The sequence below is a fragment of the Oncorhynchus mykiss genome, chromosome 24 (assembly GCF_013265735.2).
Source record: "Oncorhynchus mykiss isolate Arlee chromosome 24, USDA_OmykA_1.1, whole genome shotgun sequence".
In the NCBI taxonomy this organism is placed as follows: Eukaryota; Metazoa; Chordata; class Actinopteri; order Salmoniformes; family Salmonidae; genus Oncorhynchus; species Oncorhynchus mykiss.
In genome coordinates this window covers 430,233-502,321 of record NC_048588.1, presented here as the reverse complement: position 1 = coordinate 502,321, position 72,089 = coordinate 430,233, and the positions used below count along the sequence as shown (strand labels likewise).

General features: G+C 42.6%; 3 protein-coding genes and 1 non-coding gene across 5 annotated transcripts in view; all 4 read right to left on the bottom strand.

Moving 5' to 3' along the window:
* Positions 1–9,111, bottom strand: part of LOC110503521 (guanylate cyclase soluble subunit beta-2) — a 9,968-nt gene extending 857 nt beyond the window's left edge. Inside the window, exons 1-16 of the mRNA XM_021581876.2 lie at positions 8,716–9,111; positions 8,360–8,433; positions 8,021–8,115; positions 7,442–7,602; positions 7,161–7,260; positions 6,780–7,009; positions 6,369–6,468; positions 6,113–6,216; positions 4,374–4,590; positions 3,822–4,142; positions 2,848–2,996; positions 2,526–2,672; positions 2,010–2,164; positions 1,518–1,726; positions 1,065–1,196; positions 1–815 (exon numbers count right to left, since the gene is read on the bottom strand). The exon at positions 1–815 is cut by the window's left edge and continues 857 nt beyond it. Of these exons, the coding sequence (XP_021437551.1) occupies positions 631–815; positions 1,065–1,196; positions 1,518–1,726; positions 2,010–2,164; positions 2,526–2,672; positions 2,848–2,996; positions 3,822–4,142; positions 4,374–4,590; positions 6,113–6,216; positions 6,369–6,468; positions 6,780–7,009; positions 7,161–7,260; positions 7,442–7,602; positions 8,021–8,115; positions 8,360–8,433; positions 8,716–8,799 (2,463 nt within the window). The 5' untranslated portion in view covers positions 8,800–9,111 and the 3' untranslated portion in view covers positions 1–630. The remainder of the gene's footprint in view (positions 816–1,064; positions 1,197–1,517; positions 1,727–2,009; positions 2,165–2,525; positions 2,673–2,847; positions 2,997–3,821; positions 4,143–4,373; positions 4,591–6,112; positions 6,217–6,368; positions 6,469–6,779; positions 7,010–7,160; positions 7,261–7,441; positions 7,603–8,020; positions 8,116–8,359; positions 8,434–8,715) is intronic.
* A 16,550-nt stretch (positions 9,112–25,661) lies between these two features.
* LOC110503520 (protein FAM124B) lies at positions 25,662–41,312 on the bottom strand. The gene is made up of 5 exons (XM_021581875.2): positions 41,108–41,312; positions 40,761–40,865; positions 31,175–31,203; positions 30,188–30,981; positions 25,662–26,721 (listed from the first exon to the last, which is right to left on the bottom strand). The coding sequence occupies exons 1-5, from the start codon at positions 41,113–41,115 to the stop codon at positions 25,882–25,884; spliced, it is 1,776 nt and encodes a 591-aa protein (XP_021437550.2). The 5' UTR covers positions 41,116–41,312; the 3' UTR covers positions 25,662–25,881.
* A 612-nt stretch (positions 41,313–41,924) lies between these two features.
* LOC110503519 (cullin-3) lies at positions 41,925–69,877 on the bottom strand. 2 transcript variants are annotated; one of them, XM_021581873.2, is made up of 17 exons: positions 69,610–69,877; positions 66,078–66,275; positions 54,252–54,365; positions 53,725–53,796; positions 53,432–53,592; positions 52,759–52,873; positions 52,346–52,574; positions 51,759–51,904; positions 51,286–51,462; positions 49,406–49,576; positions 47,085–47,192; positions 46,591–46,715; positions 46,344–46,440; positions 44,185–44,319; positions 43,700–43,886; positions 43,061–43,206; positions 41,925–42,943 (listed from the first exon to the last, which is right to left on the bottom strand). In XM_021581873.2, exons 1-17 carry the CDS (start codon positions 69,670–69,672, stop codon positions 42,812–42,814), a joined length of 2,376 nt encoding a protein of 791 aa, XP_021437548.1. In that variant the 5' UTR covers positions 69,673–69,877; the 3' UTR covers positions 41,925–42,811. The 2 variants fall into 2 exon arrangements, with proteins under 2 accessions (XP_021437548.1, XP_021437549.1); XM_021581874.2 differs by lacking the exon at positions 53,725–53,796 and having other exon boundaries at positions 42,536–42,943; positions 69,610–69,876.
* On the bottom strand, positions 55,308–55,378 carry trnaa-ugc. The gene has a single exon. It is a non-coding gene; the product is annotated as a tRNA-Ala (tRNA).
* Positions 69,878–72,089: the final 2,212 nt, after the last annotated feature.

The window sequence follows — 72,089 nt, the reverse complement described above, 5'->3', positions numbered from 1 at the left end:
AGGGGAGAGATCACATAAAATGAAACATTAGCAAGATGACCATAGACACTGTAATTTCAATATTCATAAAACACTGTAGTCTCAGAGTATAGGCTCATCAGCAGAGATAGTCCAATTTAATTGAATGTCCTATATTCCAGCAGTTGTGATCCAATTGAATGGGTGGGTCACTTAAGCTCAGTTTATACCTGGTGCTAACATGCGTCCTTTGCCTGATCTTGTTCACATTCGAATTGTGCCCACCTTTTTAGACAGGTGTAGACGATTAGAATATGTATTGTGATCTCATGTTCCTGACAACCTCTGGAGGTAGTTAGGGAAGCATTGTGTCTGAATATCTTAGGCTGATCTGGACAGTAAAACTTGTTAAATCATCATTATCCCTCCCTCTAAAATCATTGACAGTTGGCACCATTGACTTATCAATATGTGTCTTAAATTATTGTATTGCATACATGGAGGTACCAGGAAATCTGGTCACAAGGATAAGAGACACATTTTAATATTTAATAGCAACAGCTAAAATGTGGGCACAATCAGAATGATGACAAGATCAGGATCAAGGACGTATGTGTTAGCAACAGGTATAAACGGGGCTACAGTGACTAGTCTGGATAGTACTACAACAGCTCAGAGGACCACACAGAAACTGGTCCGGATGTGTTTGGTGGAATGAGGAGCCTCAGCCTCTATGGGAGTGGGACTCTGGGACAAGGTTGCTCTGGTCAGCTGGTGATCTGGTTTGGGGAGACCTCCCTCCACTGACTTGTTGTCACTGTGGAGACTGCCGTAGCTCTCTGAGTCCCGAGGTTTTCCTGTGAAACACACACAGTGAGTCACCACTGCAGGTAGAGTGGAAGGCAATGGAGGTAACGAATAGGAGAAATGTAAAAGAAATGGAGGAGCAGTCTTTTACCTGTGACTTAAAGATCATCTTAGAATAAGATAAAGAATACAAGATACTACGAATATAATACTTAAATAAAATGTACATATTAAAGAATATCATTCAATAAAAAGAAAAAAAGAACGAATTATCGAATAAAAGAAAGAGGAGGAGGCACCTTTGAGGCTCTTGGCTCTGACTTGTGGCTGGGGTTCAGTGAGCTGGACTGAGGGCGGCGGGTCGGCCAGGCTGTCTCCATACTCCATGGGCACTACAGGATTCCTGTCCTCACTCTGCACCCTCTGGATGGCTGTGGGATTATAGATTACAACAAAAAGGTCTAGCTTTAGAGTGAGGCATTAACAATATACCACAGCCATGAAAGGGAAGCTAGAATGGGGTTAGTGTTTGTCTCTGTGGTGATTATGACTAAATGCGCCATAAATATCGGGGAACAGAAAACCTGTTGAGATAATGCACACTGAGGCTGAGCTACCTCAAATTAGACACACAAATAGGGTGCAACAAGGTTAGACACACATCTAAGACATTTTCTCAGGTGTACTATATATTTATAAAGGTGTGTATTTTTAGTAGTTGAGAGGCAGACAGACAGGAGAACCTTGTTTACCAGGTCTGTACAGGGCTGCCTCTGTGTTGCAGTCCCGTGCCGACTGTACAGACGCACGGCCCGAGTCGGCCTCCTTAACTGAACGGCCCATGATCTCGTGCTCCGTGGCGGTCAGGTTCCCTTCCAGGAAGTAGGTGGACATCCTGCCCTTCCCCTTCACATCGATCTCTCCTCGCTCCTGGATCATGAAGCCCTTGTCTTTCAGAACCCTGGAGGAGGAAGACATATAAAAACAAAGCCTTCGTCCCAAATGGAACCCTTTCCCTTATATAGTGCACTACTTTTGAACAGAGCCCTATGGGCTCAACCAACCAAGCACTCAATTAATAAATCAATAAATCAGTCCATCATCCAACAAATCATCAAGCACTTTTGACAACATTTGATGTAAAAAGGGCTTTCTAAATAAATTGCTGGCTTGCTTTCTTGATCGATTGCTTGATTGATTTAATTTCCTGCAGTTCAGTCATGTGACATGAGCTGAGGTCTTACAGGTAAACACTGGGGCTGAGGTGGATCTTGTTGGGGAGGCCATGGCTCTCCATGCGAGACGCCGTGTTTACTGTGTCTCCGAACAGGCAGTACCGAGGCATCTTCTCCCCCACCACACCAGCTAGAACTGGCCCGCTGTGTACACCCACACGGATCTACAGCAGAGAGGTATTGTTTGTTTTTTAAATATATTTTGTGGGATATTTTTACTTTATTGAGACAGAAATAGGTGGAAATGAGCATTGACTAGTGGAAGGAGTCTTATCCACAATGGGGGTTGACCTTTATGTGCTGCTGGCGGCTGTGTTGCCCAATAGACCAGCCTCAGACACAGAGAGAGGTATTGTATTGTGATAATAAACTAGCAGGAGAACTGAGAAAGATCAGCTCAAAAAGAAAAACAAGGGCATGGAAATTACAACCCTTTGGATTTGGATCAATAGAATAGAGATGTTACAAAAATATTGTGAAAAATCTATCCAGCATTCAAACACACCAGCCATCTGTGGGTCTCACCTGGATAGGCCCCCCTGTGATGGGGTTGATGACCTCCCTAGCTGCTATGACCATGCCCAGGGCGAAGTTGGCCACCCTCTCAGCATGACTGGACACTGGGATGGGCACGCCACCTACCACCATGTAGGCATCACCTATGGTCTCCACCTGATGCAGACACAACCACAGGCAGATTGATTTCGATGAGTTAAGTACTGGAATGGCTATTCCAGGCTGCCTGGTCTAGATGAATGAATAGATGGATATGTAGAATAATTCGCAAGATGTTTCAATCATGAATGATAAATGTTTAGCCTATCTGACAAATGTAATATTTTGTTACCTTGTAAACTGTGTGTACTGTGGTGAGCCGGTCGAACTTGAGGTACATGGAGTTAAGCATGTTGACGATCTGGATGGGCTCACACTCCGAGCAGATGTTGGTAAAGGTGACCACATCACTGAAGAGGATGGTGCACTCCTTGAACTCTCCTTTAGAGCAAACATAACCACAACCACCACCGACCATATGGCCATTTCCATTAATATACCACTGTTTCAGTCCTTTTACAATGTCGAGAACAATAGTGAAAACTAGTTATTCTGCTTAATACTTATCCACATGTAGCTGACCTGTTGCTTCATATCAATAAATGTTGTGTGTGCGCATGTGTGTGTACTGTTCATGCATGAGTTTGTCTGTTTGCATCTCTGTATGTCTGTCTGTCTTTGTCTGTCTGTTTTTATCTCTGTATGTCTGTCTGTCTGTCTTTCTAGCTGTTTGTGTCCGTCTGTCTGCGCCTATGTTTGTTTGTCTGTCTGTCGGTGTACTGTGCTTCAAAGACAGATGTGTCTGGGAGCCGCTGGCTGTGTCGTGGTGCTGTTTCAATCTGTAATTCATGCCTTCATTAAATATGTAATACACTGCAGCAAGGCAGGGAAATATCCTTCAAAAATCCCCCCAATTCCACTCTGTACATCTCTACTGTCTGTTGTGTGTCAGAGCAAGGGAGGCATAGGCTACTGTGTACAGGTTTTGGCAAAGGAGTGTTTGGCCCTACTAGGGCATTTCACACACCACCAATCCTCTCACCAATTATTTTCTCACCAATTATCTTTTTTACTCTCATCTTCTCTACTTTCTTCCCTTCTGTCCCTTCCTCACCTTTTCTCCCCTACTCTCCTCTCCCCACATCTCCTCTCTACTTATTCCCTCTCCCCACCTCTCCTTTCCTCTTCTCTCCTCAACTCGCTTCTCTGCATCTTTCCTTTCCTCTATTCTACTCTCCCCATCTCTCCTCTCCCTGTGTCATTCACCTGCTTCCACTCTCTTCCCCTCCTTCAGCTGGTTGGCCACATGTTTGGGCAGCATGGCGTACAGCAGGTTCTCCGTCTTGGTCCTCTCCTCCTCCAGATGCTGGGACAGGTGTCGGAGCTCCTCCTTCTTCCTCTCCAGCTGGTTGGAGAGCTCCATCTCGGCCAGCCGCTGCTGGTTGAGCAGGATGAGGTCCCGCGTGACGTCGTGAGGGGCGATATCAGAGATGTGCATGCTCCGCTCCTCCAGCTCGTGGAGGCTCCGCAGCAAAGGGGAGGCCTGGTACAGCATGCACTGCAGAGACTCCATCCACAACATCTGACCTGGGAACAGGGGAGTGAGGGGTGGAGATAAAGAGAGAGGTGAAATTAAATGGAGGGGGGATGTGTGTGTTTCTGTTAAATGGTTATGGTGGGATAGGTTGCATAAGTGGCATGACTCAATAACAAATAATCATTCATGTATTTCTTCCTTCTATTATCCATTCATGCATTCATCCATCCAGTTTTTCATTACTTCATCTGTTCATTCATCCGTTCATTCATTAATTCCACCTCTGAGCTCCAGCATGGGTCTATCCCTCCAGGCCTCAGGCATCATGTCCCGTCGCGTCTGCAGGACAAAGTGGCTGTTGATGAACTTCCTGATGCTGGAGATGGTGAAGGTGACCTCGGGGTGGACGATACTGAAGTACTGATCCAGGTGAATGCTCATGGTCTGCAGCCCGGGGACGATCTTCTGGACGTTCACCCCCGCCTGTCTCACCATCAGCTGCAGGGGTTGGACCAGAGAGCAGAGATTCAGGCTGGGTCCCAAATGTCACCCTATTCCCTATATACTGACTGCAGTGCACTACTTTTAACGAGGGTCAATAGGACTCTGGTCAAAAGCATTGCACTTCAGCAGCCTTACTCCAGGTATTAAGATTACAATTCATATCTACATAAAGGGCCCGTTTCTGGACACATTTTAAGCCCAGTCCTGGACTAAGAAGCACTTCTAATTGAGATTCCTCATTGAGAATGCTTTTTAGACTAGGCCTAATCTGTGTCCGGGAAACCATCCCAGTGATTATCTGGCATTACTAAACCACGCTGTAAAAAGTGGGACGGCACTGTTGTTCATCTGAAGTGCTTTTTCTGATTGACATGATCCAAAATTGAGCTTTGGTTCAATCAACCTATTCTATTCAATTTGTATGAATCAAATAAAGAATTTGAAAGATCATGTGATGTTTTTAATTGAATGAAAGCTTATAAATTGCTTTCAACACCACATAGCGGTAGGCTGCCACCGCTACATTGCACCCATCAGAAGATTTGGAAGCATGGCCTACAGGGGACGTGGCTTTCAGTTTGTTATTGTTGGCCACCTGTGAGAGTGAATGTCATTCCATATAATGTGTTGTTGTTTTTTTATGATTATATGTTCACTGCCAGCACTGAATCTTAAAGCGAAATAAAATAAAAAAAATGTACTTCATATTCATCATCTCCAGCAACACCCCAACATCAACATACCTATGTGAAAATGGCACATTTCTATGTTTTGAAGTAAAAAAGATAGAAGAAGGTAAGTGTTTCCAATGACATCATCAACCAATTAGTAGACAATTAACAGGCAATAAGTAGGCAATGCCTCCTCATGATTGGTTAAAATCCCATGATGCACACCAATGACGTTATTGGAACACTTAACTTCCTATGTCTTTTTTTACTACAAACTATAAAAACGTGCCGTTTTCACATGTTGGGGTGGTGCTGGAGATGATGAATATGAAGTTGAACAATTTTGACACTTCTCTTTCTATGATATCTCTGTAAGTACTGTGACTCTAAAGAGCCTGGAAATGATTCAATTGATGAGACGGTCACCATTTGGTTACAATATTGGTAACCAGTTCATGTGAAATTCTTATGGAAAGAAAGCATTTGGAGTCATTATTTCACGTAATGGAACCAACTTAATATATTGATTAACAGGAAACTGATTTAATTGCTTGTAACCCAAGAAATTTGGATAGGTAACTCCAAAGTGAAAAACCAACTTGGTACAACATGAAAAATGGGGTGTAGCCATTTAGTTTTGTATTTATGTTATCTATTCGGCTTAACCAATGGGGAAAAGTTTGTAACAGTTGGCACTGAATGATATATTTGGTTTCAACAAATGTCAATTTTTTTCAATTGAGAAAAACAAACAAATTTACTAACACATTTTTTTTTTAGGTATATAAATTTACAGTGCATGTACTTAATACCAAGAGGGAATCTGGGAGATAATACTTTTGTACCTCCTTGTCGAACACTATATGGAAGGGAAAGGCATTGCAAAATGTCTTCAGGTCGATGCAAAGGTTCTTCGGGTAGACTGGCTCAAATCCTCTCAAGAGTTTGCCTATGATTGAAGTAAACATCTATTAATGATAGTAAGGATATCAAGATTAGAGATATCTTGACAAGCAAGATGGAATAGACAGGCTTTATCGATATCTGAGGTGGACTGAGCCAATCCATTAGAAAAGGAATGATGAGATGTTTGGTCTTTACCCTTCCCAAGCTGGACCAACCCCCTCACAGTCTCCCAGTGGTTCCGACACATGGAAAATCCCTGAGATTGGAGTTTCCTCTGCAATGATTTCTGTATGTCCTGATAGATGGGGTGAGGGACACATTGGAGGAAATTCGTGTTATGGTTAAATTGCATAAAATGGTTAACTTTTAAACCATATGGAAAATTGGCTGTGTTGGGTTGGGTTATTGAGATAGTTTTGGGACAATTCTTTGGAGATCCTCAGAGATGGCATCTGCTTGTTTCTGTAGCCTATGTATGCATTGCAAATATCACCCTATTACCTATGAGCCCTGGTCAAAAGTGGTGTACTATCAAGAGAATAGGGTGCCATTTAGGATGCAAGCCAATGATTTGTGGGTCATCTGTTGTCCTGACCCGGATTTTACCTCCTTGTTTGGGTTCCAGTGCATTGCGTTGCGCCTGGGGCCTTTTGGCAAACATGGCGGTGTCTGTGAGAGCTTGTTACTGCACATTACATTCGAAAATGTCGGTTTCTGAGTGACAAGGAATACTACATGCTCCTTCTTTCCTGTCCTCTCTAGTTCCTCTATTTGGTTGACGATTTCCATCGTTATCTCGCTGTTGAAGAAGTCTTTTGCTACAGCTTCAATGATACCTGTGGAAATGGGAAACAGTCGTTTCACTTTTACGCACAAAGCCCCTACTTTTACGCACGCTAAAATCTCACGATATTGAGTGTATTAAGTTGTTTAACACATTTGTACTTAACGTCAATAATTTAATCTATCAGCATTCAGCATAATTACCGGGTACAATTTGGCATAGGCCTCGGCGGTCGGAGTAATAGTGGAGAAACATCGTGCCGTCACCGTTCCTCTCCGCTCGAAATGATGGCGCGTTCATCTCCTGCAAGCATATTTCCAAATCATCTGACACTGTTTTTTTCTGTCCAAAATATGACGTGTGTCCATTGTCCACTATTTATAGATTGATTATCACATATATACCTATATCAATAGAGTAGGCTATAATAGAGTAGGCTACACACACACACACACACACACACACACACACACACACATTATACCTTGTAAGAAAGGGCAAGGTAGCTGTGCAGTGCATCCAGATTCTCGATAAACTCGAACAGGTTCCCTCCCAGAGTCCGTAACATGTGGTCGTATCCAGATCGTTTACAAAAGTCAAAAAAATATTCCCCAAATTGTCTCAACACCACCTCTGGTTTAACATCTTCGAATAGAAAATAAAGTAGGCCTAATGAATATATAGGTTAATACCAACATGTACGCCTTTACGTAAAACATCACATAAAACACATTTTGTTCTATCATGTAATATTTATAATATGTATTTGTATCATCATCTTGAGTCATGTATTTTGCCTGTCAGCAATAGAGTTTCGATTCCATTTCAAATCAAGCCATGCAGTGCAAGAAATTCACTATTCTAAAATGATTCCTAATTTTTTGTAGCTATTTCTCAATCCATGACTTGAATTATAATTCATAATCTGGAAGTAACCGTGATTGGCATGGAAATGTACGATTTTATAACACCTCTCAGAATATATATATTAGCTCCAGATCGTTACTGGTCCAGAGCTACATTGATATGACATTATTCATCAAATAATGATAAATTAGCCTACCAAGTAGCTTGCAGGCCGCAGCCACCAGTTGCATGGTGATGTCGTCTTTGTACACTTCATATGTCAAGAATGTATCTTGAACCCCGGCCTCATCTCTGCATATAATTATGATGATGAGATCATTTCAGCAGGTTACACCTCCCATTGATGACCAATAAACAGAAAGCAGTGAATTAATCCATCAATTAGCTAGCATATAGGTCCACGCTGAGGGGCCGTGCTCAATGCTAGCCTTTAACGCCACCTTCTGGAATTACGCAACATATTATTACAATTAATCAATTATCAAGAGATATTCACGTTGTCTAATATGATAGTGTTAATTAATAACATTGTTACCTGAGCTGCATCCATGTCTCCTCGCCAAACTTGTCAACAACCAGCGACTTCAAACAGGTATTGATAAATCCATACTGCAGAGAGAACATTGCAAATTTAGCAGCATTTTTTATTTTGATGCCATTCATAAAATATAGGCTATATTTATATAGGTAAGAGTGACATAGCCTATTGAATCGTCCATGTAGCCTAATAAGACTAATGAGTAAGTCTACAGGCTGGAAACACATTGAGTCATGATTTTCGAACAGTTCAGTCCAGTAACCTATACAACATATGCTTGCCTATACTGTAACATATCAGTTTAGACTATCTATCACTATGAGTTAATTTATGGGTCGACACACACAACTTACCATCTCTTTTGGTTTGGATTCTGCCGACACTTTGTTTAAAAACCTTAATTCCCTTGCACGAACACGACCCCAAGTTGACCACATACTCTAACGCACAACATTATCTCCGTCGACAGCCTGCCTGAATATATTTAATTAAAGTGATATGCCTAGGCCTATATCCTGTATATACACAAAAGCTTCAGCTCCTTATTCCGTCACTTCTGCCGCTGCGCATCGAACAGTGACTGAAGAAAGCCGTTCACCCATCTCCAGCTGTTCGCGGGAGCGTTGGTGCGCGAGGCGGTACAGATGAGTGTCAAAGGCGCTGTTCAGGCGATAGATGTGCTGATCTCAACTCCGTACACGCAGTGGCATCTAGGTGCAAAAGTTCTAATTCGCATTAGGCTACCAATGTGACGTTCAACAAATGGTTTAGATGAAATATTTGAAATAAAACGACTAATTTATTTATTTAACAGGGACAATATTATTAATTAACATTTCTGTAAATGTGATGGATTTAGCCAGTTGGCTAGTTTTAATCTGTAGTCCCTAGGCAGATAGATGAAAACATTTAGCATCACACGCTTTTCACACAAAAATGCAATAATAATTATAATAACAAATAGTAATTGTTAAAAAAATCTATGAATACAAACAACCAAATACACTGAACAAAAATATAAAACAAAACATGCAAAAATGTCAAAGATTTTACTGAGTTACAGTTCATATAAGGAAATCAGTCAATTGAAATAAATTCATTAGGACATAATCTATGGATTTCACATGACTGTGAATACACATATGCATTGTTCACAGATACCTTAAAAAAAGGTAGGGGCGTGGATCAGAAAACCATTCAGTATCTGGTAAGACCACCATTTGCTTCATGCAGCGTGACACGTCTCCTTCACATAGAGTTGTTCAGGCTGTTGATTGTGTCCTCTGGAATGTTGTCCCAATCCTCTTAAATGGCTGCGCGAAGTTGCTGGATATTGACGGGAACTGGAACAGACTGTCGTACTCGTCGATCCAGAGCATCAGAAACATGCTCAATGGTTGACATGTCTGGTGACTATGCAGGCCATGGAAGAACTGGGAAATGTTCCGCTTCCAGAAATTGTGTACAGATCCTTGCGACATGGGGTTGTGCATTATCTTGCTGAAACATGAAGTGATGCCGGAAGATGAATGGCACGACAATGGGCCTCAGGATCTCATCACGGTATCTCTGTGCATTCAAATTGCCATCGATAAAATGGAATTGTATTCGTTGTCCGTAGCTTATGCCTGCCCATTCCATAACCCCACCACCACCATGGGGCACTCTGTTCACAACGTTGACATCACCAAACTGCTGGCCCACACAACGCCATACATGTTGTGTTTTCATGTCTTTGTGGTTTAATCTGTGCTTAAAATTCACTGCTCGATTGTGAGACCTTACAGATAATTGTATGTGTGGGGTACAGAGATGGGGTAGTCATTCAAAAATCATGTTAACCACTATTAATCGAACACAAAATAAGTCCATGCAATTTATTAAGGAGGACATCAACTTCTGCAAACCACTGGAAACCAGGACAACAGGCAGGATATTTTTAAAGTACTGGACAGCTTTGTGACATCAAATGGACTTTGGTGGTCAAGATGTGTTTGTATCTGTAATGATGGCGCAAACGCCATGACAGGGAGGCATAGTGGAGTGGTAATGCGTGTGCAAGCAATTGCTCCCGACGCCACTTGGATACACAGCAGCATCCACCGAGAGGCTCTTGCTGCCAAGGGAATGTCTGACAGCTTGAAAGACGTTTTGGACACTACAGTGAAAATAGTTAACTTTGTTAAAGCAAGGCCCTGAACTCCTGTGTATTTTCCGCATTATGCAATGATTTGGGCAGCAACCATGTAACTCTTTTACAACATACAGAAGTGCGCTGGTTATCAAGGGGCAAAGTATTGACACGTTTTTTAAATTGAGAGACAAGCTTAAAAGTTCTTTACTAACCATAATTTTCACTTGTCTGACAGCTTGCATGATGACGAGTTTCTCACACAACTGGCCTATCTGGGTGATGTTTTTTCTCACCTCAATTATCTGAATCTTCGATTACAGGGACTCTTAGCAACTATATTCAATGTGCGGGACAAAATTGAGGCCACGATTAAGAAGTTGGAGCTCTTCTCTGTCTGCATTAACAAGGACAACACACAGGTCTTTCCGTCACTGTATGATTTTTAGTGGGCAAATGAACTCAAGCTTACGGACAATGTCAAATGTGATATAGTGAAGCACCTGAGTGGGCTGGGTGCACAATTTATGCAGGTACTTTCCCGAAACAGACGACACAAACAACTGGATTCGTTATCCCTTTCATGCCCTGCCAAGAAAGCCTCATCGAAATTGCAGCAAGCGGTTCTGTGAAACTGTAATTTAATCTGAAGCCTCTGCCAGATTTCTGGATTGGGCTGCGCTCAGAGTATCCTGCCTTGGCAAATTGCGCTGCTAAGACACTGATGGCCTTTGCAACCACGTACCTATGTGAGAGTGGATTCTCAGCCCTCACTAGCATGAAAACTAAATACAGACACACACTGTGTGTGGAAAATGATTTAAGACTGAGACTCTCTCCAATACAACCCAACATTGCAGAGTTATGTGCATCCTTTCAAGCACACCCTTCTCATTAACCTGTGGTGAGTTATTCAAATTTTTTGATGAACAAATGAGGTTTTATATGTAAGATGGCTAAATTAAAAGCAAAATTATTGATTATTATTATATTATTATTTGTGCCCCTAAGAGCTCTTAGTCACTTCCCACGAGCCGGGTTGTGACAAAAACTCAAACTCATGTTTAATAAATGTATCGTATAGTGTGTGTGTGGCAGGCTTACAATTATGGCAAAAAACAACATTTGAGAGTGCTAGAGGGGGTAAGCAGCTGGAGGTTGAATGTTTGAATGGGTACGGGACTATAAAAAGTTTGGGAACCACTGATCTACATGAATGCAGCTGTCACTTCATTAAAGACATTAGATGCAGTTTACCATAGTGCACTTTGTTCTATCAGGGGTGAGAGGTTTTGCACTCATCACTGCTTGCTCTATCAGAAAGTAGGATGGCCCTCTTTGACCTCATGTCGAAACACTGCATTTTATTCATTTTTAAAGCCCTTTTGCAAAAACTCCCACATTAGTTTTTTGCTAAAATTCCCACACTACCTGACATCTTTACTTACCCATAGATGTACGAGTTACCATACCCATCACAGGGATGGATAACTGGAAATTCCTTGTTGCTACAGAAAAAGGAATAACGGCTTTTAGTTTCTTCAGTGTTCCCTACAAGTGGATGTATGGGTGCCTTTCAGGCAGTTCAGAGTGCTGATTGAGGACCTTTTTGCTGAGGAATGTGATTGTTTTTCATGTGTGTTACCTTTTCTTTTTTTTGGAATCTCTTTGTATTTTTTATTTTCTATGTGTAATTTGTTGTTTAAATTGTAAGATGCAGGGCTACCCTGCAGAAGACAATTAAACAGCTGAAGAAAGTTCAACTTAATTTTTCTCTCCGATGTGAGCAGATAGGAAGGTAGGCTACATTATATGTACCTCCTAATAATGGCTGACTGTAGTTAAAATCTCATGTACGGTGATCAAAAGTTGACAAACTAAGCTTGCTATCTTTATATTTGGATAGAACTCTGGCGTGGTATAGTCTGCATTTGACTAATAATATATTGAGAGGGTGGTGGTACATGAAGGCCGAGTGATGTCCAATGCAGACATTCAAGGGCAGAAACCGGTGGAGGCTTGACTTCAGTGCAGGACAGGATTTGACTGTGAGGACAAAAAACAATAACACAACACACTACACAGTTCAACGATAGAGCTAAGAATGAGTTAGTCCAAGCAAGGAGTAAAATTATTGATATGTAATAATGTGATTGTGTATGTGATTGACTCTACATACAGTAATGAGAGAAAAATGATAGGGGTACTCAGAGTGCTTGGAGAGGAAACATTAAATGTAACAGTGGATGAGCGGGCACGTGAGACGTGGCTTCAGTTCATGTCAGGAGAGAGTTGACAATCGCAGTGGTCACTTCTTAAATCAGGGAACAGGAGGGGACAGCTGGAACAGCTAATTGCAGATACATTCCATTAGAGCTGCGCCGATGTAGGTTTGAATAACAAGTTTGTCCATGAAGTTAAACAAAGTCTGCACATCTTACCCACTTTACACATAAAAGTAGCCCAAGAAACGTTCCTGAATAAGCCCTGAACGGCAAGCAGGCTGGTGGCAACCAGTTGGGGGCAATTTTTACCCCCCTGGGGCCTGGAGTTTTTCCTTATCTGTTAACCTAACCAGGAAAACTCTGACCCCTATACGGTCCCTATACGGGGGTCAGCAATCGTATACTTGTTCGTAGTAATTATATTTATTTAGACTAGAATAGGTGGGGGATTTCCTCTACCTAGACAGAGACAACAACTGATAGAGACAATATAACTCACAGGGCTGAGCTTGCTTTATGCATCATGCAGGCCTATGCAACTGCAGGCCTTTAAAACATGTACTTACATCTGTCATCACTATTATGTTGATTGATTCATTCCAGTTAATCATTTTGAATTGAAATCGTATAGGCAGCCTAGCCAGCCCAATTTTGAATATAAACCAAATTTGATCACATTCACATTTTCTCCTGACAAACAAATGGACAATAAATACATAACGATACCAATTAGTTACCCTGGCCAAATGGAGAGCGCCCATAGTAGGCTGTATGCATCTGCTCTTGTTAGTAGCCTACAGTTGATCAGACTGTAGACTGACAAAAATGGTCTCGTTTTCATCCCATACAGCAAGTCAAATCACGAATGTTTAGGTGTAGCCTAGGCTACTGCAACATTTAGTTAATTCGTTTTTGCTTGTCTCTGTCCGGAGTGATTATGTGTTATCGTCTTTACTAAATAAATACCGGAAGAAAGTGGAAAGCCTACTTGAGCGCGCTGCGTCAACCTCTCTCTTTAATCTAACTTTTAATGGATGATGCGATGGAAGCTATCAAACCATTCTGAATGATCCCAGAAAAGACTGAAAGTTCCATATGTTCAGCAAGTAAAGCATCGTAACGTGCAATTACTGCTACAAGCTCCTTGTGGTTGCACTTGTTAGTTAGCGGAATATTCCCTCTCGTTGTGCCCTCCCAATTTTTGCATGCCCCAAAACGCAGTGGTGTTGATAAACCGCTTGAGAACATCCCTGTTTCTTCTTACTTTCTCGGTGTGTTGCGCATTTTGAATAGGCAGACCTTCGACACGGTCGATGCGGCTTTTTCCCAGAAGCTTGAATCTTATAACGTTACGCTCTCTGCTTTTGTTTTGCCGTTTAGCTGAACGATCAATGTTCTTCAGGTCACTATACTCCTCTTCGGCCAAAGCGCTGACTTTCCAAAAAGCAGGCAATGCCAGCAATACAGGCGGATTGATGAAAGGCGGGAGCCTTAACCAGTTATACTTTTGATACCAATTGGTATTGAACGCCGTCACCTTTTCATCGTTCTTCATGAAACTTATCTCAGGTAGTCGACCTCGGCTTTTAATTCGCACCTTTTCTGTGTACCCTAGAGGATGAAAGGGGTTCAACAAAAAATAAACAACATTTGCGGTAGCGTTGGCAGCGAAATAAATTGCAGTATCTGGACACAAATATAAAGTTATAAAACCAAGAAACAATGTATAATCAACCTCCTCCGTCTTTTGTAATTTGAATAATAAAAGTGATAGTTGATGGATGTGCCTCCACTGAATCCTCAATGATCCCCTATAGTAGCTCTTGATAACCCTTCTCTCCATAGGGTTTCCAGCAGTTAGCTTCGCCCACTGCTGGCTCCAAGTGAACTACAATTCCGAATCCGTGTTTTAAAGTTTAGAAACATAAATAATCAACAGTATTGCTTCGGTCCCTCTCCTTTCCCCGAACCAGGGACCCTCTGCACACATCAACAACTGACACACACAAAGTATCATTACCCATCACTCCACATCCCATATGGAACGGTAGAGAGCCATGCGTCCTTCGAAACACAACCCAGCCAAGCCGCACTGCTTTTTGACACAACGCCCGCTTAACCCGGAAGCCAGCTGCACCAATGTGTTGGAGAAAACACAGTACACCTGGCAACGGTGTCAGCTTGCATTGCGCCCGGCCTGCTACAGGAGTCGCTAGTGCGCGATGGGACAATTGGTATTGGTAACCAGGGACCCTCTGCACACATCAACAACTGACACCCAAGAAACATCATTACCCATCACTCCACAAAAGCCTCGACCCTTTTTCTCCACAATTTCGTGGTATCCAATTGGTAGTTGGTCTTGTCCATCGCTGCAACTCCCATACGGTCCAGTACATCAGGTACATCCCTGCCGGCCAAACCCTCCACACAAAAATATTTGTTATAAAACCAAGAAAACAATGTATAATCAACATCCTCCATCTCCTGTAACTTGAATAAACTAATTTGAATTGAGTAATATCAAAAACATGCTAAACTATCACTTTTCAATCTCTATCCAATGAAGCTTCTCAACACATAGAACCCCTCTAAATACTCTGCAGCACAACCCCAAAACAAAGCACTAGGTTCGTTCTCTGATCCTAATCATATGATTGGATGGGCAACATGTCAGTTCATACTGAAAAATGCTTTTATTGGTTGGAGGAAGTCCTCCGGAAGTGGTCATAATTACCTCCTAGGTTTTCTATTGAAGTCAATGGATCCAAAGCTGTCATCAGGCCATGGTGCTGACCTATTGAGTGCTGTTGAAGTTACTATAGACGTTCATTGCAAAATAGTGTGTTTCAACCAATTATTTGGTGACGTGAATATATTTAGTATAGTTTTATCTAAAAATGAAAACGTTTTTAGTTGTTTTACTATTTATGTTTTTATGAAATTTCACTGAGGATGGTCCTCCCCTTCTTCCTCTGAGGAGCCTCCACTGGCTGCGATGCAGTGCCTTAGACCACTGTGCCACTCGGGAGGCCGTACTATTGTTTTTTCATTGAGATTCAAAGACATACAGTTTACTATATTACATTTTTAGTTCAAAACATTTAGCATATTTCATATATTGATACAGATCTTCTCCCCATTATATCAAGTCTCTAAGGATTATCACCTCTAATTGTGGTATTGGGTTCCTCATACAGAACAATGGGATTAAAACATTAGACACTATATATTAAGGTATGCGGTGGCCTGCGGCCAGAATACGTGTGTGCTGGCACTGTGTGATGATGGGAACCAGATGTCTGTCTGACCTGAATATTTTCACAGCACCACTATATTGTATCTGACCTCCAACAACCTTCCTACATATTTCTACCCATTCTGGTCTGGGTGTACGGCCGAGGAAACTGCTTTAGAAACCTTGTTTTTTCTTAGGGTTGCATCACAAATGGCATCCTATTCCCTATGTAGTGCATTACTTTTGACCAGGACCCATAGGGACTCACATAGGGCACAGGTCAAAAGTAGTGCACTATTCAGGGAGCCATTTGGGACGGAACCTTCATCTTAGTGATAATGTCATGTAGTAGACTTGGCTACATGAGTCTGTAATCTAGCAGTTGTTATATGTTTTAAATTATTTGTGTAGAGACTGACCCAAGTATACAGTATGTTTAGATTAGACACAGTAGCATCGATCTCAGCAAAGAATCTCTGTTATATTCTTCCTGCCAGGTGTAATTGTGTCAGCTTTTCCTCCGATCTCAGCAAAGAATCTCTGTTATATTCTTCCTGCCAGGTGTCATTTTTTCAGCTTTTCCTCCGATCTTAGCAAAGAATCTCTGTTATATTCTTCCTGCCAGGTGTCATTTTTTCAGCTTTTCCTCCTCTCCTTGGTGATGCTGATTTCATCCACTGCAAAGACAAATGTTTGCTCAGCCTGTTTGCAAACAAAATGAGTGTGTGATGTCCAGAGCCTTATCAAAGGATGCTGCTTTGTGTTTTGTTTTACATACTTTTGCAGTAGCCACATGTCTTTCTTAATTCCTTTTAAAGAAAATGAGATTCTCAACATTTACCAGTAAAACAACCAGAATTTTGGCATCTTTCAAAGATTTTATGTAATCGATCATAAGACCACTAGTGGCCCTTTAGATGTCTAATTATCTTGGGCCCTCTCTGGTCTTATCACATGTAAAATATATGTGAATTGAAACAATTCAATACGATTATTTAAAAAATTAAAAATAGAATGCAAAGCTGTAAAACATTATCCTAAATATCAACCATCAACTTAGTGAATACCATTGGTGTTTAATATGAGGGTTTCAGCATGAAATACTGTATCATTTGAAAAATGTTTTGCACACTTTTGCACACAATGTTTTGCACTTTTATTTTACTATGCAGGACACAAATATAAAGTTAATTTGTTGTCAAAGTTTTGGTGTCAAACTAGTGGCAGTTGTGAAAAAAGTCAATAATTGGACAAGTTGCAGAGGTAATTGAAAATAATACCATTGTTGATTAGATGCTTTTTACATTAATTAGGCTATTTTCTCTTGAACCATAAGGTCTATCTATTATAAACTCATAGACAATATAGACACATAACAAATTAATACTATATATGAATACATTTTTGTTTTGTTATTCAAGTACACAGTGCCTTCAGAAAGTATTCAGACCCCTTGACTTTTTTTACATTTTGTTACGTTACAGCCTTACTCTACAATTTATTAAATCGTTTTTTTCCCCCACATTTTCCCCACATTTTTCCCACAGACATTTTTGGAAGGTGAACCTTCGCCCCAGTCTGAGGTACTGAGCACTCTGGAGCAAGTTTTCATCAAGGATCTCAAGGAAGCCAGCCGCACTAATGTGTCGGAGGAAACACCTTACACCTGACGACCGTGTCAGCGTGCATTGCGCCTGGCCCTCCACAGGAATCGCTAGAGCGCAATGGGACAAGAACATCCCTGCCGGCCAAACCCTCCCCTAATCCGGACGACACTGGGCAAATTGTGCACTGCCCCATGGGTCTCCCGGTTGCGGCCGGCTGCAACAGAGCCTGGACGCAAACCAGGATCTCTAGTGGCACAGCTAGCACTGCGATGCAGACAGGGCCTCCCGAGGGCTGCAGTGGTCTAAGGCACTGCATCGCAGTGCTAGCTGTGCCACTAGAGATCCTGGTTTGAGTCCAGGCTCTGTGGGTCTCCCGGCAACCGGGAGACCCATGGGGCAGTGCGCAATTTGCCCAGCTTTGTCCGGATTAGGGGGGGTTTGGCCGGCAGGGATGTTCTTGTCCCATCAAACTCTAGCGATTCCTGTGGAGGCCGGGCGCAATGCACACTGACATGGTCGTCAGGTGTAAGGTGTTTCCTCCAACACATTGGTGCGGCTGGCTTCCGAGTTAAATGGGCATTGTGTCAAGAAGCAGTGCAGCTTGGCAGTGTTGTGTTTCGGAGGATGCATGGCTCTCGATCTTCGCCTCTCCCGAGTCCGTATGGAAGTTGCAGCGATGAGACAAGACTGTAACTACTAACTGGATACCACAAAAAGGGTTATAAAAAAGGATCTCTGTGCTTTGCTCTGTTCATGTTTGCCTCGATCCTGACTAGTCTCCCAGTCCCTGCCGCTGAAAAACATCCCCACAGCATGATACAGCCTCCATCATGCTTTACCGTAAGGATGGTGCCAGGTTTCCTCCAGACGTGACGCTTGGCATTCAGGCCAAATAGTTCAATCTTGGTTTCATCAGACCAGAGAATCTTGTTTCTCATGGTCTGAGAGTCTTTAGGTACCTTTTGGCAAACTCCAAGCGGGCTGTCATGTGGCTCTTACTGAGGAGTGGCTTCCGTCTGGCCACTCTACCATAAAGGTCTGATTGGTGGATTGTTGCAGAGATGGTTGTCCTTCTGGAAGGTTCTCCCATCTCCACATAGGAACTCTAAAGCTCTGTCAGTGACCATCGGGTTCTTCGTCACCTCCCTGACCAAGGCCCTTCTCCCCCAATTGCTCAGATTGGCCGGGCAGCCAGCTCTAGGAAGAGTCTTGGTGGTTCTGTGTTCTTGGGGACCTTCAATGCTGCAGACATTTTTTGGTACCCTTCCCCAGATCTGTGCTTTGACACAATCCTGCATCGGAGCTCTACGGACAATTCCTTCGACCTCATGGCTTGGTTTTTGTTCTGACATGCACTGACAACTGTGGGACCGTATATAGACAGTTGTGTGCCTTTCCAAATAATTTCCAATCAATTTAATTGGACACCAATGAAGTTGTAGAAACATCTCAAGGATGATCAATGGAAACAGGATGCACCAGAGCTCAAGTTCGAGTCTTGTAGTAGTGTCTGAATACTTATGTAAATAAGGTGTTTTTTACTTTTAATACATTTGCAAAATTTTCTAAAAAACTGTTTTTGCTTTGTGATTATGGGGTATTGTGTGTAGATTGCTGATGAAATGTTTAATTTAATCCATTTTAGAGTAAGGCTGTAAGGTAACAACATTTGTAAAAAGTAAAGGGACCTTTACGAAGGCACTGTACATTACCAAAGTTATGATAGATTGCCATTGATTTTCTGTTAATTACCCAAATTCCTGAAGATTCCAGTAACTTTGCAACCATTTATCCAGTACACAGCAACTGGTTTGGATTTATCATATTTTTTAAGGGAAAACATTACATATAGGAGACTTCATTTATCAAGTATCAACCAACATTCGTCCCATAGGAGAAGTAAATGAATCTGTAAAACAATATTTGGCCTAACATTAATTTATATTCACAAGGTAGTTCATTATAATCAGTGGCCATTTACCTGATATGAACTCAGCAGAAAAAGAAACAATCCTCTCACTGTCAACTGCGTTTATTTTCAGCAAACTTAACATATGTTCATACAAATATTTACACAACAAGATTCAATAATTGAGACATAACCGGAACAAGTTCCACAGACATGTGACTAACAGAAATTGAATAATGTGTCCCTGAACAAAGGGGGGGGGGGGGGGGGGGGGGGGGGGGTCAAAATCAAAAGTAACAGTCAGTATCTGGTGTGGCCACCAGCAGCATTTAAGTACTGCAGGCTTCTCCTCATGGACTGCACCAGATTTGCCAGTTCTTGCTGGGAGATGTTACCCCACTCTTCCACCAAGGCACCTGCAAGTTCCTGGACATTTCTGGGGGGAATGGCCCTAGCCCTCACCCTCCGATCCAACAGGTCCCAGATGTGCTCAATGGAATTGATATCCGGGCTCTTTGCTGGCCCTGCAGAACACTGACATTCCTGTCTGCATGAAATCACGTCCAGAACAAGCAGTATGGCTGGTGGCATTGTCATGCTGAGGGTCATGTCAGGATGAGCCTGCAGGAAGTGTACCACATGAGGGAGGAGGATTCCCTGTCACGCAGATTGCCTGCAATGACAACAAGCGCAGTCCGATGATGCTATGACACACCACCCCAGGCCATGACGGACCCTCCACCTCCAAATCGATCCCACTCCAGAGTACAGGCCTCGGTGTAATGCTCATTCCTTCGATGATAAATGCAAATCTGACCATCACCCCTGGTGAGACAAAACCGCGACTCGTCAGTGAAGAGCACTTTTTGCCAGTACTGTCTGGTTCAGCGACGGTGGGTTTGTGCCCATAGGCGACATTGTTGCTGGTGACGTCTGGTGACATCACCATCACCAGCAATCACCTTACAACAGGCCTACAAGCAGTCAGTCCAGCCTCTCTCAGACTATTGCAGACAGTCTGAGCACTGATGGAGGGATTGTGCATTCCTGGCATAACTTGGGAAGTTGTTGTTGCCATCCTGTACCTGTCCCGTAGGTGTGATGTTCGGATGTACCGATCCTGTGCAGGTGTTGTTACACGTGGTCTGCTACTGCGAGGACGATGAGCTGTCCGTCCTGTCTCCCTGTAGCGTTGTCTTAGGCATCTCATAGTACGGACATTGCAATTTATTGTCCTGGCCACATCTGCAGTCCTCATGCCTCCTTGCAGCATGCCTAAGGCATGTTCACACAGATGAGCAGGGATCCTGGGCATCTTTCTTTTGGTGTTTTTCAGAGTCAGTAGAAAGGCCTCTTTAGTGTCCGAAGTTTTAATAACTGTGACCTTAATTGCCTACCGTCTGTAAGCTGTTAGTGTCTTAACGACCGTTCCACAGGTGCATGTTCATTAATAGTTTATGGGAAACAGTGTTTAAACCCTTTACAATGAAGATCTGTGAAGATATTTGGATTTTTACAAATTATCTTTGAAAAGATAGGGTTCTGAAAAAGGGAAGTTTCTTTTTTTGCTGAGTTTAGATTGTGGAAGTAACCTTGTAAGAGTTTAGTTTAGATGACCGACAAAACATTCTCTTGGAGGATGCCATGGAACGCTCATATATCAACATCACAGTGTCTATCGCTTATCACCCCATTACTTAAAATCTTCTCTCCCATTCCATATGGTCTCATTCTCTTATCTGATCCCTGAGCAAACACTTTTTTTTTTTTGGTTGGGGGATAACAGGTACAATATTTAAAGTCATTTCATATCACATTTTCCATTCATTATGTCACACATATAGATTATTTTTGTACCCGTGGGCTGCCACTCAGAAGAATAAATTAAAACTTTAAAAAAAGTGGTATACTGGCCCTATACCACACCCCGTGCCTTATTGCTTAAATGTAACATTGTCATGTATTCTTATCTAGTCTTTCTTTGTGTGTTCAGACCAGAACCACACAGTGTTGGTGTTCCGGGCCAGTGCGTACTGGATGGGGTCGGCTCAGGGGAACGTGAGCGTGGCTCTCCTTCTCCAGCAGCGCTGGCCCCACCTCCCACTGGCCATCGAGGCAGAGGCCTTCTTCCCGCTGGACAGCAAGTGATACTTCTTCAAAAGGTAAAGTAATCTCCTTAAATTCACTTTAGTCAGTGAAAGATCTGGGACCAGGCCTTTTCACATGATCAGTGTGCTTTAGCCAACTCTCCTGACTGTGGCTGCATGACAATGAATTCAACACAGCAGAGGACTTTGCAAAAGAACAAACAGGCTAAAGTACCTCAGTGAGTAAGTAGTGTTGTTGATTGTGCGGAATTGTCTCGCTCCCTACCCCTTCCTCTCGAGGTAAACGTACGGTGTTGCTCGGGCCGTGCCCTGGACCCTGGCTTCCCCAGGAGGAGCAGCCAGGCCGGCCTCCCCCACCACCCAGACTGTGCCTTCTACTATGTCCCCCTGCGACAAATGGTCCTCTTTAAGGGCTCCCGCTACTCCATGCTCAACCTGCACACGCTAAGGTCTGACCCTTACTGGCTGACTGGACAGGGATGCCTCAGGTAACAACAGTGTGCTGACACATCCCGACGGGCACCTCTATCTCTTCAGGGAGCAGCAGTACAAGAGGTTTGACCCGGTGAAGGTGCGCATGACCAGAGAGGGCCAGTGAGCTCAAGACCTGGAATGGATAGGCTGCAGGAACAGGACTCACCAGGGCAATGACATCCTGTGACAAACAGTGGGGAGCTACAGCCCTTACATCAAAGTTGATGAGCCAAAAGGCTGAAACATTATCTTGGGTACAAATCTGTTTCTGCTAATATTCCAGTCCTTGTACTCCATATCATATGCCAAACAGTTTTGAATGACAAGGAGTGGAATGATGGCGAAACAGACTGGTAGCCAGGCTACCAAAACATATAAAAGGCCATAATGTCTGTGCAATCTAAATATGGAAGACGTGGCTGGAGCCGACCGGCGTCATTGGCCTAAAACTCAGTCATCAGTGCCATTGAACCAGACTTTTTGGGAAGACTCATGACACAATAAAACTGACACTAGTCATGAACATTGTTGAGCTCGTTACACCTGTGCCGGGCCAAGCATGTTGAAGAGCACTGTCGACAATTTGTATTTTAAAGCTAATGTTCCAACATTTGTGAAGATCGCATTCATGGTAAATGCTGCAGATATTGGCTCAATAGGAAATTATCTTTACAGACAAACGCTCTACAACGTGCCTCTGATTGAATCCTGGCCCTAGTGACAAATACTTGCAGTGGTAAATCAACAACTCCATGGAAAATGCTTTTGAATATCATATACGGTGCATTCAGAAAGTATTCAGACCCCTTGACTTTTTTTTCACATTTTGCTACATTTTAGCCTCATCTTAAAATGGATTAAATAGTTTTTTCCCCCTCATCAATCTACACACAATACCCCATAATGACAAAGCAAAAACAGGTAAAGAAATGCTTGCAAGCTTGCAAATTTATAAAACCTGAAATATAACATTTACATAAGTATTCAGACCTTTTACTCAATACTTTGCTGAAGCACCTTTGGCAGCCTCAAATCTTCTTGGTTATGAGGCTACAAGCTTGGAACACCTGTATTTGGGGAGTTCCTCCCATTCTTCTCTGCAGATCCTCTAAAGCGCAGTCAGGTTGGATGGACAGCGTCACTGCACAGCTATTTTCAGGTCTCTCCAGAGATGTTAGATCAGGTTCAAGTTCTGGCTATGGCTGGGACACTCAAGGTCATTGTTCTGTTGGAAGGTGAACCCAATGTTTGAGGCCCTGAGCACTATGGAGCAGATTTTCTTCATCAAGGATCTCTCTGTAACCTGCTCCGTTCATCTTACCCTTGACTAGTCTCCCAGTCACTGCCGCTGAAAAACATCCCCATGCTTCACCGTAGGGATGGTACCAGGTTTTCTCCAGACGTGACGCTTGGCATTCAGGCCAGAGCTCAATCTTGGTTTCATCAGTCCTTTAGGTGCCTTCAAAACAATTGAATCCATTGTAGAAGAATAACTTAATAAAATGTGGAAAAGTCAAGAGGTCTGAACACTTTCCGATTGCACATTTAAGATATTCAACAAAACCAACAATGTGTAATTCACTTTTTTGAGACAAAGTAAAAGTTATTTCTATAAAATCGCGTGTGATAACTTCTTTGGAACACTGCCGCCTTCCAGTGGTTAAATTATTTTATTACAGACTTGTAAAATGTAGAGTACTGTATAAGACATTTTGTCTACTGAAACTGACCTAATCCAAATGTATACTTATCCAGCAGCGTTGCTGATACTAAACAAAGAACATTCCTAGTTTAAGTGTCCAATAAATATAAATATACCTTTTTTGAGAAAGGGCATCGGCAAGATTAGAACCTGTGACGACCTGTGCCAGTAAGGGGGAGAGCATCCTAACACTTTTTATTTGATTTTTTAAAGGTCAGTGAGTTAGTTATTTCCTATATCAGTAGATTATAAAGTTGCATTGGGATTTATCAAGAGCGAACAACACTTTCACATGTAAAAACTCCTAAGGGGTGGATTAAATCTGTATCGCGGAAGATCAGCGTTAAAAGGTAAAGGCAAGTTCTGATTGAGCTGAAAATATGCAGCATTTACCGTGAATGCAGTCTCCGTGAACGCGGGAATATCGCCTTTAAATTGAGCTATAACCTGGATATTCCGTAATACTTCTGCGATACAGATTGACTCCAGCCAGCCCTAAGTCACTACTTCATGTGCTTGACATAGGCCTACATCACTTTGTTCTGAGCCAACTTCAACATCGGCTTTGAATGGGGTACCCGGCGGGACAGCCCGGTTTCAAAACAGATGCAATCACTTTCACCCACTGCAAACACCACCCACCCGGACCAGCACTAACATCCTCAATACCAAACTCTGCTCACTGTGCTTTTATCCAACCAATCAATTTGTCCCCGACTCCCTCCGAAGGTGGTCAGGAAGATCTGATCACAATCGGTTATTTTAATAGTCTTACACCAGTCAAAAAAAATGTGGTCACAATCAGAATGTGGACAAGACCTGTACAGATGTTAGCACCATGTATAAACAGGCCTCAATAGATGATACCCAATGCATCAGTACAAAAGGTATTGGAGTTACATTCCTCATCACGTCTTAAAAACAATCTGAAACAAATGACAGTATATTCCCAAATTAGTGGGAATAGTCAATAATAATTTAGTGATGCATAATGCTGGTTCATAATTGTTTTTAGGAACATGGTTAAACAACAACCATCCTATTTCACAACTCACGTCTTTAAATTCCTTAAATTATTAAGGGATGGTTTCCGGGACACAGATTACGCATAGTTCTGGACTAAAAGGCACTTTTTAGTCCAAGTTTAGGCTAATTGGTCTAATAAATCGGCCTCTAGACGATCAGTTTGGTAAACAGTTATAGACAGCCTTGCAAGGCCTCATGGTAATGTCAGCCAACACTTTGTTTATAATGTATAGAGTATCATCTCAGACAAGCAGCATCTCTTAGCTCTCTAGTCTTTCGTTGTATTCTAGTCTTCAATCCATCTTTGAAAACACAGATTACAAAAATATGTAGCCTAAACACAGTCCTTGAAACAAGCAGCTTTACAAAAAAGTTTCCCAGAAAATAAATGAATTATCAGCATTTAATGTCTTCTTGAAATGTGTCCTTTCAACACAGTGGTTTGGCAAGGTCTACTCAATACAACCAATGGTTTAGTATTGTATTAGAAGATACAAGTCATTGTTGAAATACAATGTGTTAATTCTAGAAAAATAGGATAATGATACTATACAATACTAACCTCTGACCCAGGAGTCAGACCTAATAGACAGTGCATTCTTGGGGTAAGGATTTAGTTCACTCAGATACGCTACCATTCCGATGCCACACAGATCAGCTTTCACAGTGCACAGACAACCACATGTATCTACCCACTCACGGCACATATTTGTATCCATTTCTACTTCCACTGGTAATAAAATGCATAGTAGCCTAGTTAGTTATACAATAATTGTGCATCTGAAATCCCTGGGTGTTTCATTTACTATAGGCTTTACCCGTCCTAGCCTAGCTAGTTTGCGTCCAAAAGGGTGCCCTATTCCCTACTGCGCACTACTTTTGACTAGAGCCCACCAGCCCTACATAGGGGATAGGGTGACATTTTGGACGCAAACCTTGACTGGCATGACGGTCTGAGCACCAGGAAGTTAGATCCTTTGTGTCTCCATGGTTTCAAGGAGCTTCCCAGTCTCTCTCTGGAGGCAACATCAAGTTACATTATGTTAGATAGTGACAAAATGTCCTACAACTGCATGCCTGCTTACACTGCAGAAAGGAGTCAGATGAAGAACTCATCTATTGGGTCTATATTGTGTGTGGATGACAGAGCCTTTGCTGCTGGCTTAGCAGGAGTCTGTGGCCCCACAGGCCCTCTGGAGTAGCGCTCACCTGGCGATGCCCAGCTGATAACACCGCTATCCCAGGCTTGTGACCCTGCCTTGCACCCGGGACTGGCAGCTTTGGTAGAGCTGCTCACAACCCAAGTCCTGTGGTGGGGTGGAGGTGTGTGAGCTTCCGGTAGACAGGCACTCAGCTCCCTTGCCAGGCTCTCCAGGGAAGAGGCCCCCACAGCGGCTGGTCTCTCGGAACGCGGCATCACCGAGACGCCTGTGTCCCTCGAGCTGGTCGCCATGGTGAAGTCTGTGTCCGAGCGCGGGGTCGTTGTCACGGGGACACCCGTGTCCACGTTGGTCTCAGGCTCTTCCTCCTCCTCCAGCAGTAGATGGGAGATGGACAGGGAGGGCCGCGCCGGGGAGGCGGAGCATGAGAAAGGGGAGGATTCGTGGGGGTGGTTAACAGATAGCGTGGCGGGGCTGCTACGCTGAGATGAGTAGCAGGAGCTGCCTGGAGGGGTGCTATAGCAGCTGTCTGAGCCCATGCTCTCCACCCCTCCCCCACACCGTAGACCCCCGGGTAAAACAGGCCTATCCAGGCTTGGGTCGGTGCGTGGCCTGTTCCCTGGACGGGTCACTGGGGTCATCAGGCTGCAGGGCTGCAGGGCGTGGGCTGCTGGCGGGGTGGACACGACGCTCCTCAATAGCCCTCTGGGCGAGACGCTGGGGCAGGTCAGAGGGAAGGCACAGGTCAGGGGTCGCTGAGGCTGCTCTGGGGCTTTCACCTGGGGGACAGAGATTGACAGTCTTAACTTTCTCTGGAAGACTTGAGGTGAAAGGAATGGACGGTTCAACAATTATGGAGCCCACAGAGACAGGAAAAACAAACCTAAGTTCCAATTAAAGATGCACTATGCAGAAATCGCCCCGCCATTTCCTGGTTGCTAAAATTCTAATAGTTTGCCTAATTTCCGTTTCTGTGACAAAACAACCAAGTACAGTGTAGAGAATCATTGTACTATCTATACCGCTGTGAAATAAATTTTCCATAACCAAAAATATTGTATTTGCAGTGATATACAGTGCAGTGATATACAGTGAGCTCCAAAAGTATTGAGACTGTGACATGTTTTGTTGTTTAGGCTCTGTACTGCAGAACTTTGGATTTGAAATGATACAATGACGATGAGGTTAAAATGCAGATTGGCAGCTTTAATTTGAGGGTATTTTCAGCCATATCGGGTGAACCTTTTTGAAAGTATAGCACTTTTTGTACATCATCCTCCCATTTTAGGGAACCAAATGTATTGGGACAAAATCACTTTTACAGTGCCTTGCGAAAGTATTCGGCCCCCTTGAACTTTGCGGCCTTTTGCCACATTTCAGGCTTCAAACATAAAGATATAAAACTGTATTTTTTGTGAAGAATCAACAACAAGTGGGACACAATCATGAAGTGGAACGACATTTATTGGATATTTCAAACTTTTTTAACAAATCAAAAACGGAAAAATTGGGCGTGCAAAATTATTCAGCCCCTTTACTTTTAGTGCAGCAAACTCTCTCCAGAAGTTCAGTGAGGATCTCTGAATGATCCAATGTTGACCTAAATGACTAATGATGATAAATACAATCCACCTGTGTGTAATCAAGTCTCTGTATAAATGCACCTGCACTGTGATAGTCTCAGAGGTCCGTCAAAAGCGCAGAGAGCATCATGAAGAACAAGGAACACACCAGGCAGGTCCGAGATACTGTTGTGAAGAAGTTTAAAGCCGGATTTGGATACGAAAAGATTTCCCAAGCTTTAAACATCCCAAGGAGCACTGTGCAAGCGATAATATTGAAATGGAAGGAGTATCAGACCACTGCAAATCTACTAAGACCTGGCCGTCCCTCTAAACTTTCAGCTCATACAAGGAGAAGACTGATCAGAGATGCAGCCAAGAGGCCCATGATCACTCTGGATGAACTGCAGAGATCTACAGCTGAGGTGGGAGACTCTGTCCATAGGACAACAATCAGTCGTATATTGCACAAATCTGGCCTTTATGGAAGAGTGGCAAGAAGAAAGCCATTTCTTAAAGATTTCCATAAAAAGTGTCGTTTAAAGTTTGCCACAAGCCACCTGGGAGACACACCAAACATGTGGAAGAAGGTGCTCTGGTCAGATGAAACCAAAATTGAACTTTTTGGCAACAATGCAAAACGTTATGTTTGGCGTAAAAGCAACACAGCTGAACACACCATCCCCACTGTCAAACATGGTGGTGGCAGCATCATGGTTTGGGCCTGCTTTTCTTCAGCAGGGACAGGGAAGATGGTTAAAATTGATGGGAAGATGGATGGAGCCAAATACAGGACCATTCTGGAAGAAAACCTGATGGAGTCTGCAAAAGACCTGAGATTGGGAGATTTGTCTTCCAACAAGACAATGATCCAAAAGATAAAGCAAAATCTACAATGGAATGGTTCAAAAATAAACATATCCAGGTGTTAGAATGGCCAAGTCAAAGTCCAGACCTGAATCCAATCGAGAATCTGTGGAAAGAACTGAAAACTGCTCTCTATCCAACCTCACTGAGCTCGAGCTGTTTTGCAAGGAGGAATGGGAAAAAATGTCAGTCTCTCGATGTGCAAAACTGATAGAGACATACCCCAAGCGACTTACAGCTGTAATTGCAGCAAAAGGTGGCGCTACAAAGTATTAACTTAAGGGGGCTGAATAATTTTGCACGCCCAATTTTTCAGTTTTTGATTTGTTAAAAAAGTTTGAAATATCCAATAAATGTCGTTCCACTTCATGATTGTGTCCCACTTGTTGTTGATTCTTCACAAAAAAATACAGTTTTATATCTTTATGTTTGAAGCCTGAAATGTGGCAAAAGGTCGCAAAGCTCAAGGGGGCCGAATACTTTCGCAAGGCACTGTATGTATTAAAGTAGTCAAAAATTTAGTATTTGGTCCCATATTCATAGCACGCAATGATTACATCAAGCTTGTGACTCCAAAATTGTTGGATGCATTTGCTGTTTGTTTTGATTATTAATATTGATTATTGCCTGAATCAGTTTTTGATTTCATGCCTGTATTTAAACCTGCTAATTGATGATTGGTTAATAATGGTACGGTCCATATTGAGGGTAGGGTATTTAAGCCTTGTCCCCTCCCTAGGCCAGGGAGGGGACAGGTGATATAGAGACCTGGGTTGTTTGAGCGCAACCTTTTATTTGGTTTATCCCCAGTTTATGTTCCTCTTGCAACTTCGTTTGTTACTTCCTTTTGTAAAGTTTTCTATTGGCCACAAAATAATCTGAAACCCAACCAAAACCAAGAGCAAATGCATCCAACAAATTTGTAGTCACAAGCTTGATGTAATCATTGCTCACTCTGAATATGGGACCAAATACTACACTTTTGACTAATTTAATACACATAAGTCTCCTAAAATGGGGGAACCATGTTCAAAAAGTTCTGTAAATTCTAAACGCTTCATCCGAATATGGATGAAAATATCCTGGTCATTGTATCATTTCAAATCCAAAGTGCTGGAGTACAGAGCCAAAACAACAACAAATGTGTCACTGTCCCAATACTTCTGGAGCTCGCTGCATCTCTGTGCTGCACACAGACTGCATTTACATTATTTTGCTCTTTATCCTGATGGTTTTACAAGACAATCAGCCTGAATGCAGAACAGTAGTCTCACTGTAACTAAAAGATAATCATAGAGTAACTTCATCCAGCGTTACACGTTTTCAAGAGGAGGCTGGTGGGAGGAAATATAGGAGGGGCTCATTGTAAAGGCTGGAATTTTATCAACGAAACGGAGTCAAACACATTGTTTCCATTTGTTTGATACCATTCCAGCCCGTCCTCATAGCTCCTCCCACCAGCCGCCTCTGGTGTTTTCACAGCCATAGAGAATTGCTTCCAATCGCTCCTCAGGGGGCAGAAACCACAGAGGTTTCACATAGCAGCTAAACATTTACCACAACTCTAAACCCAAACATATTTCCATCTCGAGAAGCAACTGGGCTTCACACGTCTCATCATTTAAATGTAGGGAAAGAAATGCAGCAAGACGACGCAGTGTGGCGAAGGTAAGACAAAAGGCATATCATAAAATACACGGTAGCTTATTTCCATCTATATATTACTGGCACCATCTCTGACCACAGATCCGCACAGGAGTCTGAATAAAAGTATTGTAGTGCAATATAGGAAATAGTGTCATGTCAATTAAAATACCTGGAAGAGTATCTTGTTCCCGTCCAGGTCTTCGGTCTGCCAGCGTGTGGCGCTGATGGGCGTGCACGGATTGGGCAGCAGGGGCACGAGCTGACCCATCTCCTCTACCCTGAACTGCAGCACAGCTGAGTTGCAGGCCTCCACCCTGACCCCTGGGGAGAGCTGTTTGAGAGCCAGCTGCAGACACAGCCCCGGTTCCGTGTAGAGCGTAAACCAACAGAACCCAGTCTTCTGCTCCTCCACCTGCCTCTGCAGCACTGTCTCATAAAGCCGCACTGCGTCGTCAAAGTTATCGTAGCTGCTGTAGAGCGTCACCCGCAGCATCTCCCCGCCGCAGTGCACCGGGCGCACCCCCCACACAGGCATCCCCGTGCCCAGGCTGTAGAAGTCTCGGCTGGGCAGGAGGTAGGGCCGGAGCAGGGCATTGGCCGGGGAGGTGGAGGAGGTAACGTGGATGCCCCCGGTCCTCCCACCGCAGCTCTCCGTGTGGTGGTACTGCCAGGGTGGGCGCTGCAGGAAGTCCAGCACCCGGAGGATGCGCTCCTCGCCATAGGCCTCATGGAGGAAGACAGTCACAGCCAGGGAGGGGTACCCGGCCACAGGGCACAAGCGGGAGCGGGCATAGTCGCGGAGGGGGCAGGCCCGTTCAGAGACATGGAAGAGGCGCAGGCTGGGGCACACCCAGCGCAGGAGGCGGTCCAGGGTGTGCTGCAGCAGGAGCGAGTCCCCAGGGTTGGCCAGCAGGTGCATGCTCATCATCAGGGGCTCCTGGACCCGACTGGCCAGTAGCTCACCTGACAACACAGCCACAGAGGAACAAGGTTAGGGAGGTATGAACCAAGACATGAGGATCACAGTGAAACTGAGGGAAAACCCTTCCACTGACATTACAGAATAAGACAGTCAGTTTGAACAGAATATTGTCTGTATCAGAAGAGACACCAACAAAGTACATGTGCAACTGAAATATAAATGGTTAATACTTACTGCTTGATGTCATCTTACTGCAATCAGATCTAGAAAATAAGTGAGTGGCAGACAATTATAAAGACAATTCCAAAAACACATAATGGAAAAACAAATCAATAAGCCATTGTTTTAGCACGCGCTAAAAATACATCTTTGTACCATAATCTGTTCAGAAGTAAATGATCTAGGAGCCAGCTACCCCTCATGCTTGAAATCAAATGTAGGCACCATGGCAGCTAGGAACATGCAGAGAAGAGTCATTATAGCCAGGAAGTAAAGCCGCACTGGATTTTGTTGTTGTTGCATTAAAACACGATTTTAAATGTATTTTTTGAAGGGCTCTTCTCACTACATACATCTCTTGGTAGTCAGGAGTCATTTTATATATTTTTTTCATTGGTCCATTATCTTCCCCATTTACATCTTATAGCAAACCTATATTCTTGGCAGCCCTAGTGTGATGGAGAGGAATGGCAGAGCAGACAATCATATAACCCTAAATAATTTGATGTGCAACTTGTAATTACAATTAATATAGCGGGAAAAAAAATATCCTTGTCTCATCGCGAACTAGCGACTCCTGTGGCGGGCTGGGCGCAGTGCGCGCTAACCAGGTCGCCAGGTGCACGGTGTTTCCTCCAACACATTAGTGCGGCTTGCTTCCGGGTTGGATGCGCCCTGTGTTAAGAAGCAGTGCGGCTTGGTTGGGTTGTGTTTCGGAGGACGCATGGCTTTCGACCTTCGTCTCTCCCGAGCCCGTAGTTATGGCGATGAGACAAGATAGTAGTTACTAACAATTGGATACCGCGAAATTGGGGAGAAAAGGGGGTAAAAAAAAAAAAAGTATAGGCTATTACATAACACTGGAGTAGCCTATAGGCCTATTTTTTTTTTTCACGGAATCTAAACTGATTGGATCCCCTTCACGTACTGAAAAAATGCGCTATACAGCGCAAAGTTCGCCACAATTACAAGCCCAGACCACCACTGCTTTGATCTCCCATCAGGTCATAGAAATTAGACAATTAAAATGGCGAACAGTGTTTTCTGTTTTGTTTAGGCCTATGTGATGTGTGAGAATTGTGAAAAACTGAGTTTAAATGTATTTAGCTAAGGTGTATGTAAACTTCCAACTTCAACTCTATATACAGGGGGTCCGGATTCGAGTCAATGTGGGTTGGTACAGGCTAGTCGAGGTAATATGTACATGTAGGTAAGGGTAAAGTGACTATGCATAGATAATAAACCACGAGTAGCAGGGGGGGGGGGGGGGGGGGGGGGGGGGGGGGGGGGTCTTATGGGCTTAGGGGTGGAAGCTGTTAATATTGAAGCCTTTTGTAACTAGAGTTGGCACTCCGGTACCCCTTGCCGTGCAGTAGCAGAGAGAACAGTCTATGACTAGGGTGGCTGGAGTCTTTTTAGGGCCTTCTTCTGACACCGCCTGGTATAGAGGTCATGGATGGCAGGAATCTTGGCCATTCCTGAGGGGAATAGGCCCTCTTCATGACCGTCTTGTTGTGTTTGGACCATGTTAGTTTGTTGGTGATGTGGACACCAAGGAACTTGAAGTTCTCAAACTGCTCCACTTCAGCCCCATCAATGAGAATGGGGGCTTGCTCGCCCCTGCTTTTCCTGTAGTCCATGATAATCTCCTTTGTCTTAATCACGTTGAGGGAGAGGTTGTTGTCCTGGCACAACACTGCCAAGTCCCTGACCACCTCCCTATAAGCGGTCTCATCGTTGTAGGTGATCAGGCCTACCACCGTTGTGTCATCGGCAAACTTGATGGTGTTGGAGTCATGCTTGGCCATGCAGTCATGGCCCCCTGTGTTGAGGATCAGCGTGGAAGATGTCTTGTTGCCTACCCTTACCACCTGGGGAAGGCCCGTCAGGAAGGATCCAAATGCAGAGGGATGTCTAGTCCCAGGGTCCTTAGCTTGGTGATGTGTTTTGAGGGCACTATGGTGTTGAATGCTGAGCTGTAGTGAACGAACAGCATTTCTTTATTTTTTTGACCCCTATATCGTGGTATCCAAATGGGTAGTTACAGCCTTGTCCCATCGCTGCAACTTCCGTATGGACTCAGGAGAGGCAAAGGTTGAGAGCCGTGCGTCCTCCGAAACACAATGCCCGCTTAACCCGGAAGCCAGCCGCACCAATGTGTCAGAGGACACAATGTACACCTGGCGACTGTGTCAGCGTGCATTGAGCCTGGCCCGCCACAGGAGTCACTAGAGCGCGATGGGACAAGAACATCCCTGCCGGCCAAACCCTCCCCCTAACCCGGGGCCAATTGTGCCCCATGGGTCTCCCGGTCGCGGCTGGCTGAGACAAAACCTCGACTTGAACCAGAATCTCTAGTGGCACAGCTAGCACTGCGATGCAGTGCCTTAGATCACTGTGCCACTCGGGAGGCCATCAATGAACAGCATTCTCACGTATGTGTTCTTTTTGTCCAGGTGGGAAAGGGCAGTGTGGAGTGCAATAGAGATTGCGTCATCTGTGGATCTGTTGAGGCGATATGCAAACTGGAGTAGGTCTAAGGTTTCTGGGATGATGGTGTTGATGTGAGCCATGACCAGCCTTTCAAAGCACTTCATGGCTACACGTGCACTCCTTAAATAGGCCTACCTCCTTTCTGCATCGGGACTCGGCCTCATGTCCAGGGTGAAAAATCTACTTTTGAAAAGTAGCATGCTCAGATTCTCAGACAATTCTTGGTAAACTGCGATTTTTGTTGCAAACAAGACTCACTAGTTTGGCATTAGAGAAATAAAGTAAGATTAATATATTTTAATAGAGTAGGTAGGCCTATTAATTAGGGATGCACCAACATGACGCAGTCTCTATTGCACTCCACACTGCACTTTCCCACCTGGACAAAAAGAACACCTACGTGAGAATGCTGTGGACTGTTCCCAAGAGAGCAAAGGTAACTGAACTAAATGACTATTGCCCTGTAGCAGTCACTTCTGTCATCATGAAGTGCTTTGAGAGACTAGTCAAGGATCATCTCCATCCTACCGGATACCCTAGAACAACTCCAATAGATCCACAGACGATGTAATCGCCAATACACTGCCCTTTTCCATCTGGACAAGAGGAATACCTATGTAAGAATGCTGTTCATTGACTACAGCTCAGCATTCAACACCATAGTTCCCTCCAAGCTCATCATTGAGCTTGAGGCACTGGGTCTCGAACAAACCCTGTGCAACTGGGTCCTGGACTTTGATGGGCTGCCCCCAGGTGGTGAAGGTAGGAAACAACATCTCCACCCCGCTGCTCCTCAAGAGTCCCCACAAGGGTGCTTTCTCAGCCCTCTCCTGTGCTCCCTGTTCACCCATGACTGCGTGGCCATGCACGCCTCCAACTTAATCATCAAGTTTGCAGACGACACTACAATGGTAGGCTTGATTACCAAAAACAACAAAACAGCCTATATGGAGGAGGTGGGGGCCCTCAGAGTGTGATGTCAGGAAAAAAACTCCCTCAATATCAACAAAACAAAGGAGATGATTGTGGACTTCGGGAAACAGCAGAGGGAGCACCCCCCTATCCACATTGACGGGACAGTAGTGAAGGTGGAAAGTTAAGTTCCTCTGTGTACACATCACGGACAAACTGAAATGGTCCACCCACACAGACAGCGTGGTGAAGGAGGCTGAAGAAGTTTGGCTTGTCACCTAAAACTTCTACAGATACACAATCGAGAGCATCCTGTCGAGCTGTATCACAGCCTCGTACGGCAACTGCACAGCCTTCAACCGCAAGGCTCTCCAGAAGGTAGTGCGGTCTGCACAATGCATCACCGGGGGCAAACTACCTGCCCTCCAGGACACCTACAGCACCCGATGCCACAGGAAGGCCAAAAAGATCATCAAGGACAACAACCACCCGAGCCACTGCCTGTTCACCCCGCTATCATCCAGAAGGCGAGGTCAGTACAGGTGCATCAAAGCTGGGACCGAGAGACTGAAAAACAGCTTCTATCTTACAGCAATCACTAACACAGAGGCTGCTTCAAACATACAGACTCATATCACTGACCACTTTAATCAATGGTATCACTAGTCACTTTAAATAATGCCACTTTAATAATGTTTACATATCCTACATTACTCATATGTATAAACTGTATTTTATACCATCTATTGCATCTTGCCTGTGCCGCACGGCCATCACACATCCATATATGTACATATTCTTATTCCATCCCCTTACACACAATGTAAGGTAGTCATTGTGAATTTGTTAGATATTACTGCACTGCCGGAACTAGAAGCACAAACATTTCACTACACTCGCATTAACATATGCTAACAATGTGTATGTGACAGATACAATTTTTTATTTGAATTTGACTGTGCTCTGAAACTATACAGCACGAGATGCTAGCAGAGAAGGATCTAACATTCAGAAAGGCATGTGAGATTGCATTGTCAATGGAGTTAACTCCCTGGTGTTCTTGGAATATTCAGGGAAAGCAAGAGGCTCAAATCATGTAAATGCAGTGAATACAGTTTACACTACTTCCAATGGCAAGAATTTGGATGGAAAGGATTTGGACATGCAGTTAGACAGGGGCCGCTGTTTCTCTGGTCTCAGAAGTGTGTTACCATTGCTCTGTCTCACCTGTAGTTAAAGAAACCTGTAACTGCGTTGACTACCTAATCAGGTTAGAAAATTCCTTCGCTAGGGTATGTTAAAGAGCCAGTGTAGTATGAAAAAAAAAATGCGACTTTGCCATTAGTAATTGTCAAAAGGAGACAGACCTGCACTGATGGGCCGTAACTGGCTAGAGAAAAATTGAACTAGCAGAACATGTTTTCAGTGGAGAAGGCTGTGACAGCCAGACCCAGCATTCAAAGCTGTACTACAGAGCCACCAGGTGGTTTTCAGAAGGGCCAAATTTCTAAGATATCAAAACAAAAAGGTTATGATGCGTCCTGACACTCAGCCCATTTTCCAGAAGGCAAAATCGGTGCCATACTCGGTGCCATACTGGCTGTTAGCCAGCCTGCCAGCATAGTGGAGTCTGCCACTAGCACAGTCAGTGTAGTCAGCTCAGCTATCACCATTGAGACCGTGTCTGTGCCTCGACCTAGGTTGGGCAAAACTAAACATGGCGGTGTTCGCCTTAGCAATCTCACTAGGATAAAGACCACCTCCATTCCTGTCATTATTGAAAGAGATCATGATACCTCACGTCTCAAAATAGGGCTACTTAATGTTAGATCCCTTACTTCAAAGGCAACTATAGTCAATGGACTAATCACTGATCATAATCTTGATGTGATTGGCCTGACTGAAACATGGCTTAAGCCTGATGAATTTACTGTGTTAAATGAGGCCTCACCTCCTGGCTACACTAGTGACCATATCCCCCGTGCATCCCGCAAAGGCGGAGGTGTTGCTAACATTTACAAAAAAAAATAAAAAATGACGTTTTCGTCTTTTGAGCTTCTAGTCATGAAATCTATGCAGCCTACTCAATCACTTTTTATAGCTACTGTTTACAGGCTTCCTGGGCCATATACAGCATTCCTCACTGAGTTCCCTGAATTCCTATCGAACCATGTAGTCATAGCTGATAATATTCTAATCTTTGGTGACTTTAATATTCACATGGAAAAGTCCACAGACCCACTAAAAGGCTTTTGGAGCCATCATCGACTCAGTGGGTTTTGTCCAACATGTCTCTGGACCCACTCACTGTCACAGTCATACGCTGGACCTAGTTTTGTCCCATGGAATAAATGTTGTGGATCTTAATGTTTTTCCTCATAATCCTGGACTATCGGACCACCATTTTATTACGTTTGCAATTGCAACAAATAATCTGCTCAGACCCCAACCAAGGATCATCAAAAGTCGTGCTATAAATTCACAGACAACACAAAGATTCCTTGATGTCCTTCCAGATTCCCTCTGTCTACCCAAGGACAAAAATCAGTTAACCACCTAACTGAGGAACTCAATTTAACCTTGTGCAATACCCTAGATGCAGTTGCACCCCTAAAAACTAAAAACATTTATCATAAGAAACTAGCTCCCTGGTACACAGAAAATACCCGAGCTCTGAAGCAAGCTTCCAGAAAATTGGAACGGAAACCTTCAAGCTGCATACTGGACCCTATTCCAACTAAACTACTGAATGAGCTGCTTCCTGTGCTTGGCCCTCCTATGTTGAACATAATAAACGGCTCTCTATCCACCGGATGTGTACCAAACTCACTAAAAGTGGCAGTAATAAAGCCTCTCTTGAAAAAGCCAAACCTTGACCCAGAAAATATAAAAAACTATCGGCCTATATCGAATCTTCCATTCCTCTCAATTTTTTTTGAAAAGGCTGTTGCGCAACAACTCACTGCCTTCCTGAAGACAAACAATGTATATGAAATGCTTCAGTCTGGTTTTAGACCCCATCATAGCACTGAGACGGCACTTGTGAAGGTGGTAAATTACATTTTAATGGCATCGGACCGAGGCTCTGCATCTGTCCTCGTGCTCCTAGACCTTAGTGCTGCTTTTGATACCATCGATCACCACATTCTTTTGGAGAGATTGGAAACCCAAATTGGTCTACACGGACAAGTTCTGGCCTGGTTTAGATCTTATCTGTCGGAAAGATATCAGTTTGTCTCTGTGAATGGTTTGTCCTCTGACAAATCAACTGTAAATTTCAGTGTTCCTCAAGGTTCCGTTTTAGGACCACTATTGTTTTCACTATATATTTTACCTCTTGGGGATGTTATTCGAAAACATAATGTTAACTTGCACTGCTATGCGGATGACACATTTCAATGAAACATGGTGAAGCCCCAAAATTGCCCTTGCTAGAAGAATGTGTTTCAGACATAAGGAAGTGGATGGCTGCAAACGTTCTACTTTTAAACTCGGACAAAACAGAGATGCTTGTTCTAGGTCCCAAGAAACAAAGAGATCTTCTGTTGAATCTGATAATTAATCTTAATGGTTGTACAGTCGTCTCAAATAAAACTGTGAAGGACCTCGGCGTTACTCTGGACCCTGATCTCTCTTTTGAAGAACAAATCAAGACCATTTCAAGGACAGCTTTTTTCCATCTACGTAACATTGCAAAAATCAGAAACTTTCTGTCCAGAAATGATGCAGAAAAATTAATCCATGCTTTTGTCACTTCTAGGTTAGACTACTGCAATGCTCTACTTTCCGGCTACCCGGATAAAGCACTAAATAAACTTCAGTTAGTGCTAAATACGGCTGCTAGAATCCTGACCAAAAAATGTGATCATATTACTCCAGTGCTAGCCTCTACACTGGCTTCCTGTCAAAGCAAGGGCTGATTTCAAAGTTTTACTGCTAACCTACAAAGCATTACATGGGCTTGCTCCTACCCATCTCTCTGATTTGGTCCTGCCGTACATACCTACACGTACGCTACGGTCACAAGACGCGGGCCTCCTAATTGTCCCTAGAATTTCTAAGCAAACAGCTGGAGGCAGGGCTTTCTCCTATAGAGCTCCATTTTTATGGAACGGTCTGCCTACCCATGTCAGAGACGCAAACTCGGTCTCAACCTTTAAGTCTCTACTGAAGACTCATCTCTTCAGTGGGTCATATGATTGAGTGTAGTCTGGCCCAGGAGTGGGAGGGTGAACGGAAAGGCTCTGGAGCAACGAACCGCCCTTGCTGTCTCTGCCTGGCCGGTTCCCCTCTTTCCACTGGGATTCTCTGCCTCTAACCCTATTACAGGGGCTGAGTCACTGGCTTACTGGGGCTCTCTCATGCCGTCCCTGGAGGGGGTGCGTCACCTGAGTGGGTTGATTCACTGATGTGGTCATCCTGTCTGGGTTGGAAACGGACACAGTGACAGTGCGCACCGAGGAAGAGAGGCCACGGACAGAGCTGAAACTTCACTGCTTGACATGTATGATGAAATCCTGGTTGAGACTGAACAACGAAACAGCACAGCAAGTAAGTGAGAGAAATGTTTTGATTATGTTTTACTGGTAATGGGGGGAAAAGTAAATGGCAACAAAATAATGTTTTGGTCAGTGTGTGTGTTACAACTATTTAACTGTACTAGAATGCTTCAAAGGCCGCAGAAAATTGTAATAGCTCCAATTTAATTCCACAAAATTATGCAAATGTCCTATAGACCGATAAGCATAAGCATGACCGACCGGTCAAATGTATTTTCAGCAGCTAACCGATTAACGGTTAACAGACATAGGTGATTTTACCACTAATCAGAAAGAAATTATTAGTCATTGAATTGATTTGCCCAATAACCAAGTTAAATGTGTAGTGTAGGGCTATGAATTGGGCAGCTAGTAACCTATTTGCTATTATAAACTGGTTACCAATGTAATTAGAGCAGTAAAAATACATATTTTGTCATACCCCTGATATACCACGGCTGTCAGACAATCAGCATTCAGGGGTCGAACCACCCAGTTTATAATGTGAATTCACACCACACCACCTCGTTATTGCTTAAATATACAACAGGGTTTGGAAACTAGGTTTGACCTCCAGCCAATTTGTTCCTGAGCTTGTCGGTGGCCAGAATATAATTAGTAATACGGCACCTCGTGGGTTTGTGGTAAATGGCCAATATACCATGGCTAAGGGCTGTTCTTATGCTCGATGCAACGCGGAGTGCTTGAATACCGCCCTTAGCCATGATTTAACCTGTGTTTAACTAGGCAAGTCAGTTAAGAACAGATTCTAATTTACAATGATGTCCTTCCAAAAGACCTCCTGCGGGGACAGGGGCTGGGATTAAGAATACATTAAATAAAAATATAGGACAAAACAGACATAACAAGCGAGACAACAGGACATAGTGAGACACATGACAACAACATGGTGGCAAACATCGCAGCAGCATAAAACATTATTGGGCACAGACAGATGAATATATTTAATGTATTACATGAATGGTGACCACAACCCTCCCGAAAATACATTTACATAGTGTATTAATGCGGCCTTTTCCACCTTGCTCAATGTATTCAATGTCAAATGTGGCTCCCAGTGCGACTTTACTTCCAGACTATTATCTGGCAGCTCCTTCTCTGTACGTTCCTAGCCCATCAGTGTCATTTCGCCGTGGAAACATGCATCTTTCGTTACTATGACAACGGCAATGTGGTGAGTTAGAAGCCCAGCTGGTAACTAAACAGCAACAATCAAGCCAACAGTAAAACAAAAATGCTAGCTAGTTAAGGTTAGTAAACCACATTAAGTTATCTTACTTGTAAGTTGACACAATAAGATTATAAGTGTAACTGTAGCTACCTAGCTAATTTAGACCAGAAAGAGGTTGACCATTTACAATTGCCTGTTTGGGCTGATGTTGCATGCAAAAACGTTCGGCAAGCTATCTTTAGCTATTGAAGCTAGCTAGTGATTCCCACCCACTAAGTTGTATGCGACTCGTTTTAAATGACTAACGTTAGCTAATCACACCGCCTGTTACGTTGATAGAAAACACTGAAGTAGATTTAGCTGGGGAACTTATACTGCACAAAGTGAAATGGTAATGATTCACATCTTGCCAGTACTTGGATACCGCAAACAAATGCTAGCTAGCTAACTAGCTTAAGGAACTTACTCGGCAGTCTCAGCTCCCGAATCCACGTTTTCATCAACGGTTCCGTTGAATAGAATCGATCTTCGTAGCATTGTCCGATAATTGCCACCGGACTTCAATCGAGTCCTATGGAGAGAAGCACATTTTTTTGTAGTGGCCCTAAGTTCTAGACTGATGACAAGAATTGTCACCGTTCAGTCAGCCCGTTAGCAAAGTTTTTTTTTTCACGAGCATCGTTCTAGCTGGGACACTGACGTCATCTGCTGTACTGATACCTTTAGACATAGCTATTTTATACAGGGAGTAGAATGTCATTTAGGAAGTCTGTAAAAAAAAAAAAGATAAATAGAAAAGTCGTGTCTACTCACCAGCACATGAATAAATACGTGCAGAGTTGACCAGGATAAATGAAAATGGGAGAAAGGGCTTAGTCTACTCTAAATGAGGAAAATAATATGCAGAATAGCGCCAGATGGCAGTCGTCTCACCGTCACGTATGAGCAGACAAAGGATAGTCCAGACGGGTTAACTAGACTTTGAGGGGCAAAGGAGGTAATACCACTTCCGTAATGTAAATGAGAATGGAATCCTGAGAAAATGAGGCCATCATCTGTCACATTTCTGTTAAAGAGCATTAACAACCCTGGCACCTATGCCCCATTTTAGCCCTTGTTACATTGCCACATGCTTGATGTGTTCTAGCATGTTTGTAGACATAGGAAATATAATGATTCTAGTTCTGTGGTAGCCATTCTGGAACATTGGAGACTATAATTGGCATCGTCTTTTGGCCACAAATGTCTCATTAATAAATAATGTTTCTAATAATCAACATTGACTTGTCATAGCAGCTGTCTGTATTATTTGTGAGATGCACATTTATCCCATGTCATGTGGCCTCAACCAAATTAATTGCACACTGAGAAATAACATCCACTTGAGGGGATTCATTAAGAAACATTGCAGTTCTAAAGCAAGTGCAGACTCAAAGTTGGCTGAAAGCAATACAAGTGGTTATGTTGAATTCCTCTTCATGGCTGCGTAACAGTTTGACTGTGGTTCCCTTTATGCATTAGGCTTAAATTATGGTCAGAGGAGCAGATATTTCACAGTAAAGACCATTTTAGTGTTGCTTTCTCTGCTCTCAGAGAGGAATACACAAGGCAGTTGTGAAACAGGTAGGAGGCAAAATTCCCTTCGTTGTACAATTTATTTTTCTACACTTAATATGATGAAAACTAGGCCCTGTACAGTCCACTTTAGTGAGTACAATTATTTACAATTTATACACATTAAAACATGGTGATAAATTGGTTCCAATTAAAATGTAATAAGAAAAAATTGAACTTCCCTTTGTGATCTGCATTGGGAAGAACCTACAATTCCAAGGAGAGAAATATTTCTGGGCTGACGATCCAATTTTACAATAGGCCCCATTGAAAAAGAAAAAAACATACACCTTGTATAGAGCACTCCATAAGATAAAGCATGCTATCAAGCAACTGCTCCTGTTCTCTGCAAACCAGCAACAACATCCATGTCCTCTTCTCTTTGATTAAAGTCCTAGAGGGGGAAAAAAAAGGCCAATAGTGTCTGACAACCTGTACAACCAGCATGGTGCCACGAAAAAACACAAACACATTTACATCAACATTTAAAACGGGAGAAATTTCAAATATTTTCTTCGTCTTTGTGTAGCCAACCCACAGTCGCTTGGTATATGTTTTGTATTATTTTGTTTATGCTAGTTTTCTTTTCCTTTGTTTATTGGGCAGTACTTTTCCTTTGTTTATAAATGCAGTACATTTGATGCATTTCCCACTCTCCGCCCAAATTCTCCCCAAGGCCACATAAGGAACATGAAACTGTAACAAAGCTATATCCAATCCCTCCATTTAGCTAAAATATATTTTAAAAACCTTGTCTTTTTTTTCCAATGAAAGAAAGGTAAGCTTCCCACTATCAGACAAACTTCCAAGTTCATACACTTAACACAAGACCCCCCCCCCCCCCCCCCCCCCCAAAAAAAAGTATTGTTTATTTTTGTGTCAAGTTTGATTGAATTCACGCCCTTATGCTACATAAGTGTACACTTTGCGATCCTCCGGTGTCCGTGCCAAATATTCCCGCTCAATGAGTCCTTCAATGCGCTTCTTGATGACTACAGGACTGGGGAGGAATCGCGATCGCAATTGCTGGGTGACCTGGAGAGATGGTACAAACACAGACACAATCAGAACCGGATCTTACATCTAATTACTGAGAGGTACAGACAGAAGTACCCCGAAAGACCTCAATGTCATACACTGTATTCCACTGACCTCTGCTACCAACACGTTATGCTGCATCTTCTTTCTAGACTTCATGATGCGGACGATGGCCGCCTCGATCTCGTGCTTCCTATCATCGTCCACTTTCTGCCGCGTTTCCTTCCTCTCCGGGTCCGTCTCTCCTTGCTTAGCGGCGACTAGCGACCAACACAAGGAAACCAGTTTCAGCCAGGCACCTCATATGACAGCTACACGCACAGGACTATATCATTGGGCTCCCAAGTGGCGCAGCGGTCTAAGGCACTGCATCTAAGTACAAGAGGCATCACTACATCATTCCAACCAACTTGCTTAGTTAAATAAAAATAAATTCACGCTACACAGGTAAATCTTTGGCTGGGCTATCCAGACGAGTGGAGATCAGTTGTGTTTTCACTAAAACTATCTGAGGTAGAATCAGAGAAATATAATCTCATTATAATTCTGTGGTGGTTAGAATGACCCTAGAAGGTTGGTATGCAGTAATTCTGTACTGTACTGTATGCATACAGTTCAATGCCATGCTTCAGAAACCAATGTTGAAACAAAATAAATCCTGGTTGTTTTTGTGCCATTTTGGTTTTGCATGCCATAGATCTTTAAATCTGTGTTCTACAAGACCGGTCTGTATGGCTAACTGGGTTTGTCTACCTGTCTGGATCTTGACGCGGTGCAGCTTGGAGGTGAACTGGTCGTTGACGGTGAACACATGACCGTTCTCGATCTCCTTGGACTTGGGCTCCTTGGTGAGGACCCGCTGGGTGGGCTTCCCGCAGGCCAGCGACTGCAGCGCTCGCACTAGCTCCCTCTCTGGGATGTCTGTCTCCTGCTGGATCTCCTACACAGCAGAGTGAGAGATGGGGACAAAGAGGAGAGATGGAGATGAGGCAGAGGGATCCTTTGATCCATGACTGCACTATGCTGAAACCAAAGAATAAATGTTTTTTTAGAGAAACAAGAGTGTCTAACTTTTTCAGTTCAATATAACTTTATTTATTCCCTCAGGGAAAGACATTACCAGACCACAAACTTGAACATCCTGCACATATAATAAAGATATCACTTTGCCCAAATACATCCCTCCTTACAAACTTGACTTTATTCTGATGTGCTACGCATTCAATTAGCGGCTGTACCTCAAACATGGACTTCTCCCGGTTGTTGAAGATCATGAGTATTGTCATCTGGAAGGTGGACACCTGCAGTATGTGCTTCCTGGTGTTGGAGCCTGTTACTTGGGCACCGCCCACCCCCACCTCCAAGCCATCCTCCTGGGAGGAGAGGAGGTCACAACCAGCCGGCTGCCTTCAGGTAACTCAGTCACACAGGAGTAATCAATGTAGCCTCTGTTCAATCACTGACTATGTCATGCTTATATAAACACATACAGTTGAAGTCGGAAGTTTACATACATACATACATACATACATACCATACTGTGACGGCCCTGAATTTTTCTGAACCGTCTCAGTGCAGCTCCTTCCAATAGGGCGCTTTCCCTTTAATTCCCAATTAAATAGCCAGCATCAGCTGCGCAAAAGTGGGGTTGTGATGGAGACGTGAATGAGGATGTGTTCAACCCTCAGTTCCCGATGCTTCTCTATTCCGCTGTTTTGTAGCCTAAGAGAGTTTACCCAGGATCGGATCCACTCTTTGCGTCCGTGGACTACACCTCTCCGTTCTTCGTGGCCTTTCTCCGCTGGAGATCTATTGGCGGATTGGATTGTCTGACTACCACCTTTTTGTATAGGGTATTTCATTTGTTTTGATATGATGTATACCGTGATGACTTATGTCGTTAGTTGTAGTTGAGGAATTAGTAAGAGTTGATACGCTTTAAAGTTCTGTGGTAAAATAACTTATATTGATTGTATGATTAATACTGGGTTTTACGCTACACTTGAATGAATGGACAAACATTGCGTGACAAAGGTCACTTGAGTTCCCTGAACTCCTTTACCGGGCTGGACTCTTTTTAGGCCCGAGGTACAGGACATTTCTGGAAGAACCAGAACTCATTGTGATATTATTATGTGTGTGTAATCAGTGATGTTGCTAATAAAACCAACGCAAAATAATATAGTTGTTTTTGAAGTTCTTTCCAATGTTTTAAGGGTTTATGAAAAGTTTATTTCCATCCTGACTTTTACATAAGTCCTTTTGTAGTGGTGTAGACTTAACGGACCAGATGGGACTCATTCCCTCCCAAACCAAAAGGAGAAACCAATATTTTCTCTGGTAGGCACAACCTACCTGGCACCCCTATAAATAATAACCTCAAGTCAAAACCGTTACCATACATACATACATACAAGTAAGATCTTTGTCCCCAGGTGCAGTTGCAAACCGTAGTCTGGCTTTTTTATGGAGGTTTTGGAGCAGTGGTTTCTTCATTGCTGAGCGGCCTTTCAGGTTATGTCGATATAGGACCCGTTTTACTGTGGATATAGATACTTTTGTACCCGTTTCCTCCAGCATCTCCACAAGGTCCTTTGTTGTTGTTCTGGGATTGATTTGCACTTTTCACACCAAAGTATATTAATCTCTAGGAGACAGAACGCATCTCCTTCCTGAGTGGTATGATGGCTCTGTGGGCCCATGGGGTTTATACTTGCGTACTATTGTTTGTACAGATGAACATGGTACCTTCAGGAGTTTGGAAATTGTTCCCAAGCATGAACTAGACTTGTCGAGGTCTACAATTTTTGTTCTGAGGTCTTGGCTGATTTCTTTTGATTTTCCCATGATGTCAAGCAAAGAGGCACTGAGTTTGAAGGTAGGCCTTGAAATACATCCACAGGTACACCTCCAATTGACTCAAATGATGTCAATTAGCCTATCAGAAGCTTCTAAAGCCATGACATCATTTTCTGGAATTTTCCAAGCTGTTTAAAGGCAGTCAACTTAGTGTATGTAAACTTTTGACCCACTGGAATTGTGATACAGTGAATTATAAGTGAAATAATCTGTCTGTAAACAATTGTTGGAAAAATGACTTGTGTCATGCACAAAGTAGATGTCCTAACCAACTTGCCAAAACTATAGTTTGTTAACAAATGTGTGGAGTGGTTGAATAACTAGTTTTAATGACTCCAACCTAAGTGTATGTAAACTTCTGACTTCAACTGTAGCCCCCCCACACATCAATGTTCATGCCACATTCAAAGGCAAGTACAGCCTTCATACACCTGCTGTTATCAAGGCCTGATGTTGACATTAGTGGTGTGTGTGTGTGTGTGTGTGCGTGCATCAGTCTGTATACCTGCCAGCCAGTCAAAGGCTGTCCCCTGCATACCTTTTTGATTGGCCCGTAGAAGGTGGCATTGAGGTCTGCAGAGCCCATGTGATGCTGCAATGTAAGCTGCCTGCCGCTGTGTTTTGCCAGATAAAATCTATGGCCACAAAATCAGAAGACAGTTACACACTACAGCATTAAAGACAAACACAGACAAAGGACAGCGCCCCGCTTCCACAACCTGCCGCAGAGAACTACATGGCCTCTGCTATGCAAAGTAAATGAGATACAGAGGAGATAGACAAACCTTCTAAAGACTTCAAATGCATGTCGAGGAGAAGGGGGGATATTACATTTGGGCGTGGCGGACTGCGTTGGCCAGTAACCTGTCGTCAAAACCCTCACTGTGAGATCGACTCCACCCAACGACACCTGGGGATGGAAGTTAGATCTACGTCTTTCACTGAGGTTCCCAATTGTCAGAATGACCATCAAAAGCTCCATAAGATGTGCTCTTCGCTTTGAGAGAGCTAGGTTAAATAGAGAGTAATAGTAATGGCTTCTTTGGACAAAGCCTATGGGAAAATGAATGGAGTTTTTGATAAATGCCAAAAATATGGTCTGTAGTAAAGACAGGCTTAGGTGATCTTATATGTTTTGTCCCAAAACCCTATTCTTTCCCCATAGGAATGGCTGAATGAACCAGAGGTAACTAATTTCTATTTTTTTAGGACTACAAGCTGGCGAGCTCTATGTTCCCCAGAACCAACACTGGACTGGTTCTGTGAGTGGGTGTCTCACCGCCGTTGACTGTAGATGTTGGCGGAACTCGTCCATGGTTGTGTTTGAGATGCTCATGTCTCGGAACATGCCTTCTAGTTTGGAGGTGAACTGGCAACCACACTCCGTCTGGCCAGGGGAACCAGAGAAAGAGGAAGAGAGATACGGGATGATACAGATCTATTAAACAACACTTCACTCGCACTATCGTTTCTGTCACACTGACTCTTCACTCAGCTGAGCTGTAGTTCAACATACAGTTTGTACAGTTCAAAAGGTGTAAAGTACTTAAGTAGTACTTGAAAGTATGTTTTACTTAAGTATTTTTTGGGATATCTGTACTTCACTATTTCTATTTTTGACAACTTTTAATTTTACTTCACTACATTCCTAAAATAAATAATGTACTTTTCACTCCATACATTTTCCCTGAACCCCAAAAGTACTTTGTACATTTCGAATGCTTAGCAGCACAGAAAAATTGTGCAATTCACGCACTTATCAAGAGACCATCCCTGGTCATCCCTACTGCCTCTGACCTGGCGGACTCACGAAACACAAATGCTTTATTTATGAATGATGTCCGAGTGTGCCCCTGGCTATCCATAAATTTAAAAAACCAAGAAAATGGTGACGTCTGGTTTGCTTAACCTAAGGAATTCTAAATTATTTGTACTTCTACTTTTGATACTTAAGTATATTTAAAGCCAAATACTTTTACTCAAGTAGTATTTTACTGAGTGACACACTTTTACTTTAGTTATCTTTACTTTTACTCAAGTATAACAATTGGGTACTTTTTCCACCACTGGTGCAGTTCAAGTTAAAAATATATTGCATTGTGTAAAGTACCAAAACTGGGATCAAAATACAATTTAATAATAATTTAAAATATTTTAGCTTTGCAATTGAACCAAATCAAAAATAACCAAAAGTGCAAACCCCGCCCACATGGCACCCCAAGCAGGCTAACGCAAATACTCAAAGTATTTGAAATAGTATTTGAACATAGGTCTGGCATATACTTATATTGCAAATCTTAAGGTTGCACTTATTAGGAATTGAAGGTGCTACAACACAATGCATTCGGAAAGTATTCAGACCCCTCGACTTTTTCCACATTTTGTTACGTTAAAGCCTTATTCTAAAATGGATTTTCTCATCAATCTACACACAGTACCTCATCATGATAAGGTGAAAACAGGTTTTTAGAAATAGTTGCAAATGTATTAATTCTAAGAAAACAGATACCTTATTTCCATAAGTATTCAGACCCTTTGCAATGAGACTCGAAATTGAGCTCAGGTGCATCCTGTTTCCATTTCCAGTGGCCTCCATCATTCTTAAAATGGAAGAAGTTTGGAACCACCAAGACTCTTCCTAGAGCAGGCCGCCAGGCAATCGGTGGAGAAGGGCCTTGGTCAGGGAGGTGACCAAGAACCCAATGGTCACTGACAACCATCTCTGTAGTACTCCAGCAATCAGGCCTTTGTGGTAGAGTAGCTAGACAGAAGCCACTCCTCAGTAAAAGGCATATGACAGCCCGCTTGGAGTTGCCAAAAGGCATCTAAAGTACTCAGACCATGAGAAACAAGATTCTCTTGTCTGATGAAACCAAGATCGAACTCTTTGGCCTGAATGCCAAGCGTCATGTCTGGAGGAAACCTGGCACCATTCCTACGGTGAAGCATGGTGGAGTCAGGATCATGCTGTGGGGATTTTTTCAGCGGCAAGGACTTGGAGACTAGTCAGGATCGAGGGAAAGATAAACAGAGCAAAGTACAGAGAGAACCTTCACCAACCTCAGACTGGGGCAAAGGTTCACCTCTAACCAGACAACGACCCTAAGCACACAGCCAAGACAATGCAGGAGTGGCTTCGGGACAAGTCTCTGAATGTCCTTGAGTGGCCCAGCCAGAGACAACATCTCTTCAGAGACCTGAAAATAGCTATCCAGCGACGCTCCCCATCCAACCTGACAGAGCTTGAGACGATCTGCAGAGAAGAATGGGAGAAACTCTCCAAATACAGTTGTGCCAAGCTTGTAGCGTCATATCTAAGAAGACTCAAGGCTGTAATTGCTGCCAAAGGTGCTTCAACAAAGTACTGAGTAAAGGGTCTGGATGCTAATGTATATGTGATATTTCTGTTTTTTATTTGTAATATATTTGAAAAAATTACTTCCATTCCTTTTAGAATAAGACTAAGGTCACAAGATGTGGAAAAGGTCAAGGGGTCTGAATACTTTCCGAATGCACTGTATATCTGAAACAAACCGTTGATGAATCTGTTAATGGATGGAAGATCATAAGATACTGCTCTTCCTCCTCCTGTTTCCTCACCTTGAGTTTAGAGATCATGTTCTTCTCCGAGTCGTCAGAGACACTCTTGTTGGTGAGCAGCCTCCTGGCCAGGTGCTGTTTGTAGTACCTCTCAAACACATCCTTCTCCTGCATGAACCTGAAGAGCACCATGGCCTTGTCCAGGATCGACTCCACCTCCTGCTCCGTCAACTACACACACACAGAACGAGAGGACAGCGAGTGTTACACGACCACACATACACACTTTAAATGATTACATTTGAAACACTGATTTAATCAAATATATTGAACTCCTTATACAGTGAGCTCCAAAAGTAAAAGGACAGTGACCCGATTGTGGTTGTTTTGGCTCTGTACTCCAGCACTTTGAATTTGAAATGATACAATGACTGAGGTTAAAGTGGAGTCCATCAGCTTTAATTTTAGGCCATTTTCATCCATATCAGGTGAACCGTTAAGAAATTACATCACTTTTTGTGCATTTTAGGGGACCAAAAGTATTGGGACAAATTCACTTATGTGTATTAAAGTAGTAAAAAGTGTAGTATTCGGTCCCATATTCATTGCATGCAATGACTACATCAAGCGTGTTTCTCTACAAATGTGTTGGATGCATTTTCTGTTATATTTGGTTGTGTTTCCTGACCCCTCCTGTCTCAGCCTCCAGTATTTATGCTGCAGTAGTTTATGTGTCGGGGGGCTAGGGTCAGTTTGTTATATCTGGAGTACTTCTCCTGTCCTATTCGGTGTCCTGTGTGAATCTAAGTGTGCGTTCTCTAATTCTCTCCTTCTCTCTTTCTCTCTCTCGGAGGACCTGAGCCCTAGGACCATGCCCCAGGACTACCTGACATGATGACTCCTTGCTGTCCCCAGTCCACCTGGCTGTGCTGCTGCTCCAGTTTCAACTGTTCTGCCTTATTATTATTCAACCATGCTGATCATTTATGAACATTTGAACATCTTGGCCATGTTCTGTTATAATCTCCACCCGGCACAGCCAGAAGAGGACTGGCCATCCCACATATGCTCTCTCTAATTCTCTCTTTCTTTCTCTCTCTCGGAGGACCTGAGCCCTAGGACCATGCCCCAGGAATACCTGACATGATGACTCCTTGCTGTCCCCAGTCCACCTGACTGTGCTGCTGCTCCAGTTTCAACTATTCTGCCTTATTATTATTCGACCATGCTGGTCATTTATGAACATTTGAACATCTTGACCATGTTTTGTTATAATCTCCACCCGGCACAGCCAGAAGAGGACTGGCCACCCCACATAGCCTGGTTCCTCTCTAGGTTTCTTCCTAGGTTTTGGCCTTTCTAGGGAGTTTTTCCTAGCCACCGTGCTTCTTCACCTGCATTGCTTGCTGTTTGGGGTTTTAGGCTGGGTTTCTGTACAGCACTTTGAGATATCAGCTGATGTACGAAGGGCTATATAAAATAAATTTGATTGATTGATTGATTGATTCAGATTATTTTGTGCCCAATAGAAATTAATGGTAAATTGTCATATTTGTGCGTATAACCTTCTCAATCATAATTATTCACAATTCATTCGAAATGAACTGTAATCATGGTAGCATCCATTAATGTAGAAGTGTTTAGAAATATATGATATTCTTATTTACAATAAAAGTGACTCCAAAATGACACAATACATTATTTACCATTCATTTCTACTGGGCACAAAATAATCAGAAACACAACCAAATATGTGTCACAATCAAATGTTCCTTATATTGGGCCCTGGTGAAAAGTAGGGCACTATGTAGTGAATATGGTGCCATTGGGCTCTGGTTAAAAGTAGAGCACTGTATAGAGAATATGGTGTCATTAGGGACGCAGCCTGTGTGCCCTGAGGAGAGGAACGTTCCTCCCCATTACATCAGAAAACGACTCACTCCTTTTACGCCTTTCTTCAGCTTGTCGTCGATGAACAAGGAAAGGTACTCGGGGGAGCGCGAGTTGAGGTTGAGGAAGTATTCAAAGTCCCCTGCGATGGTCTGCTTGAAGAGCCGGTCGTTGTTGAACGACTCTAGAAGGAAGCGGTCGAAACGAGACTTCAGATCCAACAGACCCTGCAGAGAACAAAAACCAGAGGAAGGAAGAACACATGACATTATTGGAAAGCAATGGCACTTACTACATGCTCGTGCTCTGCCATCTAGTGGCAATATGGAGTATAACAACAGAAATTGCATCCCTACAGTGGATTTAAAAGCATTGAATCGGTATAAGAATTCACTGGAGTTTCCCCTATTGTTAAATCCATGACCAGGGAGTGTGGAAATGCACACTTTGGGAGAATGGGAATGTAGCCAGATAATTTTTTTGTGGACCCCCTGCCAATGATGTCACTTCCGGTGTAAATTACCTGGATGTAATCCACAGGGTTTTTGCCCTCGCCCTCCTCTGACACCAGCGCCTTGCCCTGCTCGCGGAGGTAGGAGCTCATGCACTCACACATGGTCTTCAGTCCGTTTGGCACTCTGCTAAAGAGCTTATACATACACGCCAGGTCTGTGTTCACGCATGCACGCACGCACACGGGCACACACATCAGTACAAACACATTAGTATCCAAAGACCACCCACCAATATCTTTCACCATAAATATAGAATTGCTGACATTGATATCAAAACAATGGCACGGGTGGTGCCAAGTATGCACACGATAACAACACATATTCACACAATGTACATTAATCAATTATTCTGCTCTGCAAAAGACCTCAAGATGTATGCAAATGTCTGACACTAACATCGGGGTGAAATATCCCTTTCATGAAAAAAGAAAAAAGTCTGGTGTCCCAAATGGCACCCTATGCCCTATATAGTGCACTACTTTTGACCAGAGCCCTATCGGGCCTGTCAAAGGTATTTCACTGCATAGGAAATAAGGTGCCATTTGGGATGCAAAGTATAGCTGGGACTGGAGTAGTACTAGTGTGGCAAACTGACCCTCTGTCTTTCCGTTCTTGAGCATGTGGACGAGGCCCGAGTTCTCCATTTCCACGATGGTCTTCATGTGCTTGGAGATGAGCTCCCGCTCCACCACCTTCACAATGGGCTCTTCTGTCGTCTTGTCTAGGCAGTGCAGCACGCGCTCGATCTCCTCGTTTATCCGCGCCTCCACTTTCTTTATGTACACGCTTGCGCTGTTCTCCGCCAAAAACTTTTGACTTTCCATCTGGGAGGGCAAACAAACACGGGGTTAGGAGCGCCTTGGGTGACAGAGGGGATACACATGATGTACATAATATGATAATAGTAGGCAAACAACAAATATCAATGCAAGTCAACGTGCATGACATATAGCATTGATGCAAATTAAATGTATGAATAGATGTGGTGGGGAGGGGATTCTTACAAACCTGGAAGAACTCTGCAGACATTTCTAAAAACGGGGCCTCAAAGTCCTCTTCGTAAACCGACCTCCCTTCGAGGCCTAAGATCATTAACATCTGGCAGGCATTCCTGATCGCCCCCCTGAGAGAGAGCGAGAGAGACAGACAGACAGGGTCAGGTTAACTTGACAACTGTGGGAAGCATTGGGGTCAACATGAGCCAGCATCTATCTCTGTGGAACACTTTCAACACCTTGAAGAGTCCATGCCCCGATGAATTGAGGCTGTTCTGAGAGAAAAGGGGGGTGCAACTCCTAATGTTTTGTACGCTCTGTGTATAGGATATCATTTAGGTCTGGGTCAGCTCAAAGACTATCGGATACTTTTGAAATTCAACAAAGAGCACAATGAAATGATCATGGATTACGGTTGTGGTTTTCTTCATCGGGAAAAACACTGCTTCCTTCAGCTCAGAAACTGTGGCTCTATTTGAATTCCTTCAAAGTGCATCCTTCCCTCCTCCCTTCAAACAGTTGATGCTTAGACATGACTGGACAGATGAACACAAGCTTTCCGCCGCATGGCTTCCAGTCATTTCCAGTGATTACACTTGTCATTTCAGTGATCCCTTCAACGAAGCTAGGAGTTTGTACACTTTTAAAGAAGTCGAACTGTGTATAGACGGGTCATATTATTATACCTGTCCACCACTTCGCCCTTCCTCTCTCGTGCGATCATGTCCAGGAGGGTCTGTCGGAGGTGGTCTCGGATGCAGCCGTAGCGCACCACCTGGTCTCTGAAGATGATCAGGCCCAGGTTATAGACGTTCTCCACATTGTTCTGCTGCACGTACACCCGGTCCTGGGAAACAAGAGAAAGAGAGGGTGAAGCTTTGTCATTCAAGGCTGATCTTGGGCAAGTTTTGCATTTCCCCCACTAATGGTTATGTTTAGGATTAGTGGATGGGAAGCTGATCTCAGATCTGTACCTCACCCTGGAGCGCGTTTGAGACCTGCAGCCAGGAAGCAATGCATTACCAGTCCAAGGGAGGGTTACGAGATGACACTGTATTGAGAAATACAGTCAAATCCTAATAACTAAGTGTGCGCACGTCTGATAAGCACAAATTGTGCATGTCAGCAGTTACGTTTTCTAAAAGTGTGATGATGCAAAACACAATGATGCAAAATGTAGCATCACTTTTAGATTTGTGCTGTATCTTGAAAACGTATCTGCTGACTGGAACAACATGAATGAACAAAATACTAAAAACATGTTTTTTTTGTAAAACATCCCTGGTTTACGACTGCACCTTGTAGCTGTCGGGGCCATGTATTTAGAGAGTTTGGACATTGAGGTTTCTGCATAATGATGCATTTACATGACCCTACAATACTATGGCAGCCATGTTAGCACCCCATTAATTTAAAATGGGGAATATTAAAATAATGCTATGTATGTCTAGAATTAAAACACAACTCTCTAAATACATGGCTCTGGTAGCTGGTGGTGCCACTCACCATGTACATGAGGATGTCTCTGATCATGACCATGGCTGTCTGGTGGTCGTTCCAGGCTTGGTTTAGTGTTTGGAGGAAGTTGTTGTTTAGTGAGTTGAGGACATCTTCCCGTACCTATGGGGAAGCAGCAGCACAGTCAGGCAGAGAGGCATTCGTTTGATACTACAACACCACACTGATGACTTGGCACACTGAGCCCATCTCGCTTTCTCTGCATGACACACTCTCTGTCCGTGAGTCTCTCCCTCCACAAGCTCTACTCTCAGAGATCCTCTCTCTGTATGGGACTCTAAAGAACACTGTGCTCATCAACTTCAGGCAGAGAAACAATCAAACAACAACAATTTAGTGAAACAGTTCCCAGCATACTATCTCAATGGAAAGTGAACCCCTCTCAGCCCACTATAATCACCTACTGATGAATATGTTGTACTTACACAGAAAGTATTCAGACCCCTTGACATTTTCCACATTTTGTTATGTTAGCCTTATTCTAAAATGGATTAAATACAAAACATTCCTCAGCAATCTACACACAATAACTCATAGTGACAAAGCGATAACAGGTTTAGAATTTTTTTGCAAATGTATTATAAATAAAAAACAATTTATTCACGTAAGTATTCAGACACTTTGCTAAGAGTCTCGAAATTAAGCTCAGGTGCATCCTGTTTCCATTGATTGTCCTGGACATGTTTCTACAACTTTATTGGAGTCCACATGTGCTAAATTCAATTGATTGGAAAGGCACACACTTGTCTATATAAAGGTACCACAGTTGACAGTGCATGTCAGAGCAAAAACCAAGCCACGAGGTCGAAGGAATTGTTCGTAGAGCTACGAGACAGTATTGTGTCGAGGCACATATCTGGGGAAGGGTACGAAAAAAATGGACGTGGCATTGAAGGTCCCCAAGAACACAGTCGCCTCCATCATTCTTAAATGGAAGAAGTTTGGAATATCTGAAAACTTAAATGGCCATTTCATTCCTATTACATTTTAGTAGATGCTCTTATCCAGAGCAACTTACAGTAGTGAGTGCATACATTTTCATACTGGTCCCCCGTGGGAATCGAACCCACAACCCTAGCATTGCAAGTGCCATGCTCTACCAACTAAGCCACATCATCACAAACCACTTGATGTCTCAATTAGAGGTCAGACGATTAATTAGGGCCGATTTTCAAGTTTTCATAATTGGTAATAGGCCTTTTTGGACGCCGGTTACATAGCAATCCACGAGGAAACTGCACGGCAGGCTGACCTGTTACCCGAGTGCAGCGTCAAAAGGACCTTGTGGCTGCAAGGAGCCGAGGTAAGTTGCTTGCTAGCATTAAACTTAGCTTATAAAAAACAATCAATCAATCTTCACAATCACTAGTTGACTACACATGGTTGATGATATTACTAGGTTAACTAGCTTGTGGCTGTTAATTTATCATCGAATCACAGCCTACTTCGCCAAACGGCTGATGATTTAAGAAAAGCGCATTTGCAAAAAAAGCACAATCGTTGCACGAATGTACCTAACCATAAACATCCATGCCTTTCTTAAAATCAATACACAGAAGTATATATATTTTTTAAACCTGCATATTTAGTTAAAAGAAATTCATGTTATCGGGCAATATTAACTAGGGAAATTGTGTCACTTATCTTGCGTTCAGTGCAAGCAGAGTATTAAACTTATTCAACAGTTTGGGCAGCCTGGCTCGTTGCGAACTAATTTGCCATAATTTTACATTTTATGACATAACATTAAAGATTGTGCAATGTAACAGCAAAATTTAGACTTTGGGTTGTCACCCGTCCGAAAGAATATGGAACGGTTCCGTATTTCACTGAAAGAATAAACGTTTTGTTTTCGAAATTATAGTTTCCGGATTTGACCATATTAATGACCAAAGGCTCGTATTTCTGTGTTTATTATATTATAATTAAGTCTATGATTTGATAGAGCAGTCTGACTGAGCGGTGATAGGCAGGAGCAGGCCCGTAAGCATTCATTCAAACAGTACTTTACTGCGTTTGCCAGCAGCTCTTAGCAATGCTTGATTCACAGCGCTGTTGATGACTTCAAGCCTATCAACTCCCGAGATTAAGCTGGCAATACTAAAGTGCCTATAAGAACATCCAATAGTCAAAGGTATATGAAATACAAATGAGAGAATAGTCGACATGTCATAATTCCTATAATAACTACAACCTAAAACTTCTTAACTGGGAATATTTAACCACCAGCTTTCATATGTTCTCATGTTCTGAGCAAGGACCTTAAATGTTAGCTTAGCTTTTTGGACCTGAATGCCAAAACATTCAAGGAGGGGACGGTATTGAAAATCCTACTGTCTGTATTTCAAAATACCACCGGTAAATGGTATATCGCCCAAGACCAATGGTGTAAATTGCAGTGGTCTGAAATAATTAATAGAATGGACCTATCCTATTGCGATGATTGAAATGACACCCACCCTTTACCTATATAAGAGTACGATGTGTCTCAACTGATGGCAGGCACAACACAAAAACCTCAGATGATATGAAATAGGGTCTAAGCTACAACTTATGCAAATATGAGTTCATGGACTTTTTGATAATTGATAATAAAAGGCAATAAAGGTTCAAAAAAGGAACATTTAAATAAAAAAAGGTCCTCAATAAACAATCACAGTTTGACAACACTGTAAGCTTTTAAATTATATCAAATTCAACTGTTTATATTTTCCAGTGATAAAGACATGGATGTCTCATTGTATGGTAGGGTGTGCAAAATGGGTCAACTTTGAGCACCTTTATTTTTTATTCAACCTTCATTTAACTAGGCAAGAACAAATTCTTATTTACAATGACAGCCTATGTAAAGGCCTCCTGCAGGGATTGGTGCTCGGATTAAAAATTAAAATACAGGACAAAACACACATCACGACATTAGAGACAACACCACATAAAGAGAGATCTAAGACGACAACATACCATGACAGCAACACATGACAACACAGCATGGTAGCAACAACATGACCACATGGTAGCAACACAACATGGCAGCAGCACAACATGGTAGTTGCACAAAACAGGGTACAAACATTGTTGGGCACAGACAACAGCACAAAGGACAAGAAGGTTTGACAACAATACATCACACAAAGCAGCCACAACTGTCAGTAAGAGTGTCCGTGATTGAGACTTTGAATGAAGAGATTGAGATAAAACTGGTGTTGTATGTGGAGGATGAGGGCTGCAGTATATCATAGATAACCATCTTAGAAGGGAGAGAGGGCCTTTCTAAATAAGAAACAACCAGTGGGTCTTGCAACGTGTATACAGAGATGACCAGTTTACAGAAGTGTCTATACACTTCTGTAAACTGGTCATCTCTGTATACACGTTGCAAGACCCACTGGTTGTTTCTTATTTAGAAAGGCCGTTATTTAGAAAGTGCAGTGATGTGATGTGATGTGTCCTATAAGGAGCATTGGTGGCAAATCTGAATGGTAAAGAACATCTAGTCGCTAGAGAGCACCCTTACCTGCCGAACACAAAATCCGGGGAGGGGCCAGTTGGGTATAAGACTATCATCTGAATATAAATGGAGAGAGAGAGCTTCCTACTGCCTGAGCTATGTTGTTGATGATCCTAGGCGTGCAGCCTAGGATCGACCCTTGGGATACACCCTTGGTGACAGGCAGTGGCTGAGACAGAAGATGTTCTGACTTTATACACTGCACTCTGAGGTAGTTAGAAAACCAGGCCAAAGACCCTTCAGAGACACCAATACTCCTTAGCGGGCCCACAAGAATGGAATGATCTACTGTATCAAAAGCTTTGGCCAAGTTAATAAAAAAAATAGCAGCACAACATTGCTTAGAATCAAGGGCAATGGTGACACCAGTTAAAAAGGTCAGAGATGGGCCTAAAACTGTTTGAATGGTCTGTAAGTATAACAGAACTCATATGGCAGGCGAAAACCTGAGAAAAATCCAACCAGGAAGTGGGACATCTGAGGTTTCTAGTTTTTCAAAGCTTTGCCTACATTGAGATATGGATGAGGTTACACTTCCTAGGGCTTCCACTAGATGTCAACTGTCTTTTGAAACTTGAATGAGGATTCTACTATAAAGGAGGGGCTCATGAGACCTGTTTGAGTCAGTGGTCTGGCATTGTGCCTCGGTCTCATGACGCGCGCTCCTGACAGAGTTACCTCTCGTTCCAGTGCCTTTTCTGAAGACAAAGGAATTCTCCGGTTGGAACATTATTGATTTTTTATGTTAAAAACACCCTAAAGATTGATTCCATACATCGTTTGACATGTTTCTAAAGGACTGTAACGGAACTTTTCAAGTTTTTGTCTGGATGAAATGCTCACGCCTCATGAAGATGGATTACTGGGCTGAACACGCTAACAATAAGTGGCTATTTGGACATAAATTATGGAACAAATCAGTCATTTATTGTGGAACTGGCATTCCTGGGAGTGCCTTCTGACGAAGATCATCAAAGGCAAGTAAATATTTATGGTGTTGTTTATAACTTTGTTGATTCCAAAATGGCGGCTATTCCTCTGGCTGTTTTGGGTTCTGAGAGCCGTTCTCAGATTATGCTTTTTCTGTAAATCTGACACAGAAGTTGCATTAAGGAGAAGTCTATCTTTAATTCTGCGAATAACACTAGTATCTTTTATCAATGTTTATTATGAGTATTTCTGCTAAAATCACCAGATGTTTTAGAATCAAAACATTACTGCACGTAAGGCACCAATGTAAACTGAGATTTTTGGATATAAATATGCACATTATCGAACAAAACATACATGTATTGTGTAACATGATGTCCTCTGGGTGTCATCTGATGAAGATCATCAAAGGTTAGTGATTCATTTGATCTATATTTCTGCTTTTTGTGACTCCAATCTTTGGCTGGAAAAATGGCTGTGTGTATTTTTGACTTGGCGGTGATCTAACATAATCATATGTTGTGCTTTAGCTGTAAAGCATTTTTTTTTAATCGGACACGATGGGTAGATTAACAAGATGTTTATCTTTCATTTGCTGTATTGGACTTAATATTTTTGAATTTCGCACGCTGCCTTTTCAGCGGAATGTTGTCGGTGTTCTGCTATGCGGAACCCCTGCGCTAGAAAGGTTAAAGAAGAAAAGGTCTAAACCATCTGACCCAGATGTTTTTGGGGGGGTCAAATTTAAGGAGCTCCTTTAGCACCTCGGACTCAGTGACCGCCTGCAGGGAGAAACTTTGTAGCGGGGCAGGGGAAAAGAGGGAGGAGCTTTAGGGCTAGTCACATGAGAAGGGGTAGGAAATTAGGAAATGTTGGACGGGCAAGGAGGCATGGCTGAGTCAAATAGGAATCCTGACTTAATGAAGTGGTGATTAAAGAGCTCAGCCATGTGCTCCTTGTTAGTAAAAACCACATCAACAACATTAAGGGACATGGGCAGCTATGTGGAGGAGGGTTTATTCTCCAGGTCTATTAACCATTTTCCAGAACTTTTTGGGTTTAAACCCTGAGAGAGAGAACTGCTCCTTATTAACTTCTTAGGGATATGAAGTATCTAACTTTGGCCTTCCGGATAGCCTGAGTGCACTTATTTCTCATATACCTCAACGAGAGCCAGTCAGCCTGAGTATGCGTGTGCCGAGCCTTTCGCCAAATGCAATTCTTGATGTGGAGTAACTCTGCAAGATCACAGTCAAAGCAGGGTCTGAACCGGTTTTAATTAAAATGTTCTTTATGGGGGCGTGTTTGTTAACAATATCACTGAAGATATCAAAAAAGAAAGTCCAAGCTTCTTCGACAGACAGGATCAATTTGATTCTATACCAATTAGAGGTCGACCGATTATGATTTTTCAATGCCGATACCGATTATTGGAGGACCAAAAATAGCCGATAGCGATTAATCGGCCGACTTAAAAAAAATGTATTTGTAATAATGACAATTACAACAATACTGAATGAACACTTATTTTAACTTAATATAATACATCAATCAAATCAATTTAGCCTCAAATAAAATGAAACATGTTCAATTTGGTTTAAATAATGCAAAAACAAAGTGTTGGAGAAGAAAGTAAAAGTGCAATATGTAAAAAAGCTAACGTTTAAGTTCCTTGCTCAGAACATGAGAACAAATGAAAGCTGGTGGTTCCTTTTAACAGGAGTCTTCAATATTACCAGGTAAGAAGTTTTAGGTTGTAGTAATTATAGGACAATTTCTCTCTATACGATTTGTAATTCATATACCTTTGACTATTGGATGTTCTTATAGGCACTTTAGTATTGCCAGTGTAACAGTATAGCTTCCGTCCCTCTCCTCGCCCCTACCTGGCCTCTAACCAGGAACACATCGACAACAGCCACCCTTGAAGCAGCGTTACCCATCGCTCCACAAAAGCCGCGGCCCTTGCAGGGCAAGGGGAACAACCACTCCAAGTCTCAGAGCGAGTGACGTTTGAAACGCTATTAGCGCACACCCCGCTAACTAGCTAGCCATTTCACATCGGTTACACCAGCCTAATCTCAGGAGTTGATAGGCTTGAAGTCATAAACAGCTCAATGCTTGAAGCACAGCGACAAGCTGCTGGCAAAACGCACGAAAGTGCTGTTTGAATGAATGCTTACGAGCCTGCTGGTGCCTACCATTGCTCAGTCAGACTGAGTCATAGAGTCATAGACTTAATTATAACATAACACACAGAAATACAAGCCTTAGGTCATTAATATGGTTGAATCCGGAAACTATCATCTCGAAGACAAGACGTTTATTCTTTCAGTGAAATACGGAACCGTTCCGTATTTTATCTAACGGGTGGCATCCATAAGTCTAAATGTTCATGTTACATTGTACAACCTTCAATGTTATGTCATAATTACGTCAAATTCTGGCAAATTAGGCGGCCCAAACTGTTGCATATACACGGACTCTGCGTGCAATGAACGCAAGAGAAGTGACACAATTTCAACTGGTTAATATTGCCTGCTAACCTGGATTTCTTTTAGCAAAATATGCAGGTTTAAAAATATATACTTCTGTGTATTGATTTTAAGAAAGGCATTGATGTTTATGGTTAGGTAGTCACGCAACGATTGTGCTTTTTTCGCAAATGCGTTTTTGTTAAATCATCCCCCGTTTGGCGAAGTTGGCTGTCTTTGTTAGGAAGAAATAGTCTTCACAGAGTTCACAACGAGCCAGGTTAGCAGGCAATATACTTGTGTATTGATTTTAAGAAAGGCATTGATGTTTACACATTGGAGCAAGATGGTCCTTTTTCGTGAATACGCACCGCATCGATTATATGCAACGCAGGACACGCTAGATTAAACTAGTAATATCATCAACCATGTGTAGTTATAACAGTGATTATGATTGATTGATTGTTTTTTATAAGATAAGTTTAATGCTAGCTAGCAACTTACCTTGGCTTCTTACTGCATTCGTGTAACAGGCAGTCTCCTCGTGGAGTGCAATGTAATCAGGTGGTTAGAGCGTTGGACTAGTTAACTGTAAGGTTGCAAGATTGAATCCCCGGGCTGACAAGGTAAAAATCTGTAATTCTGCCCCGGAACAAGGCAGTTAACCCACCGTTCCTAGGCTGTCATTGAAAATAAGAATGTGTTCTGAACAGACTTGCCTAGTTAAATAAAGGATAAATAAAGGTGTACAATTATTATTTTTTTTTAATCAGCCAAATCGGTGTCCAAAAATACCGATTTCCGATTGTTACGAAAACTTGAAAGCGGCCCTAATTAATCGGCCATTCAGATTAATCGGTCAACCTCTAATACCAATATACAGAGGCCAGGTCATGAAGGAAGGCTTGCTCATTAAAGTTTTTTAGCAAGCGTCTATGACAAATCAGGACAGGAAGTTTCACTGAGCAGCCATTATGAACACAGGCTGTAAAACAGTGATCACCAGACTGGTACCTATATCAGTATTATTTGTGAGGATAACACTGAGGAGAGTATCCTTTTCTGAGTGTTTGGAGTCATACCTTGTGGAATTGGTAATAATCTGAGAAAAAAATAGGGAGTCCCATTGCTTTAGGACTTGGTTAGATGGTTTAAGCATGTCCCAGTTTAGGTCACCTAGCAGGACAAATTCAGACTTAGTGTAAGGGGCCAGGAGAGAGCTTAAGGCAGCTAGGGTTCAAGCCGGTGCTGAAGGAGGACGATGTAACGCCCTGCAACAGTCAACAAAGGGATATTTGAAAGTTTACATTTATTTAACCAGGTAGGTTAGTTGAGAACAAGTACTCATTTGCAACTGTGACCTGGCCAAGATAAAGCAAAGCAGTTCGACACATACAACAAAGTTGCACATGGAATAAACAAACACAGTCAATAATACAGTGGAAAAAGTCTATATACAGTATGTGCAAATGAGGTAGGATAAGGCAATATAGGCCATGGTGGCAAAGTAATTACAATATAGCAATTAAACACTGGAATGGTAGATGTGCAGAAGATGAATGTGCAAGTAGAGATACCGGGGTGCAAGATAAATAAATAAATACAGTATGGGGATGAGGTAGTTGGATGGGCTATTTCAGATGGGCTATGTAGAGGTGCAGTGATTTGTGAGCTGCTCTGACAGCTGGTGCTTAAAGCTAGTGAGGGAGATATGAGTCTCCAGCTTCAGTGATTTTTGCCACTATGACCAGTTCTTCCATAGCAAAACATGTTTGGAAAGTTGTTTAAATCAAACTGGATGCTGTCAAAAAGGGATTGAATTCAAATGGATTTACCCTATTACTCTGATTGCAAATCAGAATGTCAATGGGAGAGTATTTGTTTTAATTCTGAGATGCCAATTGGGTGGTGTTTTTTTAATTTGAAGGCCACTGCTGAAATATTGACATCCAGAGCGATGATTGATAATCTGAAAAGGTAGGCATGCCAACCTACATAGGCCTATGGTGACCGTAATACAGCCACACTGGCAGTCAGGAGTCATGACCACAGTCATCTGATGCCTCTGATTGTCATTAGTAGCCTAGCAAACTTGCTAACGGCCGGTACTCAGCACTCTATTGTCCCTCTAATCACTCTGACATCAATACAAATGAAATCTAAAAGTAAATACTTCATGAGAGCCCTGGCATTCAGAGTTTGAGCAGAATAGGATCACCTTCTGCGCAGGGAGAGACAGCTTCTCATAGCTGATTGATGCATGGAATGAAAGTGTTCCTGTTGCGTTTCTATAGGCTATGCTATGCAATCTGTTAAAAAGAGGAGAATCCCATCAGCTTTCTATAGGCTAGGCCTACTATATGTACGTCTCAGCTTTCCAAATATTAAGCAAACTGCTTCGCTTTTCAACCAAAGTTGCCTAACTGGCTTGCATGAAAATGAACCGCGGGAAAAGCGTATCCATTTGCTATTCTAGTGCATATGGAAGACGTCTTTTTTTACCCTGCCCCTGTTCCGACAGGTGCATGATAATCACCCATTCTCACATTATTTAGTATATCTAAAGACAAGATTGTTGTGAATGATTCACAGTGCACGCATTTTTTTGCTAATTTTTCTAATCATAGCTGCATGCATTATGTAACCTAGTCCATAGGCCTATATGCTTTGCTAAGGTTTGTATCACAACTGAAGTGGCCAAATAAATCCAAAACGTAGCCTATATGCTCAAGACCCCTGGAACATGGTTGGAGAGCCCATAGCCTACACAGCCTGGTGAAACGTGTTCTGACTGAGTTTTGACTGGCCACTATTTAATAAAAGTGTATCCCAGCTTTCTCATGCTGCTATATTTAAATTAAGCACATTAATCTGCTTTACAAACAGTGTAGCCTACCTGGCATATTAAAAAAGTAACTGCACATAACCTCCATTCGCTATTCGAGTGCAGGCTATGGATGATTTTCATTTTTTGTGGGCCATTCTAAATAAAAAAGAATTCCACACATATGTAAAGACCAGATTAAATGGAGAATACTGCGTGAGGATATTATCAAGTGCATGTCAAATTCTGAATGTGAGACTAATGAGGTGTGTGTGTAGCCTGCGCAAGAAAAAGAGCAAAGCATTTCCCTTTCATGCAACTTTTTTCAAATCATCATTCTTTGCTTCATGCAGCCTTAATGTATTAGAAATCAAAACATATAACCTAATGTTTCTATCACAACTAAAGTTGAATAAATAACTGTAAATTAAGCATATTGGAGGATCTGTTTCTTTGTTAACCGCTCAACACCGAATAGCCGCATGTGCGCACTCCATCGAAAATCGTTTGGGAGAAAAATACCCAATTTTATTAACTTATGTTCAATTGTATTGCTCTTACTATAAAATAATGCCACCGGAATTATAAGCAAATATTGCCTGATAAATGAACTAGTGTACCCAACTGCCATATGGCACAGCCAGATCAGGGCCTACCAAAGGAATATGCTATTCTGTTCTTCTGGAATAGGCTACATTTTCTTCATGCCTAAAAAAAAAAAAAAAAGATTTATTGTGGCTTTATTAAATTGATTTATTAGACGTTTTAAAATGTAGATGTTCCAAAGGTCCGCATCAGTGGCTATAAGTGGAAACCGGAGAGGCAAAGCATCTTTATGTTAATTAAATGGTCAATTACCATGAGACCGGCAGTTATTTAAATGACAATCAACCAGCTGAAAAAATGTAATGACCGCCAAAGCCCTAGCCCTGCATAGATATTAAATTGGCCCAGTAATGTCATTGTTTCCAAATAGTTTGCAGACCCCATAGAAACCTGTCACGGCTTTAAAATAATCTGATGCTGCTTCCTGCTGCTACTCATTCAGTGGAATATGTTGACCTACATGGTGTGTGTGGTTTAAACATGAACGTTATAGGGATCATGTGATAGAAATCTGTCTGAGGATAGTTTGTGGAACTAAATCACACAAACGCTTTCCCAAGGTCAAAGGCTATCACAATCACTGATTCAAGCACCAAAAGGCAGATCGATCTGCTTCCTAGTACCTACATAATTCAAAACACAAAGCAAAAACAAAAATCCTGCTTTGCTCTCCGAAACAGAATACTTTTTCAATCAACCGAGCTTGTCATAGATCAGGACTGTGTGTGTTTACTGAAAGAGAGCTTTCAAATCTCCAGTCAGATGCCTATGGGCCCTAGTGGAGCTGGGCATTCTGATAGCCCCATTCCTCAAACTTAACTCATTTAAATTCCAACCACTAAATATAAGGCTTCTGAATGAATGGAAGCAACTCATGTTTTCCGGATAGTTTGCTTTCTTTTGCAAGTTCGCCGCATCCAGCCATAGTCAGACAGATTCTCTGAGCTTTCCACAGTAATTGGTTTAATATGAGCACTCCACTTCATCATGCTGTCAGCATACCAAACAGGCCCAACACTGAACAGGGCAATTGGCCTGTAATTTAATATCGCCTGGATTCGATTGACAGACAAGGTTTGTTTCCTTGCTTTTCAACAATGAAAATGTTATTATGGTCAAGGTGAGTAACATCTTGTGGTCAAGCTCAGTGACTATTCTACCACTGTAGAGATCCTGTAAGACGGAAAATACTCTGCCAGTTATTTTACAACGGTGATTACTGCTATACACAAATCCAGCAAAGGGACGTTAATCCAGACCAGGGTAGTGTTCATGAAAAGAAAATTAATTAAATTAAAATTAAAATTAAAGAAAACTGGTTGAAACAGGGAGGGACTAGTCCAATAAGAAACTGTCTGTTGTAAAACGTTTTAACATTATTCCATCACATGCCCTAATGAACAGCACCCAGTACTGAATCAACTTGCGCTGAGATGAGCACGAGTCTACCACCCTGCGTGTATTGGCCTTACTTTGTTGATGAGGTGCTCGGTGACCACCTCCCGGAGGCCTGTGTAGAGCTTCTCGCCGTGTTTGTGCAGCACCATGGTGTAGGCGTTCCTGTAGAGCTCCTCGAAGCTCAGCCCGCTGTTGTTCTTCCTCTGGATCTCCTGGATGGCATTCTTCAGAAGGTCCCAGATGTTGTTGACATACTTCTCGTCCATCGTCATCTGCAGTGGAGAAAGGGAGTGAGAGGCGAGCAGACAAATAGACTGACAGGCCAAAGTTTCGGGGATCTTTGGCTCCCTCGTTTGAGGGAGAACTGGAGCAAAGCAAGCTTGATAGACACTATATGCATAGCCTCCCTTTTTATCAGTCTCCTGCTAGGCTAGCCTACATCTTTAGGTCAGCAACCTGCGAGAGAGACGAAACAAGTCAACACTTGCTACACTTCTGCCACCCCAAAACCCCTACTTATTTAAAGAGTGCCTATATTATATTGCAATATCTAACAGTTTGAGTGTAACATTGATTAAAGAATGCTCCTCCTGAAAATTCATGATTTAAAGTATATTAAAACAAATAACTGTAAAGGAAACAGAGGTGTGTCCCTATTTGTGTTCCTTGTGATGAACTAAGAGTGCAGGACTGCAATATCATGACAATATTCCCAATAAGGTTCCATCCAGTCCATAGCATGAATGAAAGCGTTTTATATTTTCCATATCATATTGCTCACGGCCACCTCTAACTGTGCCTCGTAACATTTGCCTTTCCCCCAAATTCTCATTTTAACTGGACAAACAGTAACTGCACTGTAGCCAACCATCACACTCAGATAAACATGGCCATATTCACAGCTTGATATAAATCCCTTGTCACCTTTGGCTGTCACATTCAACCATAGCCTGTTAAACCTGGAGGCTCTCCAAAGTGAGGCTGGCCAAAAGCTCCATACAAGGTGTCTGGATATGGCACCATCCAAACACAAGCATATTTCACAGGAAGTATCGGTGTGATTGGACAGGGTTCACAAGGATCCGGGAGGTAACATCGCAGGACAATCCATGACCCTACTCAACCCGAGAACAATTATGCAAGGTTGGTATTTGGATTTCTTATTGGAGTGAGGGACGGGGATCCCGATGAAGTGAAACCCTCTGCAACTAATAGGCCTTTTACTCACAAGTCATTTTTATAAAACCTAGAAACTTACCACAATAAATTAACTGTCTTGTATCCCACTAATTATCCAGGTACAGGGCCTGAACCTTTTTCGGACCATGATTGCACAGTTTTGTTTCGCTCTGGTCAACGTTAGTAGAGGAAGTGCACTAACACCCTGGACCAGAACTACACAAAACAGTCCTATTTTCTGTGGTACTCAACATCATTTTAGTCTGTGGCCAGACTAATTGCTGATTCTGAGGACATCTCTGAATGTCTGAAATGGGCCCTAGGAAGTCCCAGCCAAGACATAAAACAAGAATTTTAAAGATCTATTCTACACCATCTCTCTGCATATCAAAAGTGTGTTCCAAAGTGGCTTCAGCCGCTTCACATGGGTTAGTGTGATACTCAGTAGATGGCAAACTGGATAGAATCTGAGGAGCACTCATATCCTTCCCATCCCTTTCATGATAATGATTTAAAGTTTTGTCATATGGAGATCTGAACAGCAAGGGGAGGTAACATGATGGCAGTGAACTTTCAACTAAACACTGGGCTAAGCACATGATCCTTTCATTTAAGGCCTAAGGTAATTTGACTTTTATGACGAGTCACTGCCTTGGTGAAGATTAAACAAACAAAACTGGCAAAACTAGCTACCGGATGTCACAATAATTAATTTAGCCCATTCATAGACGCTAACTACCTTAAGCCCGATGCTTGCTCTAAACGTTAATGCGAAAGTGGTACGGTTTTGGAAACACAAGTAATGTATATCTCATATCAGCGAGAAATAATTTTATAAAAACAAAATGTTAAATTACTACACACATTAATAGGGTTAGTGTTCCCACATGGCCATATTTCCACATTACCGTGCTTGTTTACAGAAGACAGACAAGAGGAGACCAACTGTGCCAATTAGCTAACTGGGAGGAAGTGTAGTTCATCAACTGGAGGCACACATTTATACAGTAAGTGAATAATTGTTTTTATTTTAAATATAATTGTTCGGGCCTCCTGCGTATTGCAGAGGTCTAAGAAACTGCATCACAGTGCTCGTTGTGCCACTAGAGATCCTGGCTCAAGCTCTGTCGCTGCCGGCCGTGACCTGGAGACCCATGGGGAAGCGCACAATTGGCCCAGCGTCGTCCGGGTTTGGCCGGCAGGGAAGTTCTTGTCCCATCGCGCACTAGCGACTCCTGGGCCGGGCCCAATGCAAGCTGACACGGTTGCCAGGTGTACGGCGTTTCCTCCAACACATTGGTGCGGCTGGCTTCCGGGTTAAGCGGGCACCGTATCAAGAAGTAGTGCGGCTTGGCTGGGTTGGATTGGGTTGTGTTTCGGAGGACGCATAGCTCTCGACCTTCGCCTTTCCCGAGTCCGTACGGGATTTGTACGGGATTTGCAGCAATGGTACAAGACCAACTACCAATTGGATACCACGAAATTGTGGAGAAGAGGGAACACTTAAAATATATATATAAAACATATTTTAAAAATAGATTATTTGACTGATATGAAAGGGCCATTTGTTTCGAAAACCTTTTCCCCAGCAATGATTATTTACGTTTAGTTCACATGGAGCCAGCAGTGGGCAAAGCTAACTGCTGGAAACCCTATGGAGAGAAGGGTTATCGAGAGCTACTATAGGGGATCATTGGGGATTCAGTGGAGGGACATCCGTCATAACTGAATACTGATCTTCTGAAAACTGATGTCAACCAATAGCTTACTCCCATTAGCTTTTGTCCATTAGTTTTAGCAAACTGTTTACAAATTAAACTTAGGCTAACGTTAGCTACTTCAATCTTGAAAGACAAAGTATCTAACGTTACATTAACTAGGTGTAACAGTCGATGCTAAAGTTAGCTATCTATCCAACAGTTAAAGTTAGTCGGGGTATCGAAAGGTTTTATTGGCATGTAACTAAATAACGTTTTTTTTTTTATTCACTAAAAGAACGTGATTCAGCAAACCATGTCATGCAGAATAACAACAAACAACAATTCTCTCCAGTCCAACCCACCAGTTTCTGATTTGACCTAACGTTAAATAAAACAAGTCGTTCAGCCACAAACAAAGCTACGACCCCAAATATTTAGTTAACTAGCTAGAAACCATGTTTTTCTCCGGGTAAAATGACAGTTGGTCGTTCGCTAGCTAATAATTGTCTGACAACAGTAACGTTACTAGCTACTGTATCTAACAGTAGGTAGCTAGCAAGCAGCTATCCATAACCTCTTGTAGGGGGTAGCTAGCTTATCTACCTGTTTTTACTGAAAGATCGGCCTTGCAAACTGCACTCCCCAGCTAGCTAGTTACTCGAACCTCGGTGGTCCAGTCACCGCCTGCTGCTGGCAGGGACAGGTCCTATTAGCGGTGTGTACTTACAGGAAAAGCTCGTATCCTCATCTTGGTGTCCTTTTTTGTGCCGCCTTTGCTGAGATTGGACATGGTTACCTCGTCTGTGTGTTCTGTATTTACATGAAAATATTATCTGGTTAGGTACAGGGAAGTATACTTGTGGAGCTTCCACACGACCCTCACTAGTCCGTAGTTGGTTGTTGACAACCAAACGGCAATGTTTCTCTAACGTAGATCTCCACACTCAGCAATGGCGGACAACCTAGCTACAGTTCTCACTGCGCAGAGCTCACACGATGCAACTCACGCGAGACTAAGGGTACTGGGCTGGGAAGGGGTAGTTTTCTCATGAATAAAATGTTTTGATCAATAAATTCCATTGGGCTTTGCCAAACACTTAAATAAGAATATATAATATATGACATTTAGCAGACGCTTTTATCCAAATGACACATGACAAATCCAAATGCTTAAATGTTTTTATAGCATTACCACCCATTCCATCCCAGTTTACTAGGAATTATTTGAGCTCTGTCTCTGCCAGTGGAGGCTCCTCAGAGGAGGAAGGGGAGGACCAGTGAAATTTCATAAAAATAAAAATAGTGAAACACAAAAACATTTTTGCTTTTTAGATAAAACTATACTAAATATATTCATATGTCACCAAATAATTGATTAAAACACACTATTTTGCCATGAAGGTCTATAGTAACTTCAAAAGCACTATCTAGGTCAGCACAAAGGTGTAGCGGGAGGACAGCTAGCTTCTGTCCTCCTCTGGATCCATTGACTTCAATACAAAACCTAGGAGGCTCGTAGACCTCACCCCCTTCCATAGACCTACATGGTAATTATGACCACTTCTGGAAGAATGAACTGACATGTTGTCCATCCAATCATACGATTAGGATCAGAGAAGGAACCTAGTGCGTTGTATAGAGGTTATGCTGTAGAGCATTATTGGGGGGATCTATGTGTTGAGAAGCTTGGTGAATTGGTGACATTATTGGATAGAGATTGAAAATATTTATTTGAGCATTTTTTTAATTATTCAATTCAAATTAGATTCTTCAAATTACAGGAGATGGATGAGGTTAATTATACATTGTTTTCTTGGTTTTATAACTTTTTGTATCCAGTTAGTGCAGTTTATTTCAATTTTCCATGATAACAAGCTAGCTACCAGTTCGAGTGTGCACCTTTCGCCGCCAACGCTACCTCAAATTGTTTTTACTTTTTGTTGAACCCCTTTCATTCTCTGGGGCACACGGAAAAGGTGCAAATTAAAACCGAGGTCGACTGCCTGAGATCAGTTTCATGAAGAAAGATGAAAAGGTGATGGCGTTCAATACCAATTGCTATCAAAAGTATAGCTGGTTAACAGGGAGCCTTTCATCAATCCGTCTGTATTTTTGCTTTTTGGGAATTCTGAGCCTTGGGCGATAGCAGGGTACAGTGCCCTGAGGAACATTGATCATTCAGCTAAATGGCAAAATAAAAGCAGAGAGCATAACGTTATAAGATTCAAGCTTCTGGGAAAAAGCCGCATTGATCATGACGAAGGTCTGCGTATTCAGAATGCGCAACACAACGAGAAAGTAAGAAGAAACAGGGATATTCTCAAGCGGTTTATCAACACCACTGCGTTTTTGTGCATGCAAAAATTGGGAGGGCACAACGAGAGGGAATATTCCGCGAACTAACAAGTGCAACCAAAAGGAGATTGTAGCAGTAATTGCACGTTTCGATGCTTTACTTGCTGAACATATGGAACTTTCAGTCTTTTCTGGGATCATTCATTAAAGAGAGAGGTTGACGCAGGGCGCTCAAGTAGGTGTTCCACTTTCCTCCGGTATTTATTTAGCAAAGATGATAAAACATCAACATCACTCCGGACAAAGACAAGCAAAAACGTATTAAATAAACGTTGTAGCAGCCTAGGCCACACCCAAACATTCGAGATTTGACTTGCTGTATGGTATGAAAACGAGACCATTTTCAGTCTGATCAGCTGTAGGCTTCTAATAAGAGCAGATGCATACAGCCTACTATGTGCGCTGTCCATTTGGTCAGGGTAATTAATTGGTAGCGTTATGTATTTTACAGTCCATTTGTGTGTCAGGAGAAAATGTGAATGTGATCAAATTTGGTTTATATTTCAATTGGGCAGGCTAGGCTGCCTATACGATTTCAATACAAAATGATTAACTGGAATGAATCAATCAACATAATAGTGATGACAGATGTAAGTACATTTTTTAAAGGCCTGCAGTTGCATAGGCCTGCATGATGCATAAAGCAAGCTCAACCCTGTGAGTTCTATTGTCTCTATCAGTTGTTGTCTCTGTCTAGGTAGAGGAAATCCCCCACCTACTCTCCTCTAAATATAATTCATATGAACAAGTATAAGGTTGCTCGCCCCCCACATGTGACCTGATTAGGGACCTTAAGGTCCAGAGTTTTCCTGGTTAGGTTAACAGATAAGGAATACTCCAGGCCCCAGTGGG

Coding starts and splice junctions, on each gene's coding strand:
- LOC110503520 (XM_021581875.2), bottom strand. Junction 31,204..40,760: donor TCGGGAGCTGAGACTGCCGA/GTAAGTTCCTTA, acceptor CTTATTTTCTAG/ATCTGATTGCAGTAAGATGA. Junction 30,982..31,174: donor CAGTAAGATGACATCAAGCA/GTAAGTATTAAC, acceptor CTGTGTTGTCAG/GTGAGCTACTGGCCAGTCGG.
- LOC110503519 (XM_021581873.2), bottom strand. CDS start 69,672: ATGTCCAATCTCAGCAAAGGCGGCACAAAAAAGGACACCAAGATGAGG. Junction 66,276..69,609: donor TGAGGATACGAGCTTTTCCT/GTAAGTACACAC, acceptor TCTCCACTGCAG/ATGACGATGGACGAGAAGTA. Junction 44,320..46,343: donor TCTACGGGCCAATCAAAAAG/GTATGCAGGGGA, acceptor CTCTCCTCCCAG/GAGGATGGCTTGGAGGTGGG.